We start from the raw sequence: 72,089 nt of genomic DNA, 5'->3' as shown, positions 1-72,089 counted from the left end.
GCCGCAGCAACTTCAGACACGGAGCGACATAGGCTGGGAGCTGACCACGATGACCCCTGAGATTCTTCACTTGGCCACCTTCTTCCCAAAGTCGCAGAAAAGGCCTAAACCAAGATCTAAACATGCCTGCCCATCCAGGAGGTTCCACTGCAAGCATACTACCAATGTTAAACTTGAGAAATAGCAGTGAAAAGAAAAGAACGGAGTTGACCATACCTAAGCCACCCTCCCTCCTGGATAGATAGGTGACATTCCTCTTGATGGGGTTCAGTCTGTTCCCCCACAGCATCTGGAAGAACACACTATAGATCCTAGCATAGAGAGACACTGGCAAGATGCAGACAGGGCTGACATACAAGAAGATCGGTATCAGGTAAGTCTTAATCAGATCAACCCTTTCCCTCAGAGATAACTTCCATCTCTTCCAGCTGACCACCTTAGTATTGGCAACTTCCAGCCTGCCTTCCCAGTTTTTGAGGCCATAATCGCCAGGTCCAAATTCAATGCCTAATATCTTAATTTTTTCCTGGGGCACTGGAAAAGTGTCCGGGAGATCAAACCCCTCACCTTCCTTTCCCATCCAAAAAACTTCACTCTTTTCCTGATTGATCTTGGAGCCTGATGCTTCAGAGTACCGTGATGTCAGAGAGACCACCTCCTCCGCTTCATCTGTCCCAGTGACAATCACTGACACATCATCCGCATGGGCAACAACCCTCAAAGGCGGCTCACCCGGGATTCCCACTGGTACCCCACACAACATGCTGCTCTCTAGCCTCCTGATGAAGGGGTCGATTGCAAACACATAGAGCAGGGGACTCAGCGGACAACCCTGGCGCACCCCAGAACCAACCTCAAAGGACTGTCCAACCCAACCATTAACAAGAGGGAAGCTTTCTGCCCCCTTATACAAAACTTTTAACCAATCGACAAAACCACCCGGCAGACCGTACTTACTAAAGAGCAACCACAGGTACTCATGGTTGACACGATCGAAAGCCTTTGCCTGATCCAATGCCAGTAGATACTTTCCCCAGCCTGCAGCCCTGCACTGCTCCAAGGCCTACCGGACAGCTAAAACCGCTGTGAAGGTGCTCCTACCCTGGATCGAACAGTGCTGATGGCGAGAAAGCAAAGACTCTGCTACTGCCGATAGGCGCCAGAAAAATATCTTCGCCAGCACCTTTCTATCGACATTGAGAAGGCTGATGGGGCGCCAATTCTCAATCATCGAAGGATCTTTACCTTTTGAAAGAAGAATCACAGCTGAGTGTCTCATGGAAGGGGGAAGCACCCCCTCAGCAAGACAACTGTTAAAAATCTCTACCAAATGTGGGGCCAGAATAGACTTAAAGGCTTTGTAAAACTCAGCCGTCAGACCATCCGGTCCAGGTGACTTCTTGATGGCAAGCTGTTCAATTGCCCTCGTCACCTCTTCAACTGTGATCTCTTCTGTCAAATTCATCAAAGGGACATCTCCACCATTTAGACCTGGAATAGAGTCCAAAAAGCTTTCCATCTTGTCTCGGTCAAGCTCCTTCCTCCCAAGAAGTTCAGCATAAAAAGACCTCACGACCTCCAGGATCCCTGACCTGGACTTTGTCAAGGAACCTGTACTATCCTTAAGGCCAACGACCATCTTAACAGCTACACCCTGTTTGCAGTTCTGGTAAGGGTCAGGCGAGTGGTATTTCCCATAGTCCCGCTCCAGAACCAAAGAGGTATGCCGGTCATATTGACACTTCCTGAGGAGGATTTTCACTTCAGAGATTGCCCCAGGATCTCCTCCTCTCGAGACAAGAATATCCAGCTTCCTCCGCAAACGTTGGTAGGTCATGTATCTATTAAACTGTTTTTTATTGGCTAGGCCCCTGAAGAATCCAGCAATCCTCTTTTTGGTCAGCTCCCACCACTCAGCCTTGCTGCTACAAAAATCCAGGATGGTCACCTGTGCCTGAAAGAATTCCTCAAAGGATTGTCTAACATGTTCTTCCTCAAGGAGAGTCGAATTTAATCTCCAGATGCCTTTGCCCCTCTGAGGGAAATCTGAAGCATTCAAGACCACAGATAGCATACAGTGATCAGAGAACTCCACCGCCTGCACCACTGGGGGTGAGAAAGCAGAGGCCTCCTTCAAAAAAAACCTATCTATCCTACTCTGACTATTACCTCGATGAAAGGTGAACCCTGTGTCATCCGGGAGGTGCTTAATGTGCACATCCACAAGACCAGCATCCCTAACCATACTATTTAAAAAAACGCTATCATATCCCAGCCGGTCATTGAAGTCCTTCCTGTCCTTGGGCCTAGTCACAGTATTAAAGTCACCTCCAAAAACCACTTGCCGGGATGTAAAAAGAAATGGCTTGATCCTTGTAAAAAGGCATTTCCTGTCCCACTTTGTGTGCGGCCCATAAATATTAATTAGGCGCAGGTCCTGCCCTCCCACAAGAACGTCTAAGACCATACATCTCCCAATCTCCACCTCAATAACCCGCCGGACAGTTACCATGCCGGTTTTAAACAACACTGCCACCCCGCCGTAAGGCTCGGCCGCAAGAGACCAGTAAGATGGACCATACCTCCACTCTCTCTTGGCCATATGAATATCTGCCAAGGAGGTGAGCCTAGTCTCCTGCAAAAATAAAATTTCAGCATCTAATTGGCTGAACAAAAATAAGGCCATAGAACGAGCTCTTACCGACTTAATGCTGGCGACATTTATTGTCACCACTTTTAACGGAGGGGGAACCGCCATTTGGGTTATTGGGTGTATTGCTTCTTAGCTCCCCTCTGCTGCTCATCACCAGAAGCCTTTCTCTTTCTTGAAGCCTCCTCCAACTCCATTTCAATTTCTGAATTCTGCTCAGAAGAATCCCCAGATGAGGAGATATCCCAAGCAGAAGCCCTAGAACGGTTGGAGACAGTCACTGAGGCATCCTGTCCCTGTTCCGTCCTCACCGTCTGTCTCTTCCGCCTCACAACCTTCCTTCTCTCCTCCAGGTACTGAAGGTCAGATTCAGAGATGCTTTCATCTCTTGTTTTCTTCTTCTTCTTTGAAGTCTTCACAGAAGACTTCTTTACAGAGGAAGCCGCAGCAGCACCCTTTTTGGTACCCTCTACCACTCCTGGTGGGTGGGGGGCTTCTTTAAGGTCACACTTAGGAAGGGAAGACTGATCGGGAATAACTGACTCAGGGGGCACAGACTTGGCAGATTCTGACACAAGAGGAGCCGGTACAGTAGGCTGGGGGGACACAGGGACAGACACAGAAGGAAAACTTACAGATACAGGAGGGGTGGGCACAGGGACTAGGGAGGGATCCTGCACAAGACCAGGGGGGTCAGTCACCGCAGAGGAGGGTGGTACAACAGGGGCCTCATCCTCCATCCTGTCCAGCCTTAACAGATCATCTATCACCTCTCTATCCATATTATGCCAGGCTTCAGGACATCGGCTGTAGGGGTGGCCAAGGCGCAGGCACAGGTTGCACCTTATCGCCTGGGTGCAGTCCCTGGCCACATGACCCTGTCCCCGACACACTGAACAGATCAGTGCTGAACAAGAGGAGCTAAAATGCCCCTTTTCTCCACAGCGGTGACACAGTTTTGGCTGACCGGGATAAAAAATAGTCATCCTATCCCTCCCTATAAAAGCAGAGGAGGGCAGGTGACGGACAACATTCCCATCCCTAGCCAACCTGACCGTTACCGACCAACCCCCGGTCCAGATGCCACGCTCATCATGAATTTTATCCGGCCTGGTCAAAACATCCCCATAATTTCTCAACCAGACCTCTAAGTCCCGAGCAGGAACACTCTCATTTGTAAGGACAATAGTAATTTTCTTCACTGTTGACCTTTGGGAAACTGCCACTGGCACCAGACCTTCCCATTCGGGTCTTGACCTGCACCGAGCCATATATCGTTCCCAGAACAAGTCAAGACCCTCTGGTCTGGTGAAACTAACTGTGTATTCCCGGCTTCCAGCCACATGTATCAGGGCATATAGGTCATTAGCCCCAAAACCCATATCTAAGATCAGGTCCACCACCATACGCCTTGCTAGAGGGACTGCACCACCTTCCCATTTAAGGAGGACTACGTTCCGCCTTGGACCCCCAGCAGAAGCCATAGATCCAATACCAGATCCAATGGTGCTCATAGTGGCAGCCCGCGAGGGAAAACCCTGATTAGAAGCAGAGCTCCTCCTTGATTGTAACCCTGGCTTGGTGATATTGCCAGGAGCACAGCTTACCACCTGTGCAAATGTAGGCTTATTAGGGCCAAGACCCCACACTGATGTCACATTATCAGGTACACTACTATTATTATTTTTACCAGCTTGGCCTAAACAAGCAGCATTATCAGTTCCACATATAATGGTGGGATCCACCATGCCTGCAATGTTATTAGGGATAACTGTTTCTGATGCAGTACCAGATGTTTCCTGCTGCTGCGCTGTAGAGTCCTGTTCAACAGTGACTGAAATAGTTTTAAGCTCAGCAGAAGGGGGGTTAATCGGCTCTTCTGGGTTTTGTGGTTCTTCAGCAGAAATGTCATTTTTTAAACACAACTTTTCCTGTTTAGAGACATCAGCAGCAGGCACAACATTGCTGAGCATAGGGGAATCACCCGGAGTGTCATTAGGAAACCCATCATTAGGCAAGGTGCTAAAAGGCACAAAAACTGTTTTATCTGTAAGCTGGGGCTTTATATACTTTACTTTATCAGGCACACTCTCAGGTAAGTCCTCCACATCACCAAACACCAGCTGATCTTCCTGCATTGGAGACTCCATTACCTGTATAACTTTCAACATGCCTCCTGAGCCCTGAGATGGCAATGGGCTGCTTACCTCACCTTGAGGGGGAAGGGGGTCAGAACCGGGGGTCTCCTCCTCCACCTCCATCTTTGCAAACCTCCGTTCATTGCAAAACTTCTCCCTGAAGGGACCATCCCTGCCTTCCATCATGGCCACGATAGTTTCTTGATGATCCACACGGACTTTCGCTAATTGGACCTCTGAATCCATTGATCCACGGTTCTTGCTGAACAAGCCTTCACGCTGCTTTCTCAGGCGCTTTAAATCCGCTCTAAGCTTGTAGAGCTTGTCTCTCTCCTTATTGAGGACTTTGATCCCGGCCACCACTCGCTCCCGAATGGATCCAGCATCTTCATCCTCACCAGGTGCAGAGAGATCACCAACCACGGGCTGCACAGGAGCAGGGGTGCCATCCATCCGCCCAGGGGATGTCTGAGAGCCTCCAGCAGGAGAGGCCCTGCTGGCCTCCATGGCTTCCCCAGAAGGGGGCCAGGAGAGCTGGGAGGGATTTCACCTCACTCCCCTCCTACACAGATCACCTGGAGCAGCAACAGACACACAGCCAGAGAACCTTCCAGCAGCCACACCCGAAGCTGAATGATGGGAAACTACTCCTCCCACTGACAGCAATGATGGGACACTATTCCTTCCACTGACACCAATGATTGGGCACTATTCCTCCCACTGACACCAATGGTGTCATTTTTTTTACTCCCACTGACCATCAAGCCTAGGGCATTGTTTATTCCTACCGATGCCAGGGCATTTGCTACTCCTGCTGGCCATAGTTGTCCCCCCCCCCCCCTAAGGTTTGAAGGGCAGTAAACTCAAAAGTTTGGAGACCTCTGGGTTAGAGGTTGTATAATCATTGGTATTATTCAATAAATACTGATTTTATACATCCGCGCTTAGGGATTAAATATGTGTGAAACAATAAAATTCCACTATCAAAATAGATACACTGTATGATGTGTTGAATATTATGCATATATTAAAAATCAGAAAATTACATTAGAAACAAAAATTGTGACATAATTTCTGGCCAGTGAGACACATGCTGATGTGCTACTTCCAATCCGGCGTTCTACTTGCAATTTTCTATGTACATGTGAATGGAACTCATTTTAACCTATTTTTTTTTTTATAATAAACAGAATTACGCTATATGGATTTCCTTTATTACCTCTTATATACATGTAATATGAGATAAATCAACAAATCAACATGTGTATGGTATACTGTTATGGGACACAAGACACAGCCACTGTGGACTACAAGCTCCAGCACAAACAGGATTACTATTCAGCACATAAGACTCCTATATAAACCTAAGAGTCCATACTTTCTGGTGAGTGAGTGGGAGCACTGGAGGGGGAGCACAATATTTGCAACATATTTAAGGGGATAGCACTTGCCACTGTTAGAAGACGCACGTTGTTTGTCACATTTCAATGACTGAAGAAACACAAGGATATGGACTAATTTAAAGAACTATGTATGTATAATTATATATATATATATATATATATATATATATATCTGTGTATATAGTGCCTTGCAAAAGTATTTAGCCCCCTTGAACTTTGCAACCTTTTGCCACATTTCAGGCTTCAAACATAAAAATATAAAACTGTAATTTTTTGTGAAGAATCAACAAGTGGGACACAATCATGAAGTGAAACGAAATTTATTGAATATTTCAAACTTTTTTAACAAATAAAAAACTGAAAAATTGGGCGTGCAAAATTATTCAGCCCCCTTAAGTTAATACTTTGTAGCTCCACCTTTTGCTGCGATTATAGCTGTAAGTCGCTTGGGGTATGTCTCTATCAGTTTTGCACATCGAGAGACTGACATTTTTGCCCATTCCTCCTTGCAAAATAGCTTGAGCTCAGTGAGGTTGGATGGAGAGCATTTGTGAACAGCAATTTTCAGTTCTTTCCACAGATTCTCGATTGGACTCAGGTCTGGACTTTGACTTGGCCATTCTAACACCTGGATATGTTTATTTGTGAACCATTCCATTGTAGATTTTGCTTTATGTTTTGGATCATTGTCTTGTTGGAAGACAAATCTCCGTCCCAGTCTCAGGTCTTTTGCAGACTCCATCAGGTTTTCTTCCAGAATGGTCCTGTATTTGGCTCCATCCATCTTCCCATCAATTTTAACCATCTTCCCTGTCCCTGCTGAAGAAAAGCAGGCCCAAACCATGATGCTGCCACCACCATGTTTGACAGTGGGGATGGTGTGTACAGGATGATGAGCTGTGTTGCTTTTACGCCAAACATAACGTTTTGCATTGTTGCCAAAAAGTTCGATTTTGGTTTCATCTGACCAGAGCACCTTCTTCCTCATGTCTGGTGTGTCTCCCAGGTGGCTTGTGGCAAACTTTAAACTACACTTTTTATGGATATCTTAAGAAATGGCTTTCTTCTTGCCACTCTTCCATAAAGGCCAGATTTGTGCAGTATACGACTGATTGTTGTCCTATGGACAGAGTCTCCCACCTCAGCTGTAGATCTCTGCAGTTCATCCAGAGTGATCATGGGCCTCTTGGCTGCATCTCTGATCAGTCTTCTCCTTGTATGAGCTGAAAGTTTAGAGGGATGGCCAGGTCTTCGTAGATATGCAGTGGTCTGATACTCCTTCCATTTCAATATTATCGCTTGCACAGTGCTCCTTGGGATGTTTAAAGCTTGGGAAATCTTTTTGTATCCAAATCCGGCTTTAAACTTCTCCACAACAGTATCTTGGACCTTCCTGATGTGTTCCTTGTTCTTCATGATGCTCTCTGCGCTTTAAACGGACCTCTGAGACTATCACAGTGCAGGTGCATTTATACGGAGACTTGATAACACACAGGTGGATTCTATTTATCATCATTAGTCATTTAGGTCAACATTGGATCATTCAGAGATCCTCACTGAACTTCTGGAGAGAGTTTGCTGCACTGAAAGTAAAGGGGCTGAATAATTTTGCACGCCCAATTTTTCAGTTTTTTATTTGTTAACAAAGTTTGAAATATCCAATAAATTTCGATCCACTTCATGATTGTGTCCAACTTGTTGATTCTTCACAAAAAATTACAGTTTTATATCTTAATGTTTGAAGCCTGAAATGTGGCAAAAGGTTGCAAAGTTCAAGGGGGCCGAATACTTTCGCAAGGCACTATATATATATATATATATATAATTTTTGTTCTTACTTTTTCATTTTTGTTTTTAATGTAATTTACTGATTTTCACTGTTCATATTTGCAAATTGGCATTGCTATATGCTTATTATTCAACAGACCAGGCAGCTCCTAAATTAGCATATTTAATTATTAAATAGTTCATAGGCTTAAATGCTAATTCCAAAGTGCAGTAACCAATCAAATCCCTCCTACCCCACCCAATAAATCTTCAACCTCCCCGTTTTCTTTAAGCATTATCAAAAGTCATTTTAAACATTCTGCCCACTCCTTATTATTCCACGGCCATATTTTGCCTCTTTTTTTTCTGATCTTGCATTTGTGTTTATTTTTTCCCAAATATTTACAGATTGCTAGATTGTAGATGTTTTTTGCCTATTATTGAAATTTAGGCCCCTTTCACACAGGGGAGTCCGTCGGCAGACTCAATTTTTCTCAGCGGGGATCGATTCGCCGATCCCCCGCTGAGCAGGCGGATGGCTGTGTGCAGAAACAGAGCTGTCAGGTCCCCGCTGTTCTTTATGGGGGAAGTGGATGGGAGCGGACTGTCTGTTCTCATCCGAACCCATCCGATCCGCTGGACGGATGGAAAATAGGGCTTCCATCTGTCCAGATTTGACGGATCGGATCGGATGTCAGCGGATATAGACATGCATGGGGCATCCGTTCAGATCCACCTGAAAAACGGACAGGCGGATCTGAATGGTCCGCCTGTGTGAAAGGGGCCTTAGTCTTGAAAAATAACAATTAGTACTTAAACATACACTAAATATGACTTCAATTATCTTCCGAATGGTAACTCTTTGTTGACTACTCCTCCGCACTTGTTTCTTTGTACCCTGTGATCCTGTGTTAGCTTTTTGATCTCGTTTCACCAGCAGTCTGTCTTGCATTTGGCTTCCTCCCTGACCTGTATATCTAGATTTGAGTACCCTGTAATTTTAAATCCTGTCCTCTAACTTGGTTACAACCTTGACCTAATCTCCAGTTCCTGTGCATGGCTGTTTGCTGCTTGCTTTATCCTTCTGCCTGTCCTCTCTAAGGTTGGCCATACATTATTCAATTTTCTTATTCAATTATCCTTTTTTCCTTTAGATGTACCTTCATGTAGTGAAAGGGCCTGCCTGATTACATATGAATTGAAAGTGTGACCTCATATTATATAGTTTTAGGAAAAAAGGGGATCCCCCAATGGAGGTGGGACTGTGTAGGCAACTGGACACCCAAAAAAGGACAATGATAATATTTTTCAAAAATGTAAAAATGACTTTATTAAACTGAACACCCAATAAAGGACAATGATAATATTTTCCAAAAACATAAAAATGACTTTTTTTGACCTACACAGTCCCACCTCCATTGGGGGATCCCCTTTTTTCCCACAAAATAGGGACGATGGCCACTGGCAGCTAGGTACTAAGTGATGGGATACCATATACTATTATATAATTTTGGTAAATCTAAAGGAAAACTATAGAAGAAAACTGTATAATGTATGGCCAGCCTTACTGAACTCATTATGCTCAAGACCACTGGTGAACAAATAATGCTTTTTTCTTTTTTTTTTTTATTCCGGCCATCTACTTGCCATTGGTGGACAAGCCATAGGGCTTCAGACTAGGAGTGTTGTGTACACACACCTGAAACCTCTTTGCAAGAGAGGAGACCGCTGGTTGCAAAGAGGAGCCCAATCATGAAACAGACTCTGTCTCTGGTTACCTATGATATTACTCAAAATAGTTTTCCTTGCACCGAAAGTAACAGGCTGCTGCTTACATTGCCCATGTACACATATAATATGTGTATATATTATATATATAATATATAATATAATCTACACAGAGCACACATTAATTATTCCAAAAGCTCAAGTCTGTATAGCCTAGTGGAAGTAGTGGTTCAACCCCTCTTGCATTGTGCTATCAGTAGCAGATCATTGTAGCTCATCTCTTCTCTGAGCAGCACCAGATTGTGTTGTTAAAAATTAACCCTGGGCATTTTTTTTTTAAATAAAGCCCCCCCCCCCCCAAAAAACTACATTAAAGAGGAAGTAAACCCTCCTCTGCAAGTTGTACCTATAGGTAAGGCTATGATAAGGCTTACCTATAGGTACTGTAAATATCTCCTAAACATGTACCGTTTAGGAGATATTTACCTTAGATGCATCCAGTGACGTCACTGGCGCATGCGCTCTGAAGGAACGGCCGCTGGTGCCGTTCCTTCAGAACTCCGTGCCGCGACTGTCGGCTCCCGCGCGTGTGCGCGGGAGTGACGTCACCGCGGCTCCGGCCAATCAGATGGCCGGATGCCGCGATCCCGGAAGACGGGCGACTGGAAATGTCGCCCGTCATACAGGTAAGCCGGCGGCACAGCGGGGGCTCGTTCTAAGGTAAGTATTTCATAATGAGCTAGTATGCGATGCATACTAGCTCATTATGTGTTTGTATTTCAGGGTGAAAAAGAAGAAAAAAAAAAAGGGTTTACAACCTCTTTAAAAGGCAGCTCAGGCTGTAATGTTCACTTGCAATCTGTAGCTCTCCTCTTCAGTACTTCCTTTTTTGCCAAAACATGTCCTTAACTTTTCAGATTAAATGAGAACCAGCATATTTCAACCCGGGCAGTCTCTAAATCCAGGGCATCATAGCCCCACCACGATAATCACATCAGTGCCACTGCGTGCATCTCAGAGAACCACCCACAGCTGGGAAAGATCCAAAGAGGACCCAGAATACCACATGACTCCCAGCAGGGATTGCTTCCCCCGCCCGCCCATGCCAGTAGAGGACATTTGAAGAAGACAGGATTCCCCTGTCAGCACTGTCTGTGTTGATGGGGGAATTGTGAAAATATCTTTCCTGCAACCCGTAAACTCTGTAAACCCTAGAGATGGTTGTTTGTGAAAATCCCAGTAGATCAGCAGTTTTTGAAATACTCAGACCAGCCCGTCTGGCACCAACAACCATGCCATGTTCAAAGTCAGTTAAATCCACTTTCTTCCCCATTCTGATACTCAGGTTTGAACTTCAGCAAGTCCTCTTTACCACATCTACATGCCTAAATGCATTGAGTTGCTGCCATTGTCTGATTAGCAATTTGTGTTACCAAGCATATGAACCGGTGAACATAATAAAGTGGCCGGTAAGTATATACATATTTTTTTTATTTAAAAACGTTTAAAAAGGGGAAAAACATACAGACAGAAGACATTAGATATCCCTGAAGACTGTTTAATGGGTATACCTACAGCCTTCTGTCTTGTATTTTTCTGATTAAAAGTTTATTTCAATTTTCTTTTAAATATATATACAGTATATATAATAGCTGGTTACCATTTTCTGTGTCTTTGAACCTGGCTCAAATAAGGTTATATATTTTTCAGGTATAGCGTATCCTTTGCAGTTTAAAGAAAGTGGGTTTAATACATGTAAGGTGCTTCAAAATGGTTACTGTTTACGATACAGTGTCTTATGGTCGAAATTATAGAAATCCAATTTATACATTTAATTAAAAGCCATTACTGGAAATATATGTTCGATCATACCACACAAATTGACAATGATTTATTCATAATATAGTGCTATTGTGTTCTGTGGTGTTGTGTAGTCATACACATAAAACGGGTTGTACAGATAATACATGATATAAGACAAATGTATACAGTCATTTAGGAAAATGTTACAATAAAAAGAAAGGAGGACAGAGGGCCCTGCCCATACAAGCTTACAATCTGAAAAAGAAAGACAAAAATTGTTTATTTTCTGTACAGTTAGGGTCCTGTCACATAAAGCTTGAGCTGTAGCAGCTGCAAAATCTTTCTCAAAAGCAAGCAAAAGGTACAAAATAAGAGGTCCACCTTTTCCCTTAACCAATTTTCTTATTATTAGTGGTTAAAGTGACCCTTTTAGCAAAGTTTCTAGATGTAAAAGCATGCCTGTTTTTGTGGTTTCTCCTGCAGATTGGTATGTTGCTTCATGAGATATGAGTTGACAGGAGGAACACAGCATGCTGTGGGGGGAAACAGGTATATGACCCATCCCAATAGTGGTTTTGCACAGCGCATCCCAGATCCTCCACTTCTGGGGTCCCTCACCGGCACTCCTAACCCCTCCCTCCTGCTGAGTACCCCCAGAGCAAGCAGCTTCCTATGGGGGCCCCCGAGCCGAGCTGCTGCTTTGTGTGTCCATTCAGACACAGAGCCGTGGCTCCCCCCCCCTCCTAATTGGCTCACTGACTTTTATTGACAACAGTGGAAGCCAATGGTAGAGGGAGAGTTCCAGACAGCTGAGGCTCTCGTGCAACATCGCTGGATCAAGATGGACCTCAGGTAAGTATTAGGGGGCCTGAGGGGAGGAGCTGCTGGACACAGAAGCAGCTCCAAATGCATTTTTTATCCTAATGCATTTGGTTTTAAATACACATCAAGGTCCTATGACTATTATAAGGCAATAACACCACCCCTATATATTTTATACAATGGAAAATTTAACAGAAGAAACTGGTAATTTCCCAAGGCTTGGAAAAACACAATAGGGAACTGGAGTAAACTACTTATATTATCCAGTCCAGTGTAGCACCAGTGTCTTGTATTTGTACATGCATTTTATCATGCATTATAGCTAACTGTAGCAACAACCCGAGACCAGTTACACATTGATGTACAAAATAATGGAAGATAAGAACAGCGCCACTCTAAGTGCAGTAAAACCAATACTTTATTTGACATATAATAATGCTGGGTACTCACAAGATAAAACGTTTAAAAAGCATGGTAAACGTATGTGGAAAAATCCATTAATCCAGTGCCTGGGCAAGGAGGGGCTGATGTGCTCCACATAGATCCGTCCGACTGCGGGAGTGAGCAGTATCCGGACCCCGAGGACACCTGCAACGCCTCCGGCGGCGGACTTCCGGGTTGGGCGTAGAGCGTGGGCGTGATGACGTAGGCGACGCGTTGTCGGAGCATGCGCTCCTTCCTCAGGCCTATGAACCCGCCATCTTGGAGAAGGGCATTATATAGGGGAGGAATGCTCGACTGCCGCAGGGTCCTAAGAGGAGTCCTGTGCGGCAAATACCCACACTGAGGACACCTGGACGGCAGTTCTAACCTAAGAGCTAAGCGGATATGGTAGAATATATACACACAGGGTATACATCAATAGATAAAAGTGGTCATATAATACAAACTATAGAATTTACTAAAAAAAGGAAATAGACATGATGAATAAAAACCTAATAGTAGGAAATATTGTATCTGGAACCGATCCTAATGGCAGCAACAAATAATAATAATAATGATAAATAATAAATAAATTATATATAATATAAAAAAAAAAAAAAAAAAAAAAAAAAAAATTAAAATTATAATTATGAAATAATAAAAATTAAATGAAAATTAAAAAAAAAAAAAAAAAAAAAAAAAAAAAAAAAATTATATAAAATATACTAATTAATAAAAATGAAAAAAATTATATATAAAATAAAATAAACAAACAAACTAAAAGAAACCTGATGGAATAACTTTGAATGGATGGAGCTAGTGACAATTTAAATAAAAAGAAGGGGAGTAGTAGACTATAGCATACACTCTCGCAACCTACTTTTAGATGTGAAGAAGGGGAACTGTGTGCACATGCAAACAGTGTCGCAACCTTCATTCACTATCAAGTTTAAAATACCAACTAGACTAGTATAAAAACTATCATATACCGCCTAAAAAAATACACATACATATATGTATGTATGCACATATACACATATATATATATAAAGGCATGATAGTAAAATAGTAAACCATATGGGTTGTGAATTATAAATGGAAGTTGAAATAAAAATAAATAAGATGGTAATATTAAAAAATTCTGATATTAAAAAAGGAGTGATATGTGGTGTCCAATTCAAGAGAAACTAAACCTATCATAGCACATGTAACAGAGGATCATCTCTCTCCCACTCTCCGTTAGCGTGACCCTATTCTTCCACATGGCTGGTCAAACCCCAATGGGTCAGGAGCCTCATACCAGGGAGTTGGTCTCTACTTCCTCGTTAAGGCCCCCAGGTGCTAAAGTATCTAATGTATATATCCAGAACGCTTCTCTTTGGCACAGCTGTTTGAAGCGTTGAGCTGCTGAAGGCATGGCGGGTATGGATTCTAAAACCCAGACTCGTAACCCTAAAGAGGAATGATCATGGTGGATCAAAAAATGGCGGGGAACACTGTGCTTGTCATTACCTCCTTCCACAAACCTACGGTGCTCACCAAACCTCTTCCTTAGTGTGCGAATAGTCCTGCCAACATAAAACAAGCCACAAGGGCATGTTAAACAGTACACCACAAACTCTGTGGAGCAATTGAAGAATTTTTTGACAGGATAGGTTTTTCCTTTTATGTTGTACTCTTTCTGCCCATGGGTCACATGTTTACATGTCAGACATAGTTTTTTCCGACACTGAAACATGCCCACTAATGGAATCATGTTTAGATGGAATTTTAGGGGGATACTTTTAAGTTTGCTCGGTGCCACCAAACTCTTAATATTTCTGGCTCTTCTGTACGTGATTTGGGGCCTAGGGGGCAAGCTACTCCTCAGATGTGGGTCTTCCAAAAGAATAGGCCAATGTTTCACAATCAGTTTTTCCATCTTCCTAAACTGGCTGTGAAACTGTGTAACAAAACGTGGACCTTGGGATTGTGTGTCCAATTTATTTGTTTTCTTTGCCAAGGGGCCTTTTAGATATAAATTTTGTGCAGTGTCCACCAAGGTTTCGGGAAAGGATTTTTCAATAAATTTAGTTTTCAGATGTCCACTCTGTTCCAAAAAATCTTCTTTATTTGTGCAATTTCTCCTCAACCTACAGTACTGGCTCTTCGGAATGTTTTGGATCCACCTGGGGTGGTGACAGCTGTTAAAATGGAGGAACGAGTTCCCCGCTGTCGGCTTAGTATAATTTTTGGCTTCAATCCTTCCTTCTCTGTGGTACAACAACAGATCAAGGAAGGCCAATTCCGATGGGCTAGAGACCGAGGTGAAGGACAGATTGTATGAATTGGCATTGCAATGTTGGACAAAATCCAAGAAAGTTGACTGTGGGCCATCCCAAATCACTACAATGTCATCGATGTACCTCCCATAAAATATCAAGTGGGAGGCAAAGGGGTTATTTCTGAAGACATAGTGGGATTCCCACATACCCATTGTCAAGTTGGCGTAGCTGGGGGCAAAATTTGCCCCCATCGCCGTGCCATTGATCTGTAGGTAAAAGGACCCTTCAAATTCGAAATAATTATGTTTGAGACAAAAACATGTGGCATCCAAAATAAACTGGGCCTGTCCTGGATTGATATTGGAACTGTTGTGCAAGGAGAGGGAGACTGCTTGAAGGCCAACCGAATGGGGGATACTAGTATACAAGGAATTGACATCCAAAGATGCCCACATATAAGTGGGTTCCCAATGGTAGGGTGCCAGGAGTTCTAGAAGATGTACTCCATCCCGTATGTATGAGGGCAAGTCCTGTGCCAAAGGCTGGAGAAACTGATCCACATACAGGGAGAAGGAATTGGTAACACTTTCCATTGATGCCACAATAGGCCTCCCAGGTGGATTGGTTGGATCTTTATGGACCTTGGGAATATGATAGAAATAGGGCAATGCATAGAAATCTCTAAGAAAAAATGCATATTCTGTTTTGTTGATAATTCCCTCTTCTTTAGCCTTATCCAATAATGATTTGGCCTCCAAGGTGTAGCCTGGCAGAGGGTCACAGCTCAGTTTACAATAAGTAGAACTGTCTGATAATAGACGCTGGGCTTCCCTAAGGTAATCATCTTTGTCTTGGATGACAATGCCTCCCCCTTTATCAGCTGTTCTGATGACCAAATTATAGTCCTTGGACAAATCTGTGAGGGCTTTCCTTTCACTGGGAGTCAAATTGAAATTATTGAACCCAGAAAACTTTTGATGTTTATGATTGTTGGCATGACACATGTTTTTCATCTCGCTGAATACAACCTGATAAAAAGTCTGCACATAGGGCCCCTTGGATTTAACTGGATTGAAATTGGATTTTGGGCATAGGCCCGTGTGTTTAACAGGCGGGGATGTGGATGGGTGCTGGGTGAACAACACCAAATCCTCATCCTCATCACTGATATAGAGTTCTTCCAGCAGCTGTAGACCAATAGCATCCAATTGGGGACAAGGTTGGATATCCTCCAACGGAGGGTCTGGCCGGATGCCTGCCTGTTCTTTGGTAGCCTGTATACTAAAGTGACGTTTAAGGGTCAATAGACGTATGAAACTATTGAGATCCTTAAAAAGTGTAAACGGATTGGGAGAAGAAGATGGAGCAAAATTCAGGCCTCTATGCAGCAGAGATGTTTCTGCTTCTGACAATATATGTGAGGAGAGATTGAATATTTTCATCGTCTCACTAGTCGTAGCCTTTTTCTGATGAGAGTGTCTTCCCCCCCGCTTGCCTCTACGTCTAGCTTTCGCTTGACGTGGGCAAGTAGAGGGGTATGGCCTAAAAAATCCTGGTCTAATGGATAAAGGTCCGAACGACAGGTGGATGGATCACTGGTGGTGAGTCCGTGCAGACCAACATGGTCCGGACCACTGGGGGCATCCGAACAAGGCGACGAACTAAAAGCAAGCACTGATACGGCAACCTCTCCCAAAGTGGCCTGATCAATCTCTTTTTCCCTCAAAGGGGAGGAAGGAGATGGATCAACAGTATCTCTAGTGCATGAGATGTCCGAACCTGGATTGTTGAGAAGAACGGTCTCAACAGTCCCATTGTCAATCTGGGAAGCATTAGCCATGGGAACTCTAGGTCTCGATCTTCGTATACGCTGTGATTTGGGCCTAATAGAGTTGGATACAAAGATAGGATGAGCAGCATTCCTAATTGTAGGAGTTCGCGGATGAGGATGGGTATATGGTCTATTGTATTTAGGTATGGGCCCATTGGGAGGTATTATAGGAGGAACATGACCATAAGTTTGTTGAGGGGCAGATACCTTCTTAGAACCAGAGATCACTGGGATATCTAGCTCCATAAGCGATGGTATATGTGGGGGAGGGCCTTTCCTATTCTTCCAATTAAATACCCGGTCCAGGTTGTAATCCTCCAGGTCCCGACGTATTTTACCTAATTTAGTTTTAACTTCCTCATTCTCTTTTTTCTTTGTGTGCACCTTCAAGGTGCGCAACCAAGAACTAGGCAGATGTGGTGTTATGGTGACTAAAGTGGATATTAATTCTTTTAGTGAGCGGATGTCCTCAATATATTGGGTGTCCCTCTGTTGGATTAGGAGTTGCATCCACTTACGGGTGCAAAATTCGGACACCTGACCCCATTCCTTGCTCAAAGCTGCAGAGAGGAAAGGGCATGTTTTTAGGACTCTAAGTCCTCTAGGGGAAATCATGTGGGCAATATATTGACCCAAAAAAAACCTATCCCACCATTGGTGGTTGGCTGATGTGATAAGATGTTCAATTTTCCTGAACTGGGTATTTGCCGCACAGGACTCCTCTTAGGACCCTGCGGCAGTCGAGCATTCCTCCCCTATATAATGCCCTTCTCCAAGATGGCGGGTTCATAGGCCTGAGGAAGGAGCGCATGCTCCGACAACGCGTCGCCTACGTCATCACGCCCACGCTCTACGCCCAACCCGGAAGTCCGCCGCCGGAGGCGTTGCAGGTGTCCTCGGGGTCCGGATACTGCTCACTCCCGCAGTCGGACGGATCTATGTGGAGCACATCAGCCCCTCCTTGCCCAGGCACTGGATTAATGGATTTTTCCACATACGTTTACCATGCTTTTTAAACGTTTTATCTTGTGAGTACCCAGCATTATTATATGTCAAATAAAGTATTGGTTTTACTGCACTTAGAGTGGCGCTGTTCTTATCTTCCAGTATATTGCAAGTTCCTTCTCGTCTTGAGAATCAGCAGCCTTCTGGAGTGCACAGACCGGTGCTTTTTATGGACTTTTTGGACTTTGCCACACAACATCCAGGTCCGTGCATCTTCCCATTAATATTTTCCCAGGTGGTTATTGAGGTTCATTTTTGAGTCCTGTTGCGCCAGTTTTTTTTATGTTTGTTTCTGTTGATTTTAAGAAGGTCACTGTGCAGCATAGGATTGAAGGTGACCTGCAATATAGCTGATTCACTGTGGACATTCCAGATATTGTGGTCATTTTTTATACACATATATATTTTTATACATATATATTTATGTACATATTTCCTTATATATGTCATTGTTGTTTTTCATTCGCTTTCCAATTTAGGTTTTACCATACCATTGTATTAGCCCAGTGGCTAGCACAGTGCTAATAGGTAGTGAACCGATCCTTCAGAATTGCATACACATTATTCCTTTTTCTTTCCCATTTCCCCTCCCCCCCTCCCCTTTCTCCCTCTCCCCCCTTTTTTTTTTTTTTTTTTTTTTTTTTTTTTTTTCCATGATGGAATTTTTGGATTTAGTGGAGTCTGCCAAATTTGAGATTTTGGACGAATTATATGATCTCTTCCCATCAGATCTATTTTTATCCAACTTTTCAATTCCATCTCAGTTTCAAAAGGAGTGTAGTGCCCAGTTCAGGAAAATTGAACATCTTATCACATCAGCCAACCACCAATGGTGGGATAGGTTTTTTTTGGGTCAATATATTGCCCACATGATTTCCCCTAGAGGACTTAGAGTCCTAAAAACATGCCCTTTCCTCTCTGCAGCTTTGAGCAAGGAATGGGGTCAGGTGTCCGAATTTTGCACCCGTAAGTGGATGCAACTCCTAATCCAACAGAGGGACACCCAATATATTGAGGACATCCGCTCACTAAAAGAATTAATATCCACTTTAGTCACCATAACACCACATCTGCCTAGTTCTTGGTTGCGCACCTTGAAGGTGCACACAAAGAAAAAAGAGAATGAGGAAGTTAAAACTAAATTAGGTAAAATACGTCGGGACCTGGAGGATTACAACCTGGACCGGGTATTTAATTGGAAGAATAGGAAAGGCCCTCCCCCACATATACCATCGCTTATGGAGCTAGATATCCCAGTGATCTCTGGTTCTAAGAAGGTATCTGCCCCTCAACAAACTTATGGTCATGTTCCTCCTATAATACCTCCCAATGGGCCCATACCTAAATACAATAGACCATATACCCATCCTCATCCGCGAACTCCTACAATTAGGAATGCTGCTCATCCTATCTTTGTATCCAACTCTATTAGGCCCAAATCACAGCGTATACGAAGATCGAGACCTAGAGTTCCCATGGCTAATGCTTCCCAGATTGACAATGGGACTGTTGAGACCGTTCTTCTCAACAATCCAGGTTTGGACATCTCATGCACTAGAGATACTGTTGATCCATCTCCTTCCTCCCCTTTGAGGGAAAAAGAGATTGATCAGGCCACTTTGGGAGAGGTTGCCGTATCAGTGCTTGCTTTTAGTTCGTCGCCTTGTTCGGATGCCCCCAGTGGTCCGGACCATGTTGGTCTGCACGGACTCACCACCAGTGATCCATCCACCTGTCGTTCGGACCTTTATCCATTAGACCAGGATTTTTTAGGCCATACCCCTCTACTTGCCCACGTCAAGCGAAAGCTAGACGTAGAGGCAAGCGGGGGGGAAGACACTCTCATCAGAAAAAGGCTACGACTAGTGAGACGATGAAAATATTCAATCTCTCCTCACATATATTGTCAGAAGCAGAAACATCTCTGCTGCATAGAGGCCTGAATTTTGCTCCATCTTCTTCTCCCAATCCGTTTACACTTTTTAAGGATCTCAATAGTTTCATACGTCTATTGACCCTTAAACGTCACTTTAGTATACAGGCTACCAAAGAACAGGCAGGCATCCGGCCAGACCCTCCGTTGGAGGATATCCAACCTTGTCCCCAATTGGATGCTATTGGTCTACAGCTGCTGGAAGAACTCTATATCAGTGATGAGGATGAGGATTTGGTGTTGTTCACCCAGCACCCATCCACATCCCCGCCTGTTAAACACACGGGCCTATGCCCAAAATCCAATTTCAATCCAGTTAAATCCAAGGGGCCCTATGTGCAGACTTTTTATCAGGTTGTATTCAGCGAGATGAAAAACATGTGTCATGCCAACAATCATAAACATCAAAAGTTTTCTGGGTTCAATAATTTCAATTTGACTCCCAGTGAAAGGAAAGCCCTCACAGATTTGTCCAAGGACTATAATTTGGTCATCAGAACAGCTGATAAAGGGGGAGGCATTGTCATCCAAGACAAAGATGATTACCTTAGGGAAGCCCAGCGTCTATTATCAGACAGTTCTACTTATTGTAAACTGAGCTGTGACCCTCTGCCAGGCTACACCTTGGAGGCCAAATCATTATTGGATAAGGCTAAAGAAGAGGGAATTATCAACAAAACAGAATATGCATTTTTTCTTAGAGATTTCTATGCATTGCCCTATTTCTATCATATTCCCAAGGTCCATAAAGATCCAACCAATCCACCTGGGAGGCCTATTGTGGCATCAATGGAAAGTGTTACCAATTCCTTCTCCCTGTATGTGGATCAGTTTCTCCAGCCTTTGGCACAGGACTTGCCCTCATACATACGGGATGGAGTACATCTTCTAGAACTCCTGGCACCCTACCATTGGGAACCCACTTATATGTGGGCATCTTTGGATGTCAATTCCTTGTATACTAGTATCCCCCATTCGGTTGGCCTTCAAGCAGTCTCCCTCTCCTTGCACAACAGTTCCAATATCAATCCAGGACAGGCCCAGTTTATTTTGGATGCCACATGTTTTTGTCTCAAACATAATTATTTCGAATTTGAAGGGTCCTTTTACCTACAGATCAATGGCACGGCGATGGGGGCAAATTTTGCCCCCAGCTACGCCAACTTGACAATGGGTATGTGGGAATCCCACTATGTCTTCAGAAATAACCCCTTTGCCTCCCACTTGATATTTTATGGGAGGTACATCGATGACATTGTAGTGATTTGGGATGGCCCACAGTCAACTTTCTTGGATTTTGTCCAACATTGCAATGCCAATTCATACAATCTGTCCTTCACCTCGGTCTCTAGCCCATCGGAATTGGCCTTCCTTGATCTGTTGTTGTACCACAGAGAAGGAAGGATTGAAGCCAAAAATTATACTAAGCCGACAGCGGGGAACTCGTTCCTCCATTTTAACAGCTGTCACCACCCCAGGTGGATCCAAAACATTCCGAAGAGCCAGTACTGTAGGTTGAGGAGAAATTGCACAAATAAAGAAGATTTTTTGGAACAGAGTGGACATCTGAAAACTAAATTTATTGAAAAATCCTTTCCCGAAACCTTGGTGGACACTGCACAAAATTTATATCTAAAAGGCCCCTTGGCAAAGAAAACAAATAAATTGGACACACAATCCCAAGGTCCACGTTTTGTTACACAGTTTCACAGCCAGTTTAGGAAGATGGAAAAACTGATTGTGAAACATTGGCCTATTCTTTTGGAAGACCCACATCTGAGGAGTAGCTTGCCCCCTAGGCCCCAAATCACGTACAGAAGAGCCAGAAATATTAAGAGTTTGGTGGCACCGAGCAAACTTAAAAGTATCCCCCTAAAATTCCATCTAAACATGATTCCATTAGTGGGCATGTTTCAGTGTCGGAAAAAACTATGTCTGACATGTAAACATGTGACCCATGGGCAGAAAGAGTACAACATAAAAGGAAAAACCTATCCTGTCAAAAAATTCTTCAATTGCTCCACAGAGTTTGTGGTGTACTGTTTAACATGCCCTTGTGGCTTGTTTTATGTTGGCAGGACTATTCGCACACTAAGGAAGAGGTTTGGTGAGCACCGTAGGTTTGTGGAAGGAGGTAATGACAAGCACAGTGTTCCCCGCCATTTTTTGATCCACCATGATCATTCCTCTTTAGGGTTACGAGTCTGGGTTTTAGAATCCATACCCGCCATGCCTTCAGCAGCTCAACGCTTCAAACAGCTGTGCCAAAGAGAAGCGTTCTGGATATATACATTAGATACTTTAGCACCTGGGGGCCTTAACGAGGAAGTAGAGACCAACTCCCTGGTATGAGGCTCCTGACCCATTGGGGTTTGACCAGCCATGTGGAAGAATAGGGTCACGCTAACGGAGAGTGGGAGAGAGATGATCCTCTGTTACATGTGCTATGATAGGTTTAGTTTCTCTTGAATTGGACACCACATATCACTCCTTTTTTAATATCAGAATTTTTTAATATTACCATCTTATTTATTTTTATTTCAACTTCCATTTATAATTCACAACCCATATGGTTTACTATTTTACTATCATGCCTTTATATATATATGTGTATATGTGCATACATACATATATGTATGTGTATTTTTTTAGGCGGTATATGATAGTTTTTATACTAGTCTAGTTGGTATTTTAAACTTGATAGTGAATGAAGGTTGCGACACTGTTTGCATGTGCACACAGTTCCCCTTCTTCACATCTAAAAGTAGGTTGCGAGAGTGTATGCTATAGTCTACTACTCCCCTTCTTTTTATTTAAATTGTCACTAGCTCCATCCATTCAAAGTTATTCCATCAGGTTTCTTTTAGTTTGTTTGTTTATTTTATTTTATATATAATTTTTTTCATTTTTATTAATTAGTATATTTTATATAATTTTTTTTTTTTTTTTTTTTTTTTTTTTTTTAATTTTCATTTAATTTTTATTATTTCATAATTATAATTTTAATTTTTTTTTTTTTTTTTTATATTATATATAATTTATTTATTATTTATCATTATTATTATTATTTGTTGCTGCCATTAGGATCGGTTCCAGATACAATATTTCCTACTATTAGGTTTTTATTCATCATGTCTATTTCCTTTTTTTAGTAAATTCTATAGTTTGTATTATATGACCACTTTTATCTATTGATGTATACCCTGTGTGTATATATTCTACCATATCCGCTTAGCTCTTAGGTTAGAACTGCCGTCCAGGTGTCCTCAGTGTGGGTATTTGCCGCACAGGACTCCTCTTAGGACCCTGCGGCAGTCGAGCATTCCTCCCCTATATAATGCCCTTCTCCAAGATGGCGGGTTCATAGGCCTGAGGAAGGAGCGCATGCTCCGACAACGCGTCGCCTACGTCATCACGCCCACGCTCTACGCCCAACCCGGAAGTCCGCCGCCGGAGGCGTTGCAGGTGTCCTCGGGGTCCGGATACTGCTCACTCCCGCAGTCGGACGGATCTATGTGGAGCACATCAGCCCCTCCTTGCCCAGGCACTGGATTAATGGATTTTTCCACATACGTTTACCATGCTTTTTAAACGTTTTATCTTGTGAGTACCCAGCATTATTATATGTCAAATAAAGTATTGGTTTTACTGCACTTAGAGTGGCGCTGTTCTTATCTTCCAGTATATTGCAAGTTCCTTCTCGTCTTGAGAATCAGCAGCCTTCTGGAGTGCACAGACCGGTGCTTTTTATGGACTTTTTGGACTTTGCCACACAACATCCAGGTCCGTGCATCTTCCCATTAATATTTTCCCAGGTGGTTATTGAGGTTCATTTTTGAGTCCTGTTGCGCCAGTTTTTTTTATGTATGTACAAAATAATGTACACTACTTGTGTGACAGAGCCCTTGGAAATTAAGGTTGCTATTAGAAATGAGTAAACCAGTCTGTGTGGATCTATTCTTATGTGTATGTTAAAAATATCTAAAGACAAATGTACTGACCAATATATTGACGACAACAGAACAAGAGCCCACCCTTACTTACAATGCTACCTAACCAGATCAAAGCTAAAGCTGGTCAGATTGTTACTGTTATAATGTTATAAGTTAGAAAGAAAAAAACAGATCGGCATTATAGAATTTGTACTATAAATAAGGACATATACAGTATAATAGCATTGTGCGGAACTGATGTATTCACTTAAATTGCATTCAGCCAGCTGACCAAAGGGGGAAAATTACAACTTTAAAAGATGGACACCATTATTATGGAGGAATATCTGTGGTTATTGATGATAGCCTGACATCCTCAGACGTGCGTGCGATTGCAGCCCTGGGCTTCTGAGGACGCACACTAAAACAATCATACATTGCCTCTTTGATTGAGTATTCTAGTGTCTATGCAGGAGTTAATAGCAAGAGGTACAGTGTAGAGCAGCCATATCAACCTTTTTACTCCAAGTGAACCCCTAAATCATTTTTAGATCCAACCTAATTAATCATGGGTCAGTGATAAATTCAAAATTCCATTCCATTGGTGGTCAGAAGGAAGCATGCAACCCTTACAGTGGTGGTCAGAATACCACACTTACAGGTGGCTAAAACAAGGTAAAAAGGTAACTGGTGTCATGCTGGTGGCTCTGCTAAGTGGCATTGGACCTGGAACTATTCAGGCACCATCAAATGGAAGGTCAGTCAGTTCTAAGGACCCTTAGCAATCTCTGGAGGAACCCTAGAGTCCCAAGGAACCATGGCTGAGACTGGCTGGTGTAGAGAGTCAAGTCTTTAATTTTCTAATGCATCCCCATGGCACTCGCTCTCCAGCTGTATATCTTTACTTAAACTATAATGTCTTTTATGTTGCATTCTGCAAATTTTCTTCTATAGTGTGAAACAACACACAGCAATTTTTACTTTTCATTACAAAATGATATAGAACTTGAAATGTTTGCGTATATTATACCACGTTGCCACAAAGTTCAAACTGTTTGGAGACCATTTCCAAGCATTACCACAAAGCTCAAGCCATTCAGCGACCATTTCTGAGCAAATTTTTGATCATGTTTGGCAAGTGTGAACTCAGCTTTGTTTTATTTGTACTCTCCCCATCAGTCCTTGCTGGGGATTCATCAGCATTAGTGTTCTCAGAGGTGCTAATTCCTTCGCTGTTAACTCTTTGGAATGGTCCCTTAGGCTCTTGTAATAAAGCTTCTGAATTATGGACGGATTTTTGAGCAGCCAACAGATAACGCTTCCTTCTGTTGATTTTATATTGATGAATTCTTTCTTCTTCTGCTGCTGGGTCGTTGAGAACTCCCTCCCAACGCAAACTCTCATTATAAACAACTTCTTGCGTTGTGGTAGATAAAATGGCAGTGTCAAAAGATTTGATACTTGTCTTATTAGCTACACCATGTGAATTGTCTGTGGCTTCACCTATCATAGTAACCTGCAGCTCTGAAGATGATGGAATACCTTTCTGGTTCTTTAAACTCTTGTGGATGCTCTTATCTGTAAAATAAATGTCTGCATTAAAAAAATGATATGGAGCCTCAAATATTTGTGAAATCTGAATTGCATATAAACTTGCAATTAAATACTGCCAATGTCTGTTCATATAGCTGTTTTATGGTCCTCTAGCCATACAAATGTTTTTTTGCAACACATTTGTAAATGCAGAGTCACTGATCACTTTATTCTAATGTGTATGTGTCCGTAAACATCAGTGGTGTAATCATCCAGTCTTCCTATAACTCTTTAGGACCATGGAGTGGAAATCATTTCAATTGGTTGTACTTCCATTGTAGGTTTTTATTACATCTTGCCTGGTTTTGTTCTGAGCAGTATGGTTACCTGACCCATACTATCTTTTTTATGTACAGTATTCACAAAGTCAGTCTACAATAGGGATTAAAGATCATATCATTTAGTATAAAGCTGAAGAATATATTTTACAGTGATAATGGAGGACTGGAGTCAGGCTTCTCCACACCAGGTTCAACAATAGTATTTATTATTCATTTTTTTTTCTTTTATTTTATGTTTTTTTTTTTTACATGCTGATAAGGTTATATTACTTTTCTGCTTTTAAAAGTTACACAGTCAAGCTTTCCTTGTAAAATAACCATTTACATACTTGCCTTTCCTGCTACTTGTGCTGCTGAACATTGCTCCATTCATGAGGAACGGTCCCCATAAATCTTCTGGGAAACCAGCAGTTCTGAGAGTGCCCATTTCCTGAATCCGCACAGCTCCCATTGGTTTATTCTGTTGACCTAAATGTCAATACAGGAGGCCGTGGAGACTAATGCACCATACACACTATAAGATTTTCTGAAGACTTTCCTTTAGATTTACCAAAACCATATAATATGAGGTCAAACCTAAACACTTTCAATTTGTATGCAATCTGGCAGGCCCTTGCACTACATAGAAAAGGTAAATCTGAAGGAAAAAGTCTTCAGAAAATCTCATAGTGTGTATGGCCCTTAAGCCAGCAGGAGGAACCAGTGAGAGTACAAGGATGCAGGAGATCTGCACTTCCAGGGGTTAGTATTCTAATCTTCACAAACGGAGTGGCATCCAGGAGCACGGGCAGCAGGAAAGGTAAGCATGTGCACTGCTCTTTTACAGAGAGAGCTTGACTTAGTAAACATAAGAGTACTAGCAACAGGGTCACTTTTATACATGATAAAGGATTCCCTGAGCACTATTAATTATCCAAAGAGACAGAACAGCATACGTTGCTTGGAGGCTTTCTTCATCTGATTGAATCTTTAGACATATCTACAAGCTACATTGTGAAATAAAATAGTTGAAATAATGACACACTATAAGACTAGTTGGGCACAATAACATATGTATATAGTAGAACAAAAAATACAACAATCCCTAAAGAGGAACTGCAGTCTGTTTACATAATTTGTAATAAAAACATCTTTGCCATTCTGAAGCTTCCCTCCTACCACTTTGCATATTTTTTTATATGTACTGAGATTCTGTACTTGCCAAATGTCCCTCCACTATATCTGGCTGCAGCCATTTTAACTGTGGGCAGCTGAAGCTGCTGACTGTTTACTTCCCAGATTTACACAGACACACACACACACACACATATATATATATATACACACACACACACAGACATACACATATATACAGGCACACACACATATATAGACAGACACACTCACATCACTGCTTGTCTGCACATTTCTCCTCTCTTGATGGATCCTCATGGATCTCTGCAGTCTCCTGTAATCTCTGCCATCATCCAGCCCACTCCAACTCTGCAGCTCTCCTTGGCTCCTATGACTAATTCCCCCTCCCTTGCTGAAAAACTCTCACGAGAGTTAGAGACTGAGCTGTGAATGATGTAATTAGCCTAGGCTAATGACCAGACAAGAAAGAGGAAGTGGGCTGTATAAGGTATTTACTGGCAGAAAAAAAATGTTTTACTATCCAAAGTTAAGAAAACAAGGGCAGAGGATTTTTTAGACGCAAAGATGAAAAAAATGACCAAAGAGCCACTTTAAATGCAGCAAAGTGGCCACTGGTAGGATACATCTGAGAAAAAAGAACTGCTCACACTGTCATTTTGCATAAAATTTTCATTTTGTATAATAACTGTGCCCTATATAATGTCTATTTTTAAGAATAACAATGTTTGGGTAAACAGAGATGGAAGCAGCGCTCTCCAAAGGGGTAACACAGTCCAAGCACGAGATCCTCTCCCAGGTGCCGTGCCCCAGTGTGTCCTTGCACACTAAATCAGCATACAAACATAGAAAGAGCTGGCAACACTGTAATCCTTTGAAGTGTCCTTTATTTGGTTACATCAGAGTGACAATAAAATCATATCTCTGAGGTGTTTTGGCAGAGAGCTACAAAGGCTCTCTGCCATAACGCATCAGTACTATTATTTTATTGTCACTCTGATGTAACGATTATATAAAGGACACTTCAAAGGATTACAGTGTTGCCAGCTCTTTCTATGTTAAAAACAATGTTACCCTCTATCACTGTCTAGCCTCCTGTTTCCTGCCTGTGTAATTCTTACTGCCTTGCTGCATTGGTTCTGCTAGACCTGTGATTCTTTTCACATGTTTTGTTTGGCTTTTGTGCTTACCTATGGGCATCGCATGCTTTACTAGGGGTTTTCATTTTTTTTCTCTTCTATCATTTCCTGGTCCGCCTCCTATTTTCCCTGCCTATGTAACATATGCTCAGTTCAGCCTGCATTGCTTGAGCAACTTCCTAGTTCTCTGAACTCCTGTTTGTCTAGTGTTTCCTGACTTCCTGTGTGCCAACCCCGGCTTACTCTTCTGTTTGTGCTTGTCTGCCGCCCGCCTAGACCTTGGCTCATTTCATTTCCTGGATCTTCTTCTGCCTCCTGCTTCATATCATCAGCTGGGCATACCTGGGGCTACAACATGGTTCCAACAATAAAACATAAATAGTAAGGTGCTAATACATGGGGATCTACACAGAAGACTACAGATTACATAAATGTAAATAGCCTATATAAATGTACTTGTAAAAAGGAGATAAGTCCACTATACAGGGCTGGCCTTCAAAAGGGGGGGGGGGGGGTAGAAGCTGCTTCCCTAAATATGTGAAGAGAAAACAAAGAAAAGAGGATCCTCTGAGTGTAGATTGTAGATTACAATTTTTTCCAAATAAAGAGTAAGACTCACATAGGGGTGCACAAGATCGAGCATTTAGGATGTAGTGCCCAAAAGAACATCCAGAGGAGTAGGGGCTGTGTCGCTCAGGCCCTGTTGGACTTGGCCGGCGATCGAGTTAGATGAAAGAGCAGCTGAGACCGAGGGCTGAGACGCACGATGGAAAGCAGTGTCAATCCTCTGATGTCACAAGTCTGCAACGCGTTTCGGAGCATGCGCAGTAGGTGTAAAGTAACAATGCGCACTCATTTGTCAAGCTAATGAGGGGGGAAATCCTGTTCATATTTATATGCACTGCCAATGCCACCTAGTGGCAAGAATATGGTACTGCTGGAAAAAAATGACTCTACGAGTCTACGTACAATCATACAGCAATAATGCAAATGTTAACATTGTTAAAACAAAAAATTTAATGGATACTATAAAACACAGTAAAAAACGTAATAAAGAGGTAAAAAATATTTATATTCATCACCAGAAGTGTATTCCTGTGTAGAGAATTAATGGAAATAGCAAAAACCAAAACGCAGAAAAAACACAAAAATAAAAAAGATCCAAAGCAATACGACATGGTTCCAGCTTGCTACTAGTCCATCCCCACTATCACAAGCAAAGAAAGGGGTTTGGGACTTTGAATGAGGCATGTGACCAAACAAGCCCATATGACCAAAGAGTATGAAATGTGCGTATACAAACAAACAATGAGCATAGGATAAAATAAAAATGTAAATTGATTTAATTGTATGCAAGAGATGGAGGTACAAAAATTCTTGTAACCTCATTTAAAGTCCCACCCTCTTTTATATCCACACTATCATGGGCCCTGGTGATCAAGCACACTGGGGCTTAAACTCCACGCCCTGGGGAACTCTGGGTTGACGTTCTACAAGGGCTCATTACCACAGAAACCTGTCAACCCCAAACAATTCTTATATCGGTCACTTTAACTGTGATTTGATCCCATAAATAGGAACCTGTCAGAAGTACAGGTTTTTTCTCTAAAATTGTTCAAAATGGGGTTAAACTTGTAGGTAAACTTGTTGGAGAGGAAGTCAGGAGGAACAGGGCTCCTCTAGGGTTTACTTGGTCACTAGGGAAGCTATCCCATTTGATGTTGCCGCCCCATGTGACTCTGGTGGCCATCTTGGGGCAGGTGGCACTCTTCCGCAATGGCGCTGCAGTTGGAGAGAAAATCAGGAAAAACATGGTTCCTCCATAGTTTCCTGAGTCACTGGGGAAGCTATCCCATTTCATGCTGCCACCCGATGTGACTCTAGTGGCCATCTAAGGTCAGGCAGAGCCTTTGTAAGGATGTGCTGGAACTGGAGAAAGTCCAGAGAAAGGCAACAAAAATAATTAGGGGAATGGAGGGCATCGGCTATGAGGAAAGACTACAAGCACTGAACTTATTCTCTCTGGAGAAGAGACGATTGAGGGGGGATATGATATCAATGTACAAATACTGTACTGGCAACCCTAGCATATGGAAAAACCTATTCAGAGAAAGGGAATACAATAAGACACGTGGCCACTCACTAAAACTAGAGGAAAGGTGGTTTAACCTTAAAATACGCAGGGGGTTCTTCACTGTAAGAGCAGTAAGGATGTGGAATTCTCTTCCGCAAGCAGTCGTATCAGCAGGGAGCATTGAAAGTTTCAAAAAACTATTAGATGGGCACCTTAAAGACCACAACATACAGGGGTATACAATGTACGGTTAACAGCAAACACACACACATCATAGGTTGAACTGGATGGACTGATGTCTTTTTTCAACCTCACTAACTACGTAACTATGTAACTGGCTCTTAGATTTGATGCACATTTGTGAGTGGGTAGAGTAGGGACAGGTACTCTGCCTGATAGGGACAGAACTAGTGGCAGGAAAAGATTCCTGATAAGGAGGAAAAACTTAGGGCTTGCAACTTCTTTGGACACCTGCCTGTTTGGTCACAAGACAGCCAGGCCACATTCTTCCCCTCTCTACAGACACTGTCAGATCAGATGCTTTCTGCTCTCTACCATGAACCATGAGTGTTCCTGGTTGGGCTCCCTTCCCACCGGGTAATTTGTTAACTGTCTTAGCATTATTTCAGTACAAGTTCTTTCATAGCACTGGGGCTGTGTGTGTTATTGCCGCTGCACAAAGCTGCACACTACCTAAAAGCTTAGCCTGGGTGAATAACCTGCAAATATTTCTTAGTTTAAAAGTTCAGAAATTATCTATGGGTTGCCCACAGAAATCTGATTTAATTGATCACCTACTGTGCTTTTGACCTAGAAATTTTGGGGAAGTCATGGCTTTCCTGACCTGCCTTTGTCTAGTTATTAGCAGAAACATATGGAGCCACTGACTAATACTGGACAGCAGTAAGCAGGAAGCTATAATTTTGAAGATGAAAGTCTCTGAAACAGGAACAAGACTATAACACCTGACCTGAAGATGCTTTGTGTTGACCCTTGAATGATATTTTAAAGCAGAACTCTTGATTATTATAAAAAAAACTCTCTGGGCCACTTATATATTAAAAAAATACAGCATTATATATTAGCAGTTTACAGGAGATTGAGTGCCCATAGGGGACATTGGCACTTTTATAATAGAATTCACTAATGACCAGGCCGGGTACATAAAGAACTGGCTGAAAGAATTACAGTTCTTATACCTATCTTTTAAATGTGTAATTAACTATCTGGGCATTTCCCATAGAAAAATGTTGTCTACAAAGGATATATACTATTGTATTTTACACATATATTTTTATTTTAAATGAATTTAATGTTTTAGAATGCGTCAATGATCACTTATTAGTACAATGTGAATGATTTCTAAATATGAATATTTTTGAGAGCAATCTAATGCACTGTCATCTAACAGCAAAATTACTCTTGTAAACTGTAAAATGACTTGGGTGCCACCTAATGGCCTCACATGAACAATGTTTTACGGATAGCAACGTTCTATATGATACCTTTGATCACAAGGTTCACTATTAAGGAGCCTTTGTTAAATTGATATGGTTACTGTGCCTAACACATGAATCATTTTAGAAAAGATAGCCCAAGAGGATACAATTATAATTGAATGTTAATGAGGATTTCCTCAACACTCTTGGGAAATGTATGTAAAATCAATCACCATCTTCTCACGTAATTTTTAACATGTGAATGGTATATCAGAAGTCATTCTAAATCTTTTAAATCTGCTGCTTTCATTTAAATAATACCTGGCAATGCTGTATAAAGGTCCTTGTTCAAGAATGTCCTGTAACACGGGGACAACTCTGTCCCTGTCTCCCAATTGAGCCTGTATAGTGACCCTGCCAACATGGATTCCATTAAAGATTACAAGTAGCTATTTAAGCACACATTGAATAGCTGTAGTCCACCCTTGTCAGCTTCAGGAAACTGCCCCAAAGTAGAACTAAAGGCAATGATTTTCTCATTTTAGAAATCCCTCAAAACTGAGGGAATCCTAGAACTAGTGTCCCCATTGGAAAAGTTACTCTCTATTTTTGTTTTGCTGTCAGCCCAAAATTTGGGATTTTCGTTCACTTTCACTCTCATCTATAACACTAAAGAAGGAAAATTGAGAAGGTGAATTTCACTAATGGAGGCACAGACAGCAATAAAAACCTGAGGAGTTTGAATCCCTCTCACCAGTTTCAAAATGAAAAAGTTTTGCCTTTTGTTATATGTTAAGAAATGCTGTGAGGCCATTGCTGGAGGGCAAGAAGGCACAGTACATACAGTAGAAAGTGGCTACAAAGAGGCTGCAGAAGGCCAGTGGCCCAAGATGCAACAAAGAACTACAAAAGGTGAAAACAAGTATTAAATAAACCATAGAAATTATTTACAGCGTATGATGCTTTGGTAAAGTAAATTTAATTCAATCACCTACTTGAAGCTTTGTTCTCAGGCACCATAGTCTACAACCATCTTTCACTCTGCCTCTTCTTTAAATTGTACATGCATCAGCTGCCCCTCTTCTCTCTCCTTTATCACTCAGCCACACTCAGCTCCCTCTCTGCCTTCTCTGTCCATTATTATTTTATACACTGCGTTCCTTCCCCAGCAACCATCATCTACTGGCTATAATCAACTTTCACTCTATTTCTGTATTCTCTATCCATAATAATTTTCTTTGCTGTTTTTCTCATCCAACGACCATCGTCTCCTGGTCCTGATCACTCCACCCTGCCTTCTCTGTCCTCTGTCCATGACCATTTTCTACGTTCCTCCAGCAACCATCATCTCCTAAGCATGATCACTCCATCCTGCCTCTGTCTTCTCTCCATGACCATTTTCTACACTGCTTTCCACCTCCAGCAACAATAATTTACTGGCCATGATTAGCCTTCTCCCCAGTATACAACCAACCCTCAACACCGTCCACCCATCAGCAGCAATCAGTTCACCTGCACCTCCTCTCTTTTATTTGACCACTATCAGCTCCTATCTCTACCTCCCTCATGCCAGCCACAATCAACTTCCCTTTTATCCTTGTTCAGCCATATTTTTAATAATGGTCTACAATCGGCTTTTAATCAGCCCTTCTCTACCCTGTCCACAATCAGCTACCACTCTGCTTCCACCCTTTTCCTTGATCGTTCGTGATTAGCTCCAACTACGCCTCCTCTTTCTTTTATTCTTGATCCATCAGATCCTGCTCTGCCTTCTTTTATGATGTTCCACAGTCTGATTTCTTTTTTTTTTTTTTTGATCACCGATTGCTTCAACTGTACCTCCTCTAAACCTCCAATTCACAATCAGCTGATGCTCTGCCTTCTGTCCAATTCATTCCACAAGTCAATGAGCACCTCTTCAACGAGTAGTCCACCGTCCAGGGCAATCTGCAGCAACATTTAATTTCTAGTCTGCCTCTCCCCAGCCCCCCTCATCTCTATTCTCCATGATTAGATTCCACTTTGTTTTCTCCCACAAAAAACTCTCACTCTCTCATTTCCTGATTAGATTGTCCTTCTACACCTGCTCCAGCTATCAGCTACAAGTGTCACACCAAATAATATGTTTCCAGCCTAAAAATATGAGCAGTAATGCATAGAGTTGATATGAAATACTCAGAACAAAGCCTAAAGCCCAGCTTAAATTAACCTGTTCATGACGCTAGCTAGGTAACACAGTCTGACTCTACTGTATCTAAAAACCAATGAAAAGAGATTTTCGAACCCATCCAATTGGTTTTTGCAAGGCAGTATAAATAATGTTATTTATTATATGATTCTGAACACACTGAGATTGTTGTACAATATCATCTAAGTGTAATGTATTGTATCGCCTAAAGCCAAGATTCAAAGAAATGTAGATATAAGCAAATCAAGTCCTAATCTCTGCAGTCAACATAAGCCACTGCCTTGACATGCCTTGTTTGTTCAGATCTAGCCTGTCTGATGTGGGTGTGTAACAAAAATGTCAGGGGGGCAGAAGATAGGACGTCAGCAGGGCAGAGGACAGAGTCAGCAGTTTGTAGGGCAGTGTACAGGGAGTCAGCAGGGCAGAGGATATGGTCATCATTTTGTAAGGCAATGTACAGAGGCTACTGGTTTGTAGGGCAGATGACAATTAGTCAGCAGGGCAGTGTACAGGGAGTAAGCAGGACAAAGGATAGGAGGTCAGCAGGGGATTGTGTAGGAATTGGTAGGGCAGTGTACAGGGGGTGAGTAGGACAGAGGACAATGGTCAGCAGGGCAGAGGACAGGGGTTGCTGCTGGCAGGGCAGAGGACAGGGATCACCAGTAAAGAGGCAGAGGACATCACCAGTGGAGAGGCAGAGGGATCACCAGTGGAGAGGCAGAGGACAGGGGGATCACCTGTGGAGAGGCAGAGGATAGAAGGATCACCTGTGGAGAGGCAGAGGATGGGGGGGGGGGTCACCGGTAAAAGAGGCAGAAGATGGGGGATTACCTGTGGAGAGGCAGGGGACAGGGGGGGAACACCAGTGGTAAGGCAGACGAGAGAGGGAACACCATTGGAGAGGTAGAAGACAGACGGATTACAATAAGAGGGGCAGAGGACATGGGAATCCCTTGCAGAGAGTCAGAGGACAGAAAGATCACCTGTGGAGAGGCAGAGGATGGGGGGTCACCAGTTAAAGAGGCAGAAGATGGGGGGCCACCAGTTAAAGAGGCAGAAGATGGGGGATTATCTGTGGAGAGGCAGATGACAGAGGGAACACCATTGGAGAGGCAGACGACAGAGGGTACACCATTGGAGAGGCAGAGGACAGACAGATTACCATAGGAGAGGCAGAGGGCAGGGGTATTGCCAGTGGAGAGGCAGAGGACAGGTGGATCACCTGTGGAGTAGCAAGGGACAGAGGGATCACCAGTGGAATGGCAGAGGACAGGGGGGTCACCAGTGGAAAGGCAAAGGACGGGGGGGGGGGGTCACAAGGAAAGGCAGAGGATAGGGGGGATCACCAGTGGAGATGCAGAGGACAGAGCGATCACCAGTTGCAGGGCTCTTGGCAGAGCTCCTTTCTCCTCCCTGCACTGCACATAGCTGAGATTGCATTCCTTTACACATAGTAGCGATTTGCACAGTGTGTAACTGGCTGCTTTGTTGCAGTGCTGACCTGTGATTTTTCCACAGCACAACTCCAGTAGTGCACCTAAACACTGTGCAGATTGTGGCTTTGTGTGCAGTGAGGGGAGGAAGAGCTGTTTGCACTGCAAGGAGGGAAGAAGTTTCTCAGCAGCCAGCAAAGCATCTGGAGGAGAGGGGGGTAGTCAAAAGGCTTTAAGTGGGTGCAGTGTAATACTAGGGTAAGGGGGGAGGATGGTTCGATATGGGAGGGGGGTGGGGGGTCACAGAGTATAATATCTAATCGTAAGGCTAATGTGCCCAGAAAAAAACAAACTGTAAAATCTACATTGACAATAGGATGAAATTCATTGTACATAAAACATGATTGTTGGTAAATGCTTTTGTTCAAATATGTTTGCGTATGGTATGCCAAGAACAGTTTGCAAAATCGTGAGCTGAACTTGCCTATTGTGAAGTGTAATCTGAAAATAATTAATGGCCTTGTACTGAAAGTTATGTTATGAGTATAAATGATCCATGTACTCGTGCTTGTCTGAGCAGGTATTTACTGCTTTCTGGATGTCGAAACAAACCCTTAGATCATCCATTTTGATAGTTTCATTCAGCCGACATTCAGTAATATGATAGCAATATTCTGGCAATACTTGGAACAATATTTAAAAGGTTACACTTATCATTTATATCAATGGGCACAATTCACTAAAGGTTATCGCATGAGTTATGGCGATCACGTGAACACTTAACGCATGTGATAATGAAAATGTCAATTCACTATTGCTTGTATGCAGTATGTAGTGCAAAAAACAAAAAAGTTTGTTAAATACTGCATAAAAAAGGCATTAAAGTAAATTCACAATAGAAAATAAATAAATGCGTGCAGTAATTAAGTACTGGTCAAAGCTTGCCGATAACTATGGTCTGAGTGTGTTCCCTTTAACATTTTATATTTCTGGACCCATTATGAATTATCTAGCAACTATCATTTTAATTAGTTTACACAATTCAGTGCACTGATAAATTTTACTTTTAAGAAAACGAATACAGACACAACATCTAAGGCAGGCCATACACGGTGCAAATTTCTTTCCTGCAATCAAGGGTTGCAGGACAGAAATCTGCATGATTCCCCCATCAACACAGACAGTGCTGACGGGGGAATCCCTCCTACTGAGAAATTGTCTTCTCCCGGTGGTGGGTCGGGGGCAGTTGGGGGAAGCCATCCTTGCTCAATTAACTTAGTACATTCAGTCTGCCCATTAATGGTTTGAATCTCAGCCGGTTCATAGGAATCGGCCGAGATTCGAATTGTGTATGGCCGGCCTAAGAATTGGTAAGCTGCACTAAAATGACTGTTTGTTTTTTGGGTTAATACCGCTTTAACACACAATTGTAACCCTCGCATATACCCAGTGAAGTGACTGGCTTTAGGTGATAAACAGAGATGAAACAAATCCTCCTACATAGGTTGCACCTATTTATCTACGGGCTTCTCTCCGCTACATCTGTTCAAAGTGCAGGATTTATAAAGATTGTCTAATCTGTCAGAAAAAGGGGGCAGAGAGCTCAGTTAGGAGAGCTCTGAGACCTGATTGGAGGGAAGAGACACACCTCCTCCACACAGCACACAGGAACAGAGCTGAGGCTCTCAATCTGCTGGAGCTCCCTCCCTCAAAACCTTTATTCCTCTGGGGTCAAGAAAACTTGTCAGAAATGACTCATGCTAATAGCAGAGGAATGAAGCAGCAGACAGAAATTACACATTAGTGCTATTAATTGAGACAAGTACACACAATAGAGGGGAATGCTTTGTTCATATTTCATGTCTGAGATTTACAATCACTTTAAAGTGTTACTCCACCTTTGTTGAGAAAAAAACATTCCCCTCTGGGTGATCTATGTACATTACAAAGATTTTAACAAACTTTGTTGCAGATTCCTACCTTTTGTTATAGTAAAGAAATCACTGTTTGTTCCTCTGTACCTCTGTGCTGAGTGGGTCAAATGGGAGTGGTTTCATAATTATCTGGCAGCTGTGCAGCTGCAGAGCTGTAATGAGGAAAGCTGCTGGGCCTGCATCCCTTTAGACGTGTTCCTATTGGGAGGATCTCAACAAAAATGACATTTTTGTTGCAGGGGATACCAGAAATCTGACTTGTATCTTAAACAGACTTCTGGGAAAGTCAGTAAGCCAATCAAACAAGCAGGAAATGATGTTTTTGGGGTGTGGTCAGTGCACATTCTGTGTACAGGACAGCTCCAGGTAGCCATATTACATTGCATTTTCAGAAAATTACAACAGCTGCAGATTGAAAAGGAAAGGTAATTTGTAATAACATTCACATACAATATGATTTGTGTCACAATTGGATACACTATATTGTCTTTTCTTTATTTGCAATTTTTTTCCCCACGAAAGTGGAGTTACCCTTTAAAGTATATCCAAAGCCAAAAAAGCAAGTCAAACACAGCCTCTGAACTGCTGATTGAAAGTCAATGGGATTTTGCGGATATGTGTTTGATGTTCCAAATGCATGTCAAACACAGGAAAACAAAGCCCATCGACATGAGCCCTAGGTTAGCCATACACAGCTCAAATTTTGTCAGATTCTTGCTGAATCTACCTAAATTTGAACTGTGAGTGGCACTGTCGGCACTATCTGGTTTGACAGAAGTCGATTTAAACATCAGCAGAGCCGGAGGGAAAATTCTCAGCCAAACAGTATTGCATCCTATACAATTCAAGGGCTGTCTGGGCACTGTTCGGGTATTCAGCCATGGGTGCTGGAATTATCAAAATACAATATGCCGAAAAAGAGGTAAAGTTGGTGCTTGGACCCTAAGAGCCGGTTGACACTGCCACGACTTGTCAGGCCACTTGGTCGCCTGACAAGTAGCGCTCCATTCTGTGCAATAGAACCGTTCTAATCAGAGCGACTCAAGTCGCTCCGACTTAGAAAAAGGTTCCTGCACTACTTTGGGGCGAAGTCGGAGCGACTTGCATTGAATTCTATTAGAGAAGTAATTTACAAGCCGCAATTAAAGTCGTGCTGCACGGGCGGCTTCAAAGTCGGGACGACTTTGAGTCGCTCCGGTGTGAACCGGGTCTAAGGCTACGTTCACATCCTGGCATTGCTATTTATAGGCTTTTTTTCAGGTGTTTTACAGGCGTTTTTGTGCAGGCCTTTCTAGCTTGACAAGTGACCAATGGAAAAAAATAAAAACGCCTGCAATCCGCCCAAAAAGAAGCTCATGTACTTTTGTGAGCATTGGGCGTTTTGCTTAAAATGTCAAAACGCTCAGATGTGAACAGGGGCAATTGAAATGAATAGGATTTGTCTCGTTGGGCGGTTTTTGAGCTGATCTTAAAGCAGAAAAACGCCCCAAAAACGCTCCAAAATGCCTACATGTGAACTTAGCCTAAGTCTGTTTTTATAATGGTATATGGGTGTGGCGTCTGGGCCAGCAGATTTTACACCCCAGAGGATTTCCACAGTTTTCCTGCATTGTAAATAAATAGATCTAAGATTCAAGCACCACACCAAGAATTAACCTAAACCAGAGGCCAGGCTCCAAGCAGTCTGTGTTCATCTGATTGGCTGTGCCCTGCAGTATTGTCCCTAAACAGAAGATGACCAAAGTGCTAACTTTCCACTACTGATTACTAGGCGTTTATAAGCACAGTGGTGTAGTGGTAATTGTATGTTAATTCATAACAATATTTTGTTATATTCTGTGAATTTGTGACAACTGTTTGCAAAATCTCATTGTTGTATCCAATATCAACAGAAAACAACCCAAAGTCACCCCTGATGAAGAAGCAGTGTCTTCGAAACGCGTCGGGAATCGACTTTGGATTGGGTGGTTGGTTCTGACACTATGTTTACATTATATACTTGCACATGCTTTTAATAATTTATATATTTTTTCATTAATTTTCATATGTTTAATAAATTTTACATATTTTTTCAAAACCTTCTTTGTCAACAATTTTGTACATCTGTGCTTTAAAAATCCCAACCCAACAGGGGAAAACCACACATTTTTTGTGGTTAGAACTTCCACCTAGCAGCAAAAGGGTTCTGGTTCGAATCCCAACCACGACACTATCTGCCTGGAGTTTGCATGTTCTCCCTGTGCCTGCGTGGGTTTCCTCCCGTGCTCCAAAGACATGCTGGAAGGTTAATTGGCTCCTGACTAATTTGAACCTAGTATATGTATGAATGTGAGTTAGGGCTCTTTCACACGGTCCGCCTCCGTAGGCGGATCCGTGCTGCTCAGCGGGGATCGATCCGCCGATCCCCGCTGAGCCGGCGGATGACAGCTCCGTCTCCGCTTGCAGTGCGGAGAGGGAAGTGTCACAGCTCCCGCTGCTCTCTATGGGGGATCGGATGAGAGTGGACCGCTTGTCCGCTCTCATCCGATCCAATCCAATCCCTGAACGGATGGAAAAATAGGGTTTCCATCCGTCCAGATTTTACGGACAGGATCGGATACGGATGGCAGCGGGTGTCAGCGGAGGTGTCTCCGCTGACATCCATTGCCCCATAGAGCTGCATGGAGGATCCGATCAGATCAGCCTAAAAAACTGACAGGCGGATCTGATCAGACCGCCCGTGTGAAAGAGCCCTTAGGGACCTTAGATTGTAAGCTCCTTGAGGGTAGGGACTGATGTGAATGTACAATGTATATGTAAAGCACTGCGTAAATTGACAGCGCTATAGAAGTACCTGAAATAAATAAGCGTTTTTAAAGGGGAAAACATTTCTGATAATTTTTGAACATATAAAAATGTTGAAAAAACACAAATGTCACCACATGCTGTTGCCTGCATCAAAGGATGATTCCAGTAGCGATGAACTCTGGTCCTCTCATGCAATTTTCTGTGTCTTCAGGGCCAGCAACAACAACATCAGGAGCATTTCCTCACACACGCTCATGATGGAATCCATAGGCAGGTTATCTTTAAAAAAAAAAAACGCTTCTAACCTCAAATGCTCATAACTGCTTCTAAACTCGCATAAACTCGGTATGTAAAAGCTGTAAAACTGACATTTTTCACAGGCACCTCCACGAATCTGAAAACACAACACGTTTTTGGGTGTGGGAAGCCGCTTGGTGCAAAAACACCATGTGCTTTCTGTGCGACTGTGGATTTGAAAAGGTGCAAGGACCTTTTTCCTGTGTTTCCCACAGGTACAGTAACCCATTCTAATGCGGCTCAAAGGTGGAATGCAGGAAACAGCTAGATGTGAACCCCGCCTCAGGTAGATTACCCTTTATTTTCTGTAGCAGAACGTTCCCACCAGAACAGGTGTCCCAGATGGAAGGTTTACTCTTGACTCTTGTTCTGGTGACAACTATAACATTTTGGTTTTCTGTTTTGGTGACAATGGCCACAAGGAAACACAGAGGGGGTGAATCTACACAGTTACCAATGAAAACCTGCCAGGGGTTTTAACTCTCTCTCCATAACTATAAAAAAGATTTGCAAACATATGTTCTTCAACCCCTCAAAAATCATGTCAATGTGTAATTAAATAAACACACTGTAACATATGCGATTCTAATAAAAAAATAGTCGGTAATCATGCCTTCAAAAGCTGGTGTTAAAAATCTTCACCATAGATTGATACCAGGGTGGTGGTGATGATGATGATGATGATGATGAATGATTGATTGATTGATTATGATAGATGATGATTGATTATGTGTTATAATGATTGGGTGATGATTGCTTGATTATGATTTATAATGATTGGCTGATGATGAGGGATTAATCATGATTTATAACTATTATGATGGATGAGTGATTATGATTTATAATGATTATGATGGATGATGAGTGATTTATTACGATTTATAATGATTGGGTGATAATGAGTGATTGATGATTGATCATGATTTATAATGATTATGATGGATGATGATGATTAATTGTATATGATTGATTAAGATTGGCTGATTATGATTTATATTGACTGGGTGATGATGATTAATTGAATATTATTTATAATGATTGGGTGATAATAAGTGATTGACCATGATTTATTATGATGGATGATGATGATTGATTGTACATGATTGATAATGATTAGCTGATTACGATTTATAATAATTGGGTGATGATATTTGATTGAATATGATTTATAATGATTGGGTGATAAAGAGTGATTGATCATGATTTATAATGATTATGATGATTGATTGTACATGATTGATGATGACTGGCTGATTATGATTTATATGATTGAGTGATGATGATTGATTAAATATGATTTATAATGATTGGCTGATAATGAGTGATTGATCATGATTTATAATTATTATGATAAATGATGATGATTGATTGATGATGATTGGCTGATTATGATTTATAATGATTGGGTGATGATAATTGATTGAATATGATTTATAAGGACTGGGTGATAATGAGGGATTGATCATGATTTTCAATGATTATGATAAATGATAATAATTGATTGTACATGATTGATGATGATTGGCTGGTTATGATTTATGTAAATGATTGATGATTATTGGCTGATTATTATGCTTTATAATGATTGGGTGATGATAATTGATTGAATTTGATTTATAAGGACTGGGTGATAATGAGGGATTGATCATGATTTATAATGATTATGATAAATGATGATGATTGATTGTACATGATTGATGATGATTGGCTGATTATGATTTATAATGATTGGGTGATGATAATTGATTGAATATGATTTATAACGACTGGGTGATAATGGGGGATTGATTATGATTTATAATGATTATGATGGAAGATGATGAATAATTGTACATGATTATTGATTGGCTGATTATGGTTTCTAATGATTGATTGACTATCTATTTTTTCTAATGATTGGGTGATAATGAGTGATTGCTTATGATGGATGATATTTGATTGTAAATTATTGATGATGAATGGCTGATGATGAGGGTGATTAATGATGATGATGTGCATGACACAATATAGGGTAATACTGTACATGTACTGCACTTAATAGCCCCATCTCACCTATTTCATCCGAGGTAGGTGGAGTGCTGGACGTGTGCCCTCTTTTCTTGTTAACATTGGTGGCCTTCTGATCACTTTTTACTTTCTTCTTTGCTTTCTTTTTGCTTTTTTCGCCACGATCGGCCGTGGATCTAGCAGACTGCTTGTCAGATTTAGTTTGAACCTTAATTCCGACTTGCTGATCAGCCCCGACAATTTCCATAGTGTCACCCTTCAACTCTCAAGTCAGCAGAGTGAAGTAGAGTAGCAGCCTTCCCAAGCTGAGCCCATACAGGGTGTCCCCCATACACGAGATCGTCCAGTTCTTGTGTTGATCAGATATGCTCACCTCGGTTCTAGCAGCAGCTCCAGACATCTGATGAGCAGGCACACGTGGCGGAATAGGACGCGTCTCCATGGTAACCAGACTCTTGTATTGTTAGGAGTTCCTCCAGTAATAATGCCGGGCTGATGATCACAGAGGGTGTGCCGGCTATCTGTCAGCACCTGAGTGATTCTAGCCGGCAATAATACACTGACCACACCTGTAATGAGTGTGCAGGAACTTCCTTTCATGTTATTACTGGATCAGGAGTAGCTGTGTGCTCAGTTCACTATAGGCATGCTAAAGGTGTATCTATGATGGTCTTCTCTTTTATCCAGCTCTATTCCTGTTGTATCACACAACCATAACACTGTATATTACCACACCCTCCCCTTCCATCTAAGGGTGAAAACAATCAGATTCTGCAAATCTTCTAACATTCAATATAGAATACAAAACAGAAATAGAGGAACTGACCCATATCAATAATGATAACATTGCCCCATTCCCAAATGATCAAGATGGGCAATATTTAAGCTTAAACACAAAAACAAAAATGTTCTATGTTGCAGTTTACCAATTCTTAAATGTGGTGGCTACATTAGTTTACTTTTAGTTTCTCCTGGTGACCAGTAATACATTTTCTCTTTTATGGCGATTCCATACTGGAGGAGCAACAGACACGTTTGGACCACAGCATTGTCCGCCTGTGGAGAAGGAAGTGCTGGACTAGTAGATTTACATGGACTTGACTAACAAATAAAAACAAAAATCCAGCTCACACTTTATAAGCAGCTACAGCAAAAAGTTTTTTTTCCTCCTTTTGGGCTCTTTCACACTGTGTGTCCGTCAGACGGACTCCGTTTATCTCAGCGGGGGATCGATCCGCCGATCCCCCGCTGAGCAGGAGAATGACAGCTGTGTGTATATCATCCTATCCGTTTGCGGATGATATATGGACATAATGTATGTCTATGGGGATTGCGGATGTCAGTAGATCACACCGCTGACATCCGATTTTGCATCCTTTCCGTTTTTTAAACAGAAGAAAAATAGGGTTCTGTTCGGTTCCAAAAAACGGAACAGAACTGAAATGATGAAAATCGGATGTCAGCGGATGGTCATCCACTGACATCCGCAATCCCATTGACATGCATTATGTCCGTTTTTCATCCGCAAAAAAATGGTATGAAATATGGACATACAGAGCACCTGTGTGAAAGAGCCCAAAGATTCGTTTTTTATCAGGTTTTCATCAGTGATCATCAGTTTTTTATCAGGTTTTCATCAGTGATCATCAGTTTTTTTATTAGGTTTTTATCAGTGATCATCAGTTTTTTTATCAGGTTTTTATCAGTGATCATCAGTTTTTATCAGGTTTTCATTAGTGATCATCAGTTTTTTTTATTAGGTTTTCATCAGTGATCATCAGTTTTTATCAGGTTTTCATCAATGGTCATCAGTTTTTTTATCAGGTTTTCATCAGTGGTCATCAGTTTTTTTATTAGGTTTTTATCAGTGATCATCAGTTTTTTTATCAGGTTTTTATCAGTGATCATCAGTTTTTTTTATCAGATTTTCATCAGTGCTCATCAGTTTTTATCAGGTTTTCATTAGTGATCATCAGTTTTTTTTATTAGGTTTTCATCAGTGATCATCAGTTTTTTTTATTAGGTTTTCATCAGTGATCATCAGTTTTTATCAGGTTTTCATCAATGGTCATCAGTTTTTTTATCAGGTTTTCATCAGTGGTCATCAGTTTTTTTATCAGGTTTTCATCAATGGTAATCAGTTTTTTTATCAGGTTTTCATCAATGGTCATCAGTTTTTTTTATCAGGTTTTCATCAATGGTCATCAGTTTTTTTATCAGGTTTTCATCAATGGTCATCAGTTTTTTTATCAGGTTTTCATCAATGGTCATCAGTTTTTCTATCAGGTTTTCATCAGTGGTCATCAGTTTTTTTATCAGGTTTTCATCAGTGGTCATCAGTTTTTTTATCAGGTTTTCATCAATGGTCATCAGTTTTTTTATCAGGTTTTCATCAATGGTCATCAGTTTTTTTTATCAGGTTTTCATCAGTGGTCATCAGTTTTTTTATCAGGTTTTCATCAATGGTCATCCGTTTTTTTATCAGGTTTTCATCAATGGTCATCAGTTTTTTTATCAGGTTTTGTTTTCATCAATGGTCGTCAGTTTTTTTATCAGGTTTTCATCAATGGTCATCAGTTTTTTTTATCAGGTTTTCATCAATGGTCATCAGTTTTTTTTATCAGGTTTTCATCAATGGTCATCAGTTTTTTTTATCAGGTTTTCATCAATGGTCATCAGTTTTTTTATCAGGTTTTCATCAGTGGTCATCGGTTTTTTTATCAGGTTTTCATCAATGGTCATCAGTTTTTCTATCAGGTTTTCATCAGTGGTCATCAGTTTTTTTATCAGGTTTTCATCAGTTGTCATCAGTTTTTTTTATCAGGTTTTCATCAATGGTCATCAGTTTTTTTATCAGGTTTTCATCAATGGTCATCAGTTTTTCTATCAGGTTTTCATCAGTGGTCATCAGTTTTTTTATCAGGTTTTCATCAGTTGTCATCAGTTTTTTTTATCAGGTTTTCATCAATGGTCATCAGTTTTTTTTATCAGGTTTTCATCAATGGTCATCAGTTTTTTTATCAGGTTTTCATCAATGGTCATCAGTTTTTTTATCAGGTTTTCATCAATGGTCATCAGTTTTTTTATCAGGTTTTCATCAGTTGTCATCAGTTTTTTATCAGTGATCATCAGTTTTTTTTTTTATCAGGTTTTCATTAGTGGTCATCAGTTTTTTATAAGGTTTTCATTAGTGGTCAGTTTTTTGTCGGGTTTTCATCAGTGATCATCAGTTTTTTATCAGGTCTATATTAGTGATCATCAGTTTTTCATCAGTTTTTTTACATCCACTACCAATGCAAAAATGGATGAAAAACTGACAATTTGTCAGTTTACATCCCTTTTTCATCCAATCTGTTTTTTTAATGAAAGAAAAATAGAGCTTTGATCAGATGATGACGGATGCGGATGTAAACTGATGTATATGGATGATCATCTATTTACATCTGTTTTTCCATTGAGCTGCAATGATGTCCGTTTTTCATTCGTCAACGGATGGATGTAAAACAGACAAACAGACAGCATGTGTAAAAGGGGCATAAAATGGATTGCCATAACCCTCCAACTGCTACTTTTGCTGGACAGCCTTTTCCTTTAGAGGAAGCTGAAATGTAACAGACTTACCGGCTGGATCACCATGTGAAAACAAAGTAAAAAAGCCTTAAACAATGGAGGAATCAAATCCACATCAGTAATGACAACATAGTCAGGATGGACAATATTCAAATTTAAAATGGTATTAAACTCAAAAACAAAAATGTATTGGATTGGTAAGGTGCAATATAAAACATTTTTGGTTTTTGGTTTTAAAGTGATATTAAAGGCAATCGTTTTTTGTTTAAAAAATAACAAACAAGTCATACTTACCTGAATTTGTACAGAGCAGCCACAATCCTCCTCTTCTCAGGTTCCCCGCCAGCACTTCTGGCCCCTCCCTCCTGCCCAGTGCCCCTAGAGCAAGCAGCTTACAATTGGGGGGGGGGCACCCAAGCAGGTTTGCTCTCAAGCCACTGCTCTGTGTGTCTATTCACACACAGAAGCTCCGCCCCAACCCCTCTCTCTTCATAATTGGCTCACTGGCTGTAATTGACAGCAGCGGGAGCCAGCTGTCTCAGCCAATAAATAGGGGAAGTCCCTGAAAATCATAGGCTCATCGCTGGATCGCGATGGAGCTCAGGTAAGTATAAGGGGGGCTGAGGGGCTGCTGCACAGAGAAGGATTTTTTTACCTTCATTCATAAAATAATAAAAAACCTTGAGCCTTTAGATCCACTTTAACCGGTTGCCGACCGCCGCACGACTATATACTGCGGCGGTCAGCCCCGGCCAGGCAGAGTGACGTATCGGTACGTCACTCGCCTGTCACTGACTTGCGAGCCTATCGCGGGCGGGCGCGCGCCCGCCGAGGCGCGCGCCCGCCGCGGCTCGTTCACAGGCAAGTCAGTGCGTGTGACCGGCGGACTCGATGTCCGCCAGTCACACTGCGATCGCTCCTGTGAAGGGAGAAAGACAGAGCAGCTTGTGTAAACAAGCTGCCTGTCAGTTCTCCCTGTGTAAAAGTAAAGATCTGACCGTTCTACTATGTAGAACGGTTGATCTTTGCTTTTACACCAATAGGAATGTCCCTACACAGTAGAAAGCACGCCCCTAGGACACACTTAACCCCTCCCTGTCCAATAAAGTTAACCCCTTCCCTGCCAGTGTCATTTTTGCAGTAACAGTGCATATGTATAGCACTGATTACTGCAGTAATGTCACTGGTAACCCCAAAAGTGTCAAAAATGTCAGTCAAGGGTCCGATCTGTCCGCCGCAATGTCGCAGTACCGAAAAAAAATCGCAGATCGCCGCCATTACGCGTTAAAAAAAAAAACACCAAAAATGACAAAAATCTTTCTCTTTGTTAGTAAACGCGATAACTTTTGCACAAACCAATCAAAATACGCTTTTTGCGATTTTTTTTACCAAACATAGGTAGCATAAAACAAATTGGCCGAAAAATGTTAAAAAATTTTGATTTTTACTTTTTTTTTTGGGGAATTTCATATAAAAAAATGTGAAAAATATTGTTATTTTTGCAAAATTTACGCTCTTTTTTTGTTTATAGCGCGTGATCAAAAAATCGCACAGGTGATCAAATACCACCAAAAGAAAGCTCTGTTTGTGGGAAAAAAAGGACGTCAAATTCGTTTAGGTACAGCGTCGCACGACCGCGCAATTGTCCGTTAAAGTCACGCAGTAAAAAATCGCAAAAAAACCCCTGGTCCTTTAGCAGCCAAATCCTCCGGGGCTTAAGTGGTTAATACCGCTTTAACAACACACGAGAATCTCCATGGTGCCTGAAGCTCCCCTTCATTGAGTGTCAAACCTGGGCTTAAATCCCCCCCCAAAAAATACTTCCTAATAAACGCACCTTTTACATCCTACCATGTGGTCTGAGAATACGTGACCTAACTAGACTTAAAGCCCTTTCAATCCCTGGTAGCCGTCCCCCTGCAAACTGCACTCCCCCCCCCCCCCCTTTCTGTCCCTACATCCCCTTTCCCCTCACCTACCTTTTTTCCCACTTCAAAATTTTCTTCCTCCCCATGAACCTTTCCTATACTCGTTTTTTTTTTTTTTTACTACTGCTACTTAAATCAGCCTTAACAGTATTACTCCTTCTTTGGCAACCAAGCTCTTATTGACCATGCCCTGAACCACCCTCTGACCATTTGGTGATCTACCCCCCCTCCCCCTTTTTTTTTAAACTCTTCCAAATTGGAGTTGATGGCAAATTGATACCACTGACCAAAGCCAAAATCCTGCTGACACAGTCCTTACAAGGCCTTTAAGCCCCCGTTCACACTGGGGCGACCTGTGAGGCGACCTGGTCGCCTCACAGGTCGCCGCAGGTCGCCTCCCATAGGGAAGCTGCGGACCCGTTCTGATAGGAGCGACACAAGTCGCTCCGACTCAGAAAAAGGGTCCGGAGCTTCTTTGGGGCGACCAGGAGGCGACCGCCATAGACTTCAATGTTACGAAGTCAGTGGCGGCCGCTCCGAGGTAGCGGCGCGCTGCTCGCACCGCGACCTCGGAGGTCGCGGTGCGAAGTAGCGTCGCCCCAGTGTGAATGGGGGCTAAATCTAATAAAAAATGCATATTACCCCTAGTAAAGAAAAAGTATTGATATTCGATAACCAGTCAAGTGTTTTTTTTTTTAACCTAATACAAGATAGAATGTGGTTGCTATGTTTGCTATGACCATCAGTGTGTTTAAGAATATGTGGAGTAACATTTTGCATAATGTAAAATTAACGCATTATGTCAACCAAGGAGTCATCCTTGCATGGACAGCAAAATTCCTGGCTAACAGGTAAACGCAAACAAAGGGGTGTGGATAGTGTAAAAAAAAAAACCTCTCAGAATTCATTCCAAGCCCTTTACGTTTGGTGTGGATTTCAACAGGGACCCCCCCCCCCAAAAAAAAAAAGCATACCCCCCTCAATAGAAAGCTGTTCAAGAACGCTATTCAAGCATGCAGCCTGGCAGGCCAGTAAAGAGGAAACTAAATCATTTGGCCACCCTCTTCTGAACCATACCAGGCCACACGCCCTCGACATGGGGAGGGTAAATTGCCAGGAGTAAACCACCTGGCAAAAAATGTTGTCCCCATGTTGATATGGACAGGGGCTTCTTCCCCTCAACCCTGGCCTGATGGTTGTGGGGCTCTGCAGGTGAGGGCTTATAGCAATCTGGAAACCCCTTTTAAAAATAAGGGGCCCCCAGATAAATGCACATCCCCTTTGTGAATAAGTAAGGGGTATATAGTGAACAATGTATGAACAAAAAAAATGAAAACATTTATAAATAGACCCCATAAATCGGAATACCAGAATACGTCACAAAATCCAACAAGTGGCATATTGTAAAACTGGAACTTGTATGTCATTCTTTTTATACATTTTATTCTCCTCGTGTTATTCAATGAAGCCCATATTCAGCAACTGGAGGTGTCAAGTGACATTCCAAAGTCACACACAGCTAATCCCATGGTAGCTCATAGTCATTCGCAACCCTTAATTGCTAATAAATACAGCTATTGTGTATCTAGGAGCCCTTCGTACTGTAGAAAGCAGTGTCAAATGACAGCCTGGAAAGAATGCAAGTGCCTGTATGCAACTCATTACCTTTATTGGGACTCCATAAATGCAGCATATTCTAATAAGCAATCACAATTTTCTTGGGCTGGCTTGCATCCCACTTTATTTCAGATATTCCTATAGGACTAACTAGATGGGAGGCACCATCATTTGTTAAGCTGGCCATAGATGGTTCGAATCTTGTCTGGTTCAGCAGGGACTGGCTGAGGTTTAAACCATTTATAGACAGGCTGAATGTATCTAATGCCCCGTACACACGTACCGATCGTCGGCCGAGCGATCGGCCGTCTTTTGTCCAGGGCTGTCGTGTCTGTGGAAAACTGCAAAAGACTGCACACGAATTTTGTTGGCCAACAACAGCCGGCTGCAGAAGTGATGTCATGTGATGGTTAACTTTCCGTGTGTTTTTTCTTTTCTGAGCATGCCCAGTCTTGCAAATCTGCTGATTGTCGGCCGAAATCTGTACTGACTGGCGAACAATCGGCCGTTATGGTGTTGGCCAACAAAAATTTTAATGCCTACACGACAGATTCTTTCCGGCCGAAAGTGCGCTGTCGGAAGCATCATACTAACAAGCCTACAATCGGCCGATCGGTCGTCGGCCAAATATTTACCCTACAATCGGCCGACAATCGGTACGTGTGTACGGGGTATAAGTCAATCCATAGATCAACTAGGATGCAAATAGCCTGCATGCAACTCATTACCTTCATTGGGACTCCATAAATGCAACACATTCTAATAAACAATCACAATTTTCTTGGGCTGGCTTGCATCCCTCTTTATTTCAGATATTCCTATAGGACTAACTAGATGGGAGGCACCATCATTTGTTAAGCTGGCCATAGATGGTTTGAATCTTGTCTGGTTCAGCAGGGACTGGCTGAGGCTTAAACCATTTATAGACAGGCTGAATGTATCTAAGTCAATCCATAGATCAACTAGGATGCGATTATTGCCAGCAGCTAAATGCAAGCAATAATCACTGTGTTCTCCTGGTAGGGACAAATGTGTCTATCAACACTTTGCTCTATATATGCTAATCGCAGATGGAATGACCTTGATACCAAGACCATTGTCAATTGTAGCTGATACCATCTGGATGCTGAGCTCACAACATGTTGCACAGAATAACAAACCACAGCTTCTTCAGGAGCTTGTAACACACTAATAATATAGAGCAGTAGTGAGATCAAATGCTATAATAGATGATATGAAATAGTGACAAAGATTAGTTCATGTTATAAAGGATTGCAACATTATAGTCAAGAAGATGTGTGTGGTGCACAGTCTATGCCAGCTCTTACCCAAAAAGAGACCACCCGCAGGGGACCAGAGAATAGATACACTTAAATATTGCCCATTAATGTCTAAACCACTGGCAACAAAAGTGAGTACACCCTAGGTGAAAATGTCCAAATTGGGCCCAAAGTGTCAATATTTTGTGGGGCCATCATTATTTTCCAGCACTGCCTTAACCCTCTTGAGCATGGAGTTCACCAGAGCTTCACAGGATTCCACTGGAGTCCTCTTCCACTCCTCTATGATGACATCACGGAGCTAGTGGATGTTAGAGACCTTGCACTTCTCTACCTTCCGTTTGAGGATGGCCCACTGATGCTCAATAGGGTTTAGGTCTGGAGATTAATACTTGGCCAGTCCATCACCTTTACCCTCAGCTTCTTTAGCAAGGCAGTGGTCATCTTGGAGGTGCGTTTGGGGTCGTTATGTTGGAGTACTGCCCTGCGGCCTTGTCTCTGAAGGGAGGGGGGTCATATTCTGCTTCAGTATGTCACAGTACATGTTGCCATTCATGGTTCCCTCAATGAACTGTGGCTCCCCAGTGGGGACAGCACTCAGGCAGCCCCAGACAACGACACTCCCACCACCATGCTTGACTGTAGGCAAGGCACACTTGTCTTTGTACTCTTCACCTGGTTGCTGACACACACGCTTGACACCATCTGAACCAAATAAGTTTATCTTGGTCTCATAAGACCACATGACATGGTTGCAGTAAACCATGTCCTTAGTCTGCTTGTCTTCACCAAACTGTTTGCAGGCTTTCTTGTGAATCCTCTTTAGAAGAGGCTTCCTTCTGGGATGACAGCCATGCAGACTCATTTGATGCAGTGTGTGGCATATGGTCTGGGCACTGACAGGCTGACCCCACAACCTCTGCAGCTATGCTGGCACTCATATGTCTGGCACTCATATGTCTATTTCCCAAATACAACCTCTGGATATGACGCTGAGCACGTGCACTCAACCTCTTTGGTTGACCGTGGCGAGGCCTGTTCTGAGTGGAACCTGTTCTGTTAAACTGCTGTATGGTCTTGGCCATCGTGCTGCAGCTCAGTTTCAGGGTCTTGGCAATCTTCCAATAGCCTAGGCCAACTTTATGTTGAGCATGAGGTGCCATGTTGAACTTCCAGTGACTAGTATGAGAGAGTGAGCGTGATAACGCCAAATTTAACACACCTGCTCCCCAGACCTTGTAACACTGAGTCACATGACACCAGGGAGGGAAAATGGCTAATTGGGCCCAATTTGGACATTTTCACTTAGGGGTGTACTCACTTTTGTTGCCAGCAGTTTAGACATTAATGGCTGTGTGTTGAGTTACTTTGAGGGGACAGCAAATTTACACTGTTATACAAGCTGTACACTCACTACTTTACATTGTAGAAAAGTGTAATTTCTTCAGTGTTGTGACATTAAAAGATATAATAAAATATTTACAAAAATGTGAGGTGTGTACTCACTTTTGTGAGATACTGTATATAGTTAGGTCCATATATATTTGGACACAGGCACAATTGTTATATTTTTGACTCTGTATGCCACCAGAATAAAATTAAAATGAAACAATTCATGTGAATTTGAAGTGCAGACTTTCAGCTTTAATTCAAGGGGTTGAACATAAATAGCAAGTCCAATTTTTAGGAACTGCAATCATTTTTATACACAGCCCAACCCCCCCCCCCCCCCCCCGATTTTCAGGGGCCCAAATGTAATTGGACAAATCAATATAATCATAAATAAAATATTCATTTGTAAAATTTTATTGAAAATCCTTTACTGGCAGTGACTGCCTGAAGTCTGGAACCCATGGACATTACCAAAGACTGGGTTTCCTCCTTTCTGACGTTTTGCCAGGCTCTAACGGCAGCTGTCTTCAGTTGCTCTTTGTTTGTGGGTCTTTCTGCCTTTAGTTTTGCCTCCAGCAAGTGAAATATATGCTCAGTTGGGTTGCCATCACACTGCCTCCATCATGTTTTACAGATGGCACTGTGTGCTTTGGATCATGAACTGTTCCAATCCTTCTCCACACTTTTTCGTCATTCTGGTACAAATTAATTTTAGTTTCATCCGTCCAAGAATGCTTTTCCAGAACTGGTCTGGCTTTTTTAGAGGTTTTTTGGCAAAGCCTAATCTGGCTTTTCTAATCTTTAGGCTTATGAATGGTTTGCACCTTGTGGTGAACCCTCTGTAATTGCTCTTGTGAAGTCTTCTCTTGATTGTAGACTTTGACAATGATACGCCCACCTCCTGTCCTTCACTTGTCTGGATGTTGTGAGTTGGTTTTTCTTTACCATAGAGAGGATCCTGCGATCATCCACTACTGTTATCTTCTGTGGACGTCCAGGCCCTTTTATTTTGCTGAGCTCACCAGCGCATTCTTCTTTCCTCATAATTTACCAAACTGTTGATTTGGCCACTCCTAATGTTGCTGCTACCTCTTTGATGGATTTGTTTCATTTTTTAAGCTTTACAATCCTCTGTTTCACTTGCATGGACAGCTCCTTTAACCACTTGCCGACCGCTCACTGTACTGCTACTGCAGCACAGCAGCTCCCCTGGGTCCAGCGACGTAGACCTACGGCGCTCGACTCCTAGCTGTCTCGGCAGCGTGCGCGTGCCGCCGGAGGCTCGCTCCCGCTGTGTTTAGACACAGTGGGAGTCCGGCCAGAGGAGGAGAGGGGAAAGTGTGAGAAGATCCGCCTGCTTGTGTAAACAAAGCAGGCAGATCTTCTCTGCGACAGACAGGGAGAGATTACAGGATTCAGCATAACTGAACCTGCGATCTCTGTCAGTGTCACAGAACCCCCCTCCCCCCCACACACACGTCAGTAAGAATGAGGCATACATTTAACCCCTTGATCACCAACAGTGTTAACCCCTTCCCTGCCAGTGTCATTATTACAGTAACAGTGCATATTTATAGCACTGATTATTGTAGTAATGTCACTGGTCCCCCCAAAAGTGTCAAAAATGTCAGTTAGGGGTCCGATCTGTCTGCCGCAATGTCGCAGTCCCGCAAAAAATTGCAGATCGCCAACAATAAAAATGACATAAATCTTTCCCATAGTTAGTAAATGCAATAAATTTTGCGCAAACCAATCAAAATACGCGTATTGCAATTTTTTTTACCAAAAATATGTAACAGAAAACAAATTGACCGAAAATGTTAAAAAATTTAGATTTTTAAATTTTTTTTGGGAATGTTATATATCAGAATGTGAAAAATATTGTTTTTTATTCAAAATTGTCGCTCTTTTTTTCAAAAACGAAAAATTGCACAGGTGATCAAATACCACCAAAAGAAAGCTCTATCTGTGGGGAAAAAAAGGACGTAAATTTCATTTGGGTACAGCATCGCACGACTGCGCAATTGTCCGTTAAAATAATGCAGTGCTGAATCGCAAAATATGGCCTGGTCAGGAAGGGGGTAAAATCTCCCGGTCCTAAAGTGGATAAAAATGCGCTCATTCAGAATTTTTTTGTTAAAGACATGTAGCTAAATACATTTTGGCCTAAATATATGACAAAAATTGAATATATTGGATATTTTATTAACAGTCAAAGTAGAAAATGTAACTTTCCTGTCTGTCTCCATGGCAGCCTACGTGTGGGGGTTAACCCCGCCTCCACTCCAAGGGTATAGGACCCCCCTCCTATAAATTTCAGCTCTCAGGTACAGCAGGTGTTCATTTTTTGTCCTCCTCCAAGGACCTACACTTCTGATGTCTTACTACGTCCAGCTTACCTTAGGATACTTTGGATGGTGTCTGCATGTCCAGAGCCCAGCCACGGGCGGGTGAGTGACATTTAAAATCCCCTGCTCTCTGCGGTTGACTGAAGCTTGATTGGCATTCTCTGACATGGGTCTGAAGATTCGCATTGCTTCCCTTCATGGCAGCGGTATTTGTTATTTATGTACACTTTGTTTGTCTCTCTTTCTATCACTGTACAATTTGTTTGTCTGGCCCAATGGCGCTGGAACGCTTCCTGCGTTCCAGCAAAACCTTCCTGCGTTCCAACAAACCCTTCCTCTTCCTCCTCTGCTTCTAGCGTCCAATCGGTAGACGCTTCGTGGTCCCGCGCATGCGCAGTGCGCCGCGAGCGAAGTCGAGGCTTGGTTCGCACATGCGCATTAGCGATCGCGGCTGCATCACCGCTGACGTCATTCCGGCGGGAGATTTAAACAGCTGACGATTCCCCTGTACCTTGGGAATGTACTGTGGGCGTTGCGGCAGCTTCCCAGTGTCTCTGGATTCCTTGCTACAGGTATGTGCAATGGAGACTTGACTGCAGAGGGGGGGGGGGGCGGAGGGTTGTCACCTCACAATGTATCACTGACATGGTGTCTGATATGTATTACCTTTCTTTATCAGTCTGGTTGTTTGGCCTGAAGTATGGATCCTGCGTCACCGCCCTCCTGTGGCCAGCCCTCTCACAACAGGTGGGTGCTGGCATTTTTTCAGAGGGGGGGGCGGGGAGGGCTTGCTGGTCCCTAGGTCATGGCTAAATCCAGTGTCTCCCCGATTTTCTTTTTTTCCATCAGCTCTCCCAGGCCTGTTTTACCACAAGAAAGAGACCCTGTCAGACCTCGTGGGAGTTCATCCTCCAGATCTAAACGCCGTGAATCTCCATCAGGGAGTAGGCAACAAGGGAGAAGCTCCAATTCCTCCCCCAGACACCATACACGATACCAGAGTCACCGCACACACCAGAGAGCCTGTTGGGGTTGTGGGGCGCATGTCCCGGAGGACAAGTCCCTATGTGAGCCATGTTTTGCTCATGCAGCCGGTGAGAGGGGGCAAAAGGATCAAAGATTGGAATCTCTAGTGAAGAGAATAGTACAACAGTCCCTGAAAGAATGGGGTACAGTCCCACCACTTGGTCCCACCACATCCAGTTCTCCTGGGGAAGTGCAGGAAGATCAAGGCCCCTCTCAACCGAGTATTACTTCTGCAAAGTCATCTGACAGTGATTCGGAAGAAGAAGGGGCTGTAGGCGGCTTTGAGTTCGCCCTAGTTTCACCCCTGATCAGAGCCATTAAAGAAGCTCTCAGATGGGAGGATCCTGTGTCTCCTCAGAAAAAGCAGCGGAAGTTCTTCAAGCACCTTGGTAAGGAGCGTATCAACTTCCCTTCCCTCTCTGAATTACAAGAGGTGATTACTGAGGAATGGAGTAAAGGGGATAGTAAGTCTTCCTTATCCTCCAAACTTGGGAAATTATATCCCTTTAAACCTGAAGATGTCGCCCGTCTGGAATCTGCTCCTCTTGTGGATGCGGCAGTTACAAGATTAGCAAAGCATGTCACTTTGCCACTAGATGACGCGGTCTCTTTCAAAGACCCTTTGGATAGGAAGATAGATCTGGACCTAAAGAGGATCTTTGTGACGGCCGGCGCGGCCTGCAAACCTGTGATGGCATTAGCAACAATGTCTAAAGCCATGGAAGTCTGGGTTTCCGATATAGAATCCAAACTTGGAAGTCTCTCGGAAGAAGCCGTAGAAAGTTCCCCTATTCACGAACTCAAGCTGGCTTCAGTGTTTTTAGGAGAAGCATCTATTGATGTTCTGCGTCTTCTGTCCAGATCGATGCTATCCTCAGTAACAGCAAAGAGGGCCTTGTGGCTTCGCCCGTGGATTGCAGATCCAGCTTCTAAACAGGCATGGTGTAAGATCCCTTTTGAGGGTACTTCCCTTTTTGGAAACAAACTAGACAGCGCCATTGCCAAGGCTACTGGCGGAAAGTCAGGTTTCCTCCCGCAAGACAGACGATTATTTGGTCAGAAGAAGCCTCAACCTAGGAGGCAATACACGGAGAGATCAAGAGATGCACGCTCTTACAAGCCTAATAGAGATTTCCGAAGAAACTGGAGAGGTGGTCAATCCTCTACTCGGAGGTCATCAAAAAATCCAGCGCCTGCTGGACAAGATTCCACTAAATCTTTTTGAGATTGGGCCCGTCCAGGCATGTCAGGTGGGGGCACGTCTTCTCCATTTTCAGCATGTCTGGGCGGCCTCAATCACGGACTTTTGGACCGTCAGGACGGTCTCTACAGGCCACAGATGGTCATTTCTGGCAGATCCAGTTCCAAGATTCATCTCAACTCATTTACCCTGTCTAGAAGAGAGAAGAGAAGTCTTGCTCGCCTATGTAGACGCTTTGGTGGCTCAAGGAGCGGTAGCTCCGGTTCCGGAACAAGAGAAATTTCAAGGGGTTTACTCACCCCTCTTCTTAGTCCAGAAGAAGAACGGGGCCTGGAGACCTGTTATAGATCTCACATACCTGAACAAGTTCATAGAGAACGAAAAATTCAAGATGGAAACACTCTCAACTATTCAAAGGGCAGTACTGCCGGGAGATTGGCTCGCCTCAATAGATTTAAAGGATGCGTATTTTCATGTACCTGTGGCAACCGACTTCCACAAATATCTTCGCTTCTGTGTTCGGGATCAGCATCTGCAATTCATTTGCCTACCCTTCGGCCTGTCTACCTCACCCAGAGTATTCACCAAAGTTCTTCTAGCAGTGGTAGCCTTCATAAGATTGAAAGGTATACGTCTACATCATTACTTAGACGATCTTCTGCTTCTGTCTCAAGAAAAGGATCAGTTATTGGCACACAGAGATCAGGTCATATCGACCCTCAAAGAGTTTGGCTGGCTGCTAAACCTACAAAAGAGTCAGCTGGAGCCTACTCAGCGCCTAGTCTATCTTGGGGCGCAATTCGACACCGTCGAGAATTCAATCTCTCTCCCATTAGAGAAGATACCGGTAGTGAGGGAGAGAATCCTTCCGGCTCTTTCCTCTCCTCGGCTGAAAGCCTCTCAGTGCCTCAAAATCATTGGCACCATGGTGTCCACGGCTCCAATGGTCAAATGGGCTCTCTGGCATATGAGGCCCTTCCAAAAAGGGTTCCTACAACAATGGAACACAGAAGAGAAAGATCAGTACATTCATATCTCCTCCAGCATGAGATACAGTCTTCTTTGGTGGCTGCAACGCAGGAATCTGCTCAACTGTCATTCTCTGGTTCCAGTCTCATGGACTATAATCACAACAGACGCCAGCAACTCAGGTTGGGGGGCTCATTGTCTGACAGAGATGACACAGGGGAGATGGTCTTTTCAGAGACACACTCCAGTCTCCAATATACTGGAACTCCGAGCAGCCTACCAGGGTCTTCGATCTTTCCAACACCTGCTAGAGGGGAAATCTGTAATGATTCGGATGGACAACACCACGGCAGTGTCTTATGTGAAGAGACAAGGTGGGACACGGAGTCTCTCTCTGCTACGAGAATTAGACCCGATCATGTCCTGGGCCCAGACTCACCTAGTAAACATCTCGGCAGTTTACATCCCAGGTTCACAGAATGTTCAAGCGGATTTTCTGTCCAGGGTCCAGTTGAACCACAACGAATGGTCGCTCCATGTGGAGTCGTTCAAATGGATTCTGTCGTTGGGAGTATCTCCCGAAGTCGATCTGTTCGCCTCCCCTTGCAACCACAAGTTGGGGAAGTATGTCACGAGGGGCAAGTGTCCTCAAGCTTACGGGACAGATGCACTAACCGACAGGTGGGAGTTCAGCAGGGCTTATGCCTTTCCTCCAGTACCCATCATTCTCAAATTCCTGCAAAGACTTCAAGCGGAAGATGTGGAGATAGTGATGGTGGCGCCTTTCTGGCCGAACAGGCCATGGTTTCCGCTACTCCTACAACTGAGTTACCGGGACCCGGTCCCTCTTCCCCTCAGACCAGACTTGCTTCTTCAGGGAACATCAGTGCACCCCTGTCCTGCAATTCTCCGGTTGACGGTCTGGTTCTTGAGAGGGAAAGGTTGGAATCGCTCGGCTGCCCATCTACAGCCATTTCCACCTTGATGAATGCTAGACGACCAAGTACTAATAAAGTATACTGTAGAATCTGGGCAAGATTCATGGAGTCTGCATATCCTGAAGGTATGTCTTCCTCAGTCCCTGGGATTCAAGAAATACTAAGTTTTCTTCAGGCTGGTCTGGATATGCCCCTTTCAGTGGCAACTCTTAGAGTTCAAGTTTCGGCCTTATCGGCCTTCTCCGGGGTCATGTGGGCCCAACACCCACTAATCCAACAATTTTTCAAAGGAGCAATCAGGCTCAATCCTCAGAGAAGACCTAGGTTCCCGAAATGGGATCTACCTCTTGTCCTAAATGCCCTCTCCAAAACGGGCATAGATTCCTCTTCTTCTGTCAAGGACCTGACCATCCGAACTGTCTTCCTGGTAGCCATTACCTCGGCTAAAAGGGTCTCTGAATTAAGTTCTCTCGGATGTAAAGAACCATTCTTGACTTTTTTTCCGGATCGGGTAGTACTGATACCCAGGCTGAATTCAAATCCGAAAGTCACCTCAGTGTTTCACCAGAATCAGGAGATTGTCCTGCCTACTTTCCGTTCATCTAATGAGTCCAATCCTCATCCGTTGGATGTAGGAGAATCCTTAAAAGCCTATCTCCAAGCAACTGCACCATTCAGGCAGTCTGACAACCTCTTTGTCCTGTTCTGGGGAAAGAACAGAGGTAAACCTGCTTCATCTAGGACTATCGCTTCATGGATAGTGGCAGCTATCCAACAGGCCTATAGAGCTGAGGGGCTGGCTCCTCCGGAGGCGGTGACGGCGCACTCTACAAGGAGTATCTCTACTTCCTGGGCGGCTTCGCGGCACGTGGCTCCAGATGTGATTTGCAGAGCGGCTTCGTGGTCATCAGTCAATACTTTTATGACCCACTATTGTGTAGAGCCTGCTTCTCTGTCCTCAGTTAATTTTGGTTTGACTGTTTTGTCTGCAAATAGCATGAATTAAAATTTTCTTTGCTAAAGCATTCCCACCCGTGTGGAGTGAGCTAGTTATTTCCCACACGTAGGCTGCCATGGAGACAGACAGGAAAACGGAAAATTCCTATCATACTTACCGTAATTTTCCTTTCCTGATAGTCTCCATGGCAGCCGGAGTACCCACCCTCTCGTCTTGGATTCGGCTAAGATATGGAACACCTGCTGTACCTGAGAGCTGAAATTTATGGGAGGGGGGTCCTATACCCTTGGAGTGGAGGCGGGGTTAACCCCCACACGTAGGCTGCCATGGAGACTATCAGGAAAGGAAAATTACGGTAAGTATGATAGGAATTTTCCGTTTTTTCGCAAAATTTTCGCTCTTTTTTTTTTCCAATATCGCAAAAAATAAAAAGCACAGAGGTGATCAAATACCACCACCTGTTTGTGGGGAAAAAAAAGGACGTAAATTTTGTTTGGGTACAGCATTGCCCCGCATTTGTCAGTTAAAGTCGCGCAGTGCCAAGTTGAAAAAAGTGGCCTGGTCATTGAGCAGCAAAATCTTCCGGGGCTAAAGTGGTTAAACACATGATGTAGGTTCACAGCAATAGATTTAAAATGCAAATACCATTCTTAGAATCAACTCCAGACCTTTTACCTTCTTAATCGATGAAGAACTAATGAAGGAGTAGCCCACATCTGGCCATGAAACAGCTTTTGATTCAATTGTACAATTACTTTTGGTCCCTTGAAAAGGGGGGGGTGGTGGCTATTTTTAAAAGCTGTAATTCCTAAACCCTTCCTCCGATTTGGATTTACATACCCTCAAATTAAACCTGAGACATTGAATTTGCATTTGCATTTTCAGCCCATATCCTTTATAGAACTATAGCTTGAATATGTTTTGGTAAAAACCTGGAAAAAAACTAAAATTATGCCTGCCTTGAAAAAACGTGCCTGATAGTGCAAAAAAAGAAAGAAATACATAGGGAATGAAAATAACGGTAAATAGATATATGCTGGTGACTCCACTCCACCACCTACTCTTCTGCTGTATCTTTGATATGAACGGGTCCTATTGTACTGGTACATATATTTTGTTTCTATTAGTAGTTTTTTTCTGGGTACATGCATATATCCTTTAGCCTGCTCGCTTTTCACCACCTTTTTTTCTATTTAGCATTATTTTCATTCCCTATGTATTTCTTTTTTTTTTTTTGCAATATCTATCAGGCATGTTTTTTTCTGTTTTCTTGTCTGTGGTATTGGAGAATTCCCCTCACTTCCTGTCTGGTAATATGTTGTCAGCAAGACAGGAAGTAAAGGAAAAATCTCTTTAGCGGGGCCTTGAATAGCAGTAAAAACCAACCAAAAAATGGCTAGACATACACTTTAGCCTTTTTGCTGCCAGAACCATTTTTTGCACACATAATTAAGAATCACTTTAGTCCTGAAAATTTCTTAAAACCCCCACACATTTATGTAGCATCCTCCTAGGTAGGAACTAGAAGAGAGAGTATATTTTATTGTCTTTCTGCTTACCAGAGAGATCGCCAGGTAAATTTATATTGCTCCCTGCCTACCAAGAGCAGGATCCATTAGTAGGTCTGCTTACGGTGCTCAGGTGCAGCTCAGCTTGTCTAAAATGTTTCACACTGGACCAATAGGATGGCATATTGGACAGTGGGATGAAACCTGTCAAGTGGAGGGAACAGGCATTGTTACAGCCCTGGTGTTTGGCAGAGGAAAGTGTCTCAGTGCATGCTGGAATACTGTATAAATTCCAAGGGCACATGTGCTTGGGGTTTTCGGCTGGAGAGCGGGGTCCTCTGTAGAAGCTGCCATGAGGCCTCAGGTGGTCGACCTGAGGGCCTGAATGTTAAAGAAGAGCTGAACCCAGAGGTCCTGCAGAGCTAACTGGAAGGGAGACACTGAAAATAATCTGATTCTGCCTACAGTGAGTACAGATCTGTGTTATGGGGCCTATCGTGTGAGGGCCATCCCTTCAGTGGAAGAGTCAGTGGATGGGTGTCAGTCAAGGGGATTGCTAGAGAGTGTCCTGAAGATAAAGTAGTTGCATCAAGTCTGCTGCTAGAGAGAGCAGAAGTACTTAAATTTTTCCATACAAGTGGCAGTATGGGTAAAACAGTGTGTCTGCTTCCACAAATAAACTGGTGAGGCCAAGTGAGAGTTGTCCTTATCTACTGTGAATAGTTAAAGCGGAGTTCCAGGCTCAAAAACAACTTTGGCCCATGCACTTGCTGTAAATCCCCTAAAAAACAAATGGATACTACTGATTCTTTTTCTTTACTTACATTGTTTTTGAAGAAAGTATACTTGCCTTCCTTCTACTTCCTCCCTCTTCGGCCGCGGCCCTCGCCATCACTTCCTGCTTGCGATGACTCCTGGGAGCTGAACGTCATCGCATGCCCAGTAGCTGTGCAGGGATGACGCGCCCGGCCCGAAAGTGACGAGCGGGGCCAGTGCAGGGCATTCTAGGACAAAGAGGACACGGAAGAGGACGCAGAAGAGGACGCGCTGGCTTCAACTGCCCACACCTGAGATGGCAGCACTGGAGAAGACATTTTCAAGGTAAGTATTTCTTCTAAAAGGTAAGTGCGACCTGGGACAGTTCAGAGGCTATCCATTATGGAATGTACTAGCCCTGACTGTCCCGGGGGTGTTTTTATTGAAAAAACATTTCCGAGGCCAGAACTCCGCTTTAAGTTAGAGAATCCCACTATTCCCTTCTCCCATCCAAGTTCCACAATAAATATAAAACCAAATATCCTGGAATGTTTATTGAGTGATGAGAAAATGGGAGAAGGATGGAAGTGTGAAAAATGTCCTAGTGACTGTCTGCAGGTAATCAGAGGGGGAGCCAAGAAATTAGCACACAGCAAGCCTTACGGGAACACTGCTACATATATTTTCTGAAAGCAGATATCCTAGAAAATATAATACTCGTAGTGTCAATTTTTTATGCAACACTAATGAGCGCAATGGATTATGTAAAGCATAATTTCTGTAAAAAATACACGTATTTTTAGGCACATAAACGCAATATATTACACAATTTCTTGGTAAAATATAAAACATGAGGTTGCACTAAGTAAATAGATACATGTCAAACTGTAAATTTGAGTGCGCTCAAATATATATATATATATATATATATATATATATATATATATATTTTTTTTTTTTTGGGGGGGGGGGTTGGATTTTAAGTGCTTGGATGTAATTTTTATTAACACCTTTCAACATATTTTTCATCAATTAATTGATCCTGTCACTTTAGATAAATGGGGTCTCTTGCTTTCTTTATCCTCTCTCACAAGACGACTTAATGAACAATATTTTATCTTCAGGATACTCTCCCTAGCATACTCTTTCTGCTGACACCTGTCCACTGACTATCCTATGAGCAGGGGCCCCCTCAGGTCAGGCCCCTTGACACAAGTTCCTGTACTCACGATACTGCAGAAACTGGATCACCAGTGTCTCCCCTCTCAGTCAGCTTCCCCGGACCTCTGGGTTCAGCTACTGTCGACCACTGCTCCAGTTCTCAGAACGACCTCCTGAGACCGCATGGCACCTCTACAGAGGAGAAGGCAGCCGCCTCCTCCCTCCGAGACTCTGCTCTCCAAGGAAAGACCCTGAGCACATGTGCTCCTGACTTTTTTACAGTATCCAAGCATGCACCGAGGTGACCTGCCCTCTGCCAATCATCAAGACTGTATCAAAAGCCTATAAACCCATTCGTCAGGTTTCCTCCCAATTTCCAACATGCCTCCCTATTGGACCAGCGTGAAACACTCTCTAGACTGAATGAATCACATACTGAACACAGTGAGAAGACCTCACTAACAGATCCTGCTCTCTGGTAAGCAAAGAACAATATAGATTTACCTTCAGCCCCTCTGGTAAGCAGACAGAGGTCAAAGCTATACTCTCTCACTAGCACCTACCTACAAGGGTGCAACATTTGTTTTTGCAAATTCTTTCTTTCTGATTGAAAAATTATTCAGTATTTCTTATTTTACCTCATCCGGTAAAGCCGAAGGCTTCCTTCTTCTTTGTTTTCCTGGCCAATCTTAAAGTACAATAATGATTAAAACGTTTTTTTGTTTGTTTTGGACAGAGAAAGGGAGGCTTAAAATCCCTGTTAGTTTTTCTTTTTTTTTGCCATCTGTGTCCCATTGGGGGGGATTTACTTTCACTTACTGTCTCATAGACAAAACAGGAAGTGAAGGGAAATCCCTGCAAATTAAGGGAATCCCTTGGGGCCCCTCAGGTCACCAGAACTCCCCTTTAGGATTTTTTAAAAAAAACCTATTTATCCTGGTAAACAGGACAAATAGGGAGGATATACAGAGGGAGGAAGGAGAAAGAAATAGGGAGGATAAATCTCCCTAATGGGGCCACAGATAGCAATAAAAACTGACAGGTATTCTAATCCCTTTCCACTCTATCTAAAACAAAAAAAAAGTTTTTCCTTTAGTTATACTTTAACTGCATTCAGGGCTGCCATGGGGGGTCCAGACGTCCCGAGCTGAAAGGATAGAGGGTCTCACCGTCATGAGACAGCTCCTGGTGCCCAGGAACATGATTGAAACTGGGGGGGTGGTATCTGCGGGTCTCATCCGATCTACTCCTCCTGCTGCTCCCCCAGTGGCCAATTGAGGAAATCGGGTACCGGGGGAGCGGCAGGGAGAGAAGATGGAGTGAGACAGGAATCAGTTTCTCACATGCCACTGAGCTCATCCCAGCAGCCCATGGAGGAGATGGGGAGCAAAGTGCTGGGGAGGGATCAGAGGTGATTGGCAGGAAGAGCTCTCTTCTCTTCCTGACACACCCCTCTAGTCATCAGCATGCAATGACAGGGCTCCCATCTACCCCTTTCTGCATCGATGTCCTGGCTCCTGCAGATTCTGGTGAGTGGCTGTGTTTAGGCACATGTACTAAGTGGAACTTTATCTTACAGGTAGTGACTGAATTACCGGCTCACTTACATTGAAGCGCTAAAGATACCCTGCAACACTCCTGCCTGGCCCCATTAGAAGCCTCCCATCAGCTTCATCTCTGGCGGCGGCTTCCCCTGGCAGCGATGGGGGCGGCTTCCCTGGCGTCTCCTCCTCCTCTCTTTTTGGCCAATCGGGAAATGGGTCTCATGACCCGCTTCCTGATTGGTCAGGAGGAGGATGCGTATGACAATAGCGAATTTTCATTCGATATTGTCACACAACTGGGTGGGCTCGGGGACCAGTGCTCTGCGCCCGGAGCCCACCCTTTTTTTTAGCCTGTGAAAGCCTCTGGCTCTAATCGCATTGTTAAAAAAAAAAATCCCCATTGAACTCCATGCGTCCGGCGCCCCGCATGTAGATTAGGGGGCCGACCAGCTGCCACTGCTCCCATCTAATCTCCCTTCACTATGCTTGCTGCTATGCTTATAATCTATGTGAGCCCTATCCAGTCTTCTCATCACTACAGGGTGCTGCAAAAATATTCCATCAAGAATACAGAATCCCTAATATCAAGTTTGGATGACATCACTGTGATTGCCTCATGCCTAGTGAAGGGACCGTGGCTCTTAAAGATTGCTGCATTTTACCAATTGCAATTCTGTCACTCTGGATATAAGCTTTTGCTACTATCACTTTCTGCTGATGTATCACTTCTTTCCACTGAAGGGGCCCTAAAAAGTAATAAATAAATTAACTACTGACATTGTTTACTGCCCTACTGACGTGGGATGGAGGAGGAGGACATGGGATGGAGGAGGAGGGGGACATGGGATTGGGGAGGGGGACATGGGATTGAGATGAAGGAGGTTATGGGATGGAAGTGGAGGACATGGGATGGGTAAGGAGGACATGGAATAGAGGAGGACATGGGATGAAGGAGGAGGACATGGGATGGAGGAGATATGACTGGAGGAAGAATAAGACATGGGTTGGAGATGGAGGAGGAGGAGGACATGGGATGGAGGAGCAGGGGGACATGCTTTGGATGAGGGGAAATGGAATGGAGGAGGACATGGGATGGGGGAGATGAGATTGTAAGAGGAGGACATGGGGTGGGGAGAGGGGACTGAAGGGGGAGGAGGAAAAGGACAAGGAAAGGAGGAGGAGGAGGAGGACATGGGATGAAAAAGTTGAGACTGCAGGAAGAAGAGGACATGGGATGTAGCAGGCGGACATGGGATGGAGGAGGAGGAGAACACAGGGTGGGGGAGATGAGATTGTAAGAGGAGGACATAAGATGGGGAGATGAGACTGAAGGATGAAGAGGAAACGGGAAAGAGGAGGAGGGGAACATGGTATGGGACTTGGTGTGTTGGTTAGTGAGCGGATTCGGTAGGACGGCCAGTGGGCAGGCCTAGGGAATGTTGGTGGGCAGGCACAGGGGGCCCAGTCCTAAAGCTGTGTAAGGGGCCCAAAAATTTCTGATGGCTGCCCTGACTGCATTATTAAAAGTTGCTATAGACTTTTAGTTTCGAGCTAGACACTGTGAAAGCAAACAGTTCTGTTATACAAGCACAATTGGTTGCCTGGTGTAACTAAAGGCAAACACTGCTTTTCGTTTTGGATAAAGCTGTGGGATGCTAGTGTCCCTGTTATGAAGATTCGCCTGCTCAATTTTCCTTGGTGAAGACTGTCATCTGGTGTTCCAGCCTTAATTTGTTTTCTTTTTTAAAAAGGGAACCGGATGTTCTTATCACTAAGTTTTTAAAAGGTTAAATATATGCAAAGTCGCTGTAGCATTATAGTATTTTTTTTTTTTAACTAAAACAAACCTTTATAATCCTTTATAATCTTTTGGGCAAGTGAAGCCCACTAGTGTAGTCTTCCAGGATAAGGTGCTGCTGGTTACCCAGCATGCACCTCCCGATCTCCCGCATGCGCATAAAACCCGAGGTGCGGCGGACGATTGTATCTCTGGTCTGGTTACCATCACAATGGCGGCATCGAAGGAAGGTCCTGACCCATTGTTGACTCCTGGGAATGATGACGCACATCTCCCAGGAACCAAGGCGATGCAGGATATGACGTACCTCGCCGTGGCTCCCTGTATAGGAAGAAAAAAGAATACACACTCAAAAGAAGGCAAAGAATGCTTAAAAAAAATTGCCAATGTTGTTCTAACTTGCTGGATTGAAGAGGATGATGCAAAGTAGAAAATGTGGGTGGAACTGCGCTTTAAAGTGAGGAACAATCCAAAATTGTAACGTGACACAACAACAACAATACAGGGAATATCATCCACTGGGGACACTTTTTCCAGTGACAACTGAATAAGAGGGCATTTCCCTCACTGTGGAGAGATCTTATTTCACTTCCTGTTACATAGTTACATAGTTAGTGAGGTTGAAAAAAGACATCAGTCCATCCAGTTCAACCTATGGTGTGTGTGTGTTTGATGTTAACCATACTTTGTATACCCCTGTATGTTGTGGGTTTAAGGTGCGCCCGTCTAATAATATTTTGAAACTATCAATGCTCCCCGCTGATATCACTGCTTGTGGAAGAGAGTTCCACATCCCCACTGCTCTGACAGTAAAGAACCCCCTATGTATTTTAAGGTTAAACGATTTTTCCTCTAGTTTTAGTGAGTGGCCACGTGTTTTATTGTATTCCCTTTCTCTGAAAAGTTTGTTCCTTATGCTAGGGTCACCAGTACGGTATTTGTACATTGATATCATATCCCCTCTCAAGTGTCTCTTCTCCAGAGAGAAGAAGTTCAATGCTTGCAGTCTTTCCTCATAGCTTAGATCCTCTATTTCCCTAATTATTGTTGTTGCCCTTCAATGGAACTCTCTCCAGTTCCAGCACATCCTTCCTGAGGACCGGTGCCCAGAAATGGAGAATAGTCCAGATGTGGCCGGACCAGAGTCTTGTAGAGTGGGAGAATAATCTCTTTATTTCTGGAGTGAATCCCCTTTTTTATACATGCCAGTATTCTGTTGGCTTTGCTTGCAGCGGCTTGGCATTGCATGCCACTGCCAAGCCAGTTGTCCACTAGTACCCCCAGGTCCTTTTCCATCTTAGATTCCCCCAGAGGTCCCCCCCCCCCTAGTGAGTAGCTTGTGTTCGTGTTTCTGTTGTGTCCTCAATGATAGGAAGCAAAGGAAACTCTCCCTAGAGTGTTACAGTTGCCAAAAAAAACCTGATAGGGGCTTTACCCCTTCCCTGATCTATCCAAAATGAACAAAAAAAAATGGCTTTAAAATAGTGTTGATTTGTTGTGTATTTTACATATATAGAAACCATAGTATTTTTCATTTAAATAAAATCTGTTATATCAGTAACATTAGTAATCTAAACTATGGATGTAAAAGCAGGCACCCACGTAAGTAGTTGCATGCTAAACCTTTAGATATGGAAGTCAGACCCGCATAATGAATGCTGCAGCTTTGGGGACTCTTGAGATGTTCAGAAAGATTAGGAAATAAAAGCGTCTGCACCAGTCGGGTTCATTTACTGACTCAACAGGTTTATTTTAAAGAGGATTTAGTAAATTAGGAGGACTTTAGAATACATTTTGTGAACACGGGTAGAGTATAAAGAAAAAAAAAACATTGCAATTACATTGAAACAAAATATTAAAGCTTCAGTAGTGTTACTGTGCAATTACTGGATTAACATCAGCAACAAGTGGCATCTGGTATCTGTATTGCTAGAGGGCCAATGTTTTACTGATATTAAGCAAGTAAAGTTAGCATCATGTTGTTGAAACAATTTGCCTGACTGCTTTGATTGTTATTTGTCTGAACACAGTCCGAGTCCCCCTAACAAACACAGGAGTTTATGGAACCTTATGCATCTTAAAATATGACATTTTTCCCTTTCTCTGTTGGCAAATTTATTAGCATATACAGTAATGTAACAAATGAAGAAACCTATACAGTAATCCCCCGCTACATCGCGGTTCAGTTTTTGCGGTCCCGGTAATTCGCGTTTTTTTTTGTAATGTTATTTTACTATATAAATCATTAAAAATGAAAGATTTTTGTGTTTTTCATAGCTCTTGCTCTGTCTCTAAGTATCTTTTATGTGTTTAAATGAGTTTCTATTGTTTTAAAAGTGTGTTTAAAGACCTTAAAATGCTTCTACACGTACAGTGACAGTAAAAAAAACATGCTTACAATGCATTTTAATAGGGTTTTTCTATTTCGCGGAATTTCACTTTTCGCGGCTGGGTCCGGAACGTAACCCCCGCAATGGAGGGGGGTTTACTGTATATTTTTTCATTACTAAATTGACGAGAGGAGAAATTTAATTTTTCTATGGTGCAAGCATTAGATGTGTGTATATAGACAGCCCTCATGTTATAAGACTATAATGAACACCAATTTGAAAATGCACCCTGTACCAATCTGACCCTCCTCTTTAAAGCCCAACTTCAAATTACATTTCTATTTTTTTTTTTTTTTTTTAAAGAAAGTCCTCCTGCATACATTATTTAAGATGCATAATACAATTATTTTCTCAAAGTCTGGAGATGCCCCCCCCCCCCCAGTACCTCTTCTTCTCCATAAGGTGTCCTCGGATTTTGGGGTTAAATGAGGCCTAGTGTCATTCAACTACAAATATTAAAGAGTAAATGCACTAATCCAACAAAATCTTGAGAATGGAGGCATGGAATGGAGAAATGGACAGAACAAAAAAAAAAAAAGGGAAACAAGGTAAATTGTAACACAAACAAAATCTGTTTTGTGTTGTGTGAAGGTCCCCTTTAAGCACAGCCTGTTTGTGCAAAATGGCATAGCCTCATCCCCTGAGGAGTTGTTTGTTGGAAAAAAAAATAACACTCTTACCAGTCAAGATGTACATGGACAATGTGTGGAAGCCCCAGGGCCGTTGCTAGACTATTTTACACCCTAGGCAAGACCAGCTACTTGTGCCCCCCCAACAGTGGTGAAAAGCCAGGGCCTGGTAGTTCCGCAACTGCCCAAGACACCTGGCATCTTCCTCTGTCCCTTATTCCTCCCCCACTGCAATCCCTCCCCTCAGCTCACAAGGATCATTTATGATGGAGAGAGAGTGCCGACTCATGGCTGCGCCCCTAGGTGGCAATACGCCCTAGGCGGCTGCCTAGTTTGCCTAGTGGAAGCACCGGCCCTGGGAAGCCCTACTTGTTATATTGAAAAGCAATTGGAACAGAGAAACAGGAAATTAAATCCCAACCATGTAGTTCTACTAGGAAAACATTACATTATATAAAGATTGAAGTAACATTGTAGCGTAGGGGCATGGATAACCCCTGCTGTAGTTCCCTTGTTCCTGCATCAGGAGGAGACAGTAAGATAGAAACTGGCCTCCTTATGGGTTAAGGGGGTATATGCCTTGCCCCTGCCTGTGGAGGAGCACCTCTTTACATAGTAGAGTTGGTAAGCTTCTGAGGAAGATAGGTTACAGGAGAAAGGCTCCTTACTCACTATGTAGTGATTGAGTGAGTGAGTTTCCCTGATGGGGGGCAGAGGTAAAGTAGGGAGCAGCCAGTCAGGCTGCCATTCTGTTGAGGGCTTAAGATTTTAACTACTCTCATTCCTTCAGGGGATGACAGAACTCAGAGAAGGCACTCTTGAAATGGTGAGGTGCCACAGCACTCTACCTTTCTCTATGGACTATTTCTGTTTGTACCTAAGGATGTGCCACCTTTACCTGGAAGGCAGAATGACCTGGCTGTAAATAAGTTATGTTTTATTTAGTAAAGCAAATGCTTAAAGGTATTTATGGTGTGGACATTCCATTACCCCTGACCAGCTTCTGGAAATGGATTGATGCATAGTGGGCTGCATTTTAGTTAACTGCTCAAACTGGCGAATTATGCACTACACAGCTGCAGGTACACTAGTTAGGCCAGGTTTAGTGCCATGTTGGGTATGCCTTGATAGGTAGAGTGTGCTGGGAACCCAGATGGCCCCTTGCTAGGGTACCCTGGAGGGAAGTTGTCCTTGTGTGCAATTGATAGCTGATGGGCTGCTAAATAGGGAGCAGTCTCTATGGTATTAGCTGTGTAAGTGTTGAGATAAGCACAGACGATTAAGCTCAATGCTCCCGGTACACAGGAATCCAGTCCAGATCACTTGATGGTCTGCTGTCTTCAGGTATCCAGAACCCGCTGACTGGTCCTCACAAGGCTCAGTCTCTCAGCAATGGTGTTTGCTGGTTCTCCTTTGCTGTAAACACTCATGGCAATGGTACACCCAGCTCAGCAAACAACCTCTCAGTGGCTCAGTCTCACTGGTGCTATGCTCAGGGCTGCCATCGGGGGGGAGCCCATTCACATATAGGGGGCCCGGACATCCTGAGGGCCCCAACGAACCAGTTTTTACTGGGTCCAAACCACCCCCCAGTAACGTCCCTGCTGCCACAGTTGTGCCACTCAGCAACAGTGCAAGCTGTACAGCAATCAGAACTGTCCCTGAATGTACAGTGGCTTACAGCATCCACTATTGCCCGCTGTTCTCAGTGCTACGGTTTGGTTGCTAGGATGTAAGGTGGGTGACTTTGGGGCTCCTAATAAAAGGGGGACTCTGATGTAAGGGGAACTCTGGGGTCACTGATTAAGGGAGGGGGACTCTGGGGGACCCTGATGTAAGGGGGACTCTGGGGATCCTTAATGTAAGGGGGCTATAGGGACCCTGATGTAGGGGGGACTATGGGATCCTAATGTAAGGGGAGACTTTGGTGACCCTAATGAAAGTGGGGTCTCTGATGTAAGGGCAAACTCTGGGGACCTTGATTTAAGGAGGGGGAATTCCAGGGACCATGATGTAAGGGAAAGGAAGAATTTTGAAGACCCTGATTTAGGAGAGGAGACTCTTGGGACCTTGATGTAAGGGGGGTGATTCTAGGGACACTGATGTAAGGGACCTAGATAAAAGAGAGGAACTTTGGGGACCCTAATGAAAGGGGTAAACTCTGATTTATGGGGGTAAGGCCCAGTGGGCCCAGGCCTAAATCTGTGTACGGGGGCCCACCAATTTCTGACGGCTACCCTGGCTACGCCCAGGCACCAGCAACAGGTCTATGTCACTTGGCTTCCTCTTCACTGAATTGCCTGGGAAAAGTCCTGTCTCGCCTCCTCTGTGGTGCAGAGATCTCTAGGTAGCGAAGTCCACTGCATATTAGCCTCTATTCACTTGCACTGAGCTCCTTGGGGACTACACCTCGCTGAATCCACGGCGGCTGCATAACAAATCCTCCCCCAAGTTTGCACTGTATTCTATACACGCGTTACATATTTTAAACTCTGTGAACAGTTTTGTGAACACCATACAATAGAAAATATAGGGATTAATAAGAACCACAACAGCAAGTGTTTGTTCTTGTTTTGTAACATCTGAGCAGTATTATCAGTTTATAACATTCCAAAATGTCTTGACAAAGTGAATACATGATTTTGTTATTATTTCTGTCCCTGCTTTTAAATGGCGTAATAGCAATTAAAAGCTTCTCTACCCTTCTTCCATGAATGAGAGTTGCCATGACAACCTGCTGTCGATCGTCATGTTCTGAAGTAGGCAGCCAGAGCTACAGGCATAGATTTGTCTGTGAATGAGAGCTTCATTCTTTCTATGGTAAGACATTAAAAAAAAAAAAATGATTTGAAAAAGCCAGTAAGCACATTTAGTACAATTCAAGGAACATTTAGCGGTTAATGTGCTCTATATTATAATGCATTTTCTGCCTGTGCAATTATTTCTTTTGTTAGCAGTAAGACTGGACTTCTTTGATCCTCCCACATAAATCTTTGTCACCTGTGAAGGAGACGTGTCGATTATATAGAAGTGTAGTATTTGCAAAACAAAATCACCTTGTAAGAATAAGCCAT

General features: G+C 43.0%; 1 protein-coding gene across 1 annotated transcript; it reads right to left on the bottom strand.

The window, feature by feature from the left end:
* Positions 1-24,627: 24,627 nt before the first annotated feature.
* On the bottom strand, positions 24,628-42,363 carry LIAT1 (ligand of ATE1). Its single transcript, XM_082247756.1, has 2 exons — positions 42,048-42,363; positions 24,628-25,277 (listed from the first exon to the last, which is right to left on the bottom strand). The coding sequence occupies exons 1-2, from the start codon at positions 42,247-42,249 to the stop codon at positions 24,796-24,798; spliced, it is 684 nt and encodes a 227-aa protein (XP_082103882.1). The 5' UTR covers positions 42,250-42,363; the 3' UTR covers positions 24,628-24,795.
* Positions 42,364-72,089: the final 29,726 nt, after the last annotated feature.

This window comes from Pelophylax lessonae, assembly GCF_965119305.1.
Source record: "Pelophylax lessonae genome assembly, chromosome: 2".
In the NCBI taxonomy this organism is placed as follows: domain Eukaryota; kingdom Metazoa; phylum Chordata; class Amphibia; order Anura; family Ranidae; genus Pelophylax; species Pelophylax lessonae.
Note: the sequence above shows the minus strand (reverse complement) of the source record. Positions and strands in the feature narration are given on the sequence as shown.

Bases quoted from the DNA above. Each gene is read 5' to 3' on its own strand.
- LIAT1 (XM_082247756.1), bottom strand. From the start codon at position 42,249: ATGGAAATTGTCGGGGCTGATCAGCAAGTCGGAATTAAGGTTCAAACT. The intron at 25,278-42,047 runs GTGAGATGGGGC...TTTATTTTACAG, and splicing joins ACCTACCTCGGATGAAATAG to ATAAGAGCATCCACAAGAGT.